Here is a 71,163-nt window from a genome sequence, read left to right as displayed (position 1 = left end):
CAAAGTTAATTGTGATTTAAATGTTTCAGAATGGTCGGTAATGTTATGATCTGAATCTCTCGGGCAGACATTAGTACTTTGTTTTCTCAGCCAAGGACACAAGATAACCATTATCCCAGGGGGCCCTCATGTGTGTACCTAGGAGTAACTGACATAACAATTTTTTTGATTTAGTAAAGAGAATAAAACACAAGAGAAATGTTTTAAAAAGATATTGGACGTGTATTAAAACATTTTCACCATGTCAATGCAAAATACACACGTATCATGATCATTTCAATGGGTAAATCTGAAAGTGTTTTACCTCAGGCAGTCTGACAACAACTGTGGATTCTCCTGGACTTTTTCACTGTTTGAACTTTTATTTCCTGTTTTGACGTTTCTGATGTTGTGTTTGTGGTTTAACTTCCTGTTGTCCTCTAGCTTCCCACTCGGGTGATTGTCTGTTGCAGTTATCTCTGCCTCTCCTGGTGTATTTAGCCTCTGTGCTCTCAGTTCTTTGTTCTCTTGCTTCTGATCAGCTCCTTGCTGAGTTCAGCCTTGTTCCTTTTGTCCTTTAGATCTTCTGTTTTCCTCAATTCTTGTTGATCTGCAGTTTATTCAGATTAAATATTCTACTTTAAACTGATCTGTCTTGGGGTTAGAGTTACACTATATCAAACATGCCTGCACAATGATATATTCATATACACCTTTATGATATTTGACTGACCTCAGTAGGGTTAGATTGTAAATCTCAATCTGGTTTTATTTTATAACACTTAGGGTAAGGGTTAAATATTTCTTTTTAAAATTCTGTGTGGATTTCTAAAATATATTCCCCAGCACTCGATCTTGCATAAATGCTTCTTTCAGGTGGTCTTAATCAGTTCAATTAACACTAAATATACGTCTGTGAATTGTATTTGTTATATTTATTGCTGCTGTTATCTATTGTCATGATATCATTGCTTAAGTTTCTTAATTTTACACCCGGGGAGGAGGCTTTGGAAGTCGGGAGAGCTTTTAGTAGGACCTAAACTGTAGCCTGTGCCTGTGGTTTTGCCTGTGCTCATTTAATTGTTCTAATAACTGATTTATTGATTCTTCTCATGGTGAAACCTCAGAAGAAGAAAAAAAAGAAGACGACAGTTAATTTATTCAGGTCTCTTTGAGCCTATAGCTGTTAAATAAACCTATGTGCAGATGCATTTCATGGAAAGGTAAACGTCTGTCATTTGTTTGCTCTGAGAATAATAAATGTATTCATAACAGTAAGTGTGTTTAAATAGGGAATTATACTGAATGCAAAATAAGTCTCACCACTGAGATCATGTTAAGATTATACATAGTAGGTATCCAAAGAGGTGAGACAGAGGAGAAATGTATTGAGCTAATAGATAATAGTTGTTTAGTAGATGAAGTATACATTTTCTCTCTCCAGATACTGCTCCCATGTATACTCCTTCTGGTATTTCCTTCTGGTATCTCTGGTAAGACGAGTTTATAAAAGCCATCTCATTTCTCTTCCCAGACCAATGACTGAAGTTAAGTCTGGAATCAAGAGTGGAAAGTTTTACGTCTTGTCTATGAAAGGATTTAGCTGGGGAAAGGTTTCAGAGACGAAATCCTTTGTCAGTCAATGAGTTATAAAATGGTCTGGAAACTGTTGAAAGTCTGTTGTTGCTTCAGGTCTGTTGGATATTGTTTATATCCAACAGATTTATTTTTTAAAAGACCTTTAGGTAAAATATACAAGAGCAGGTCGAGAGGAAATTGAACGATCCAGCAGAGCATCAGACCATCGTTCAGTTTAGTCTGTTTTCGTCTTTCTTCGCAACCTGCACCTACTCATTCTATATCTGGACACTGTTTTGTCTGAAGAGCTGAGGCCCTGATGTTTGGTGGAACTTTGCAACTTTTGTTTTAGCAAAATATCTGAGTGTAAAAATAGGCGAATGTGACGAAAACACATCCACAGCTGAATGAATGATCGAGTAATCACAGCTCCTTCGTGCAGCGCTGTCTGGTCACATGTTGTTTTCATTCATCTGCTCTGGTCACATGTTGTTTTCATTCATCTGCATGTTTTTAAGACTTCTGCAGCCTTGATGGTTTGCATCTGTCTGCACCTCAAACTGTCGAGTGCACTGCTCCGTGCTCCATTTAAACCTCCATCATTGTTTGCTACAGAAATCGCGTCTCGCTCGCCAACTACCAGTGATGAGGAACTAAAGTTTCAACCTGAGGACATTAGCAGCTGAGCGTTAATGCGATTAGATACCAAATAGACCAGTTTGGAGCTCAGCTGAGCAGCACCTGTTTGTCCCTTCTCAGCAGCTTGGGGCTTCAGTTCCGCGGGAGCAGGGAACAGCGGGGCCACTACAAAGAGAGATGTGGTCGGCGCTGACCTTCTTCTCCTGCTTCTTGTTTGTTCCTTTTTTACTTTATTTTTCAAAAGGCCCTGTGGTCTCTAAACCTCATTGATTGTTTTTTGTTGTAGTACAAACAGGATGAAACAATAATGAGACGTACTAGTATTATTATCTGCTGGAATACGTGGTAGTGGTTGGTCCCTTAACACAGAACACAATGAAAATATTGTAATTGCAATTCACGTCATGGAAATGTGCTTCAATCGCTCGCTAATTTTCTTGATGGCAACAACCTTCATAGAAGTACTTCCTGTTTAACAAGTGGTCTTCAAAGTAGAAGCACATCATTCCTTTTGTTGTTGCAATGCTTTGTATCGAGATGAATTAAAGGGCTTTTGTTTTGAAAAGTTGTGAAGTTGGGTCTGATGATTGTGTCAGGTGATTAACAGACATAGCCTACATGTAAAATATATAAAAAGGGTCCATCATTCCAACTCATATATAAGCCACACACATGAACAGTAAGAAAGTAATTTTAGTTTCATCTTATGCAAGAAAATTCACTATAAAAATCCTGACTGCAGATAAACCGGGAAGGATGAACACAAACTTTCCCCTGCATTATAGACTGGATATAACAAGCTTTGAAAACAATGTCCAGCACACGCACAATAAAAAGTGACTATATTGTGTTATAGGAAGACACACTAATGACAAGGAACCATTGTGAAGTAGCTCCAGAGCATTAAATCAGGCCATGATCCTAACAAACATGTTTCCACAGGCTCTGCTGTAGTAAATGCATGATGGAGCAAAACTGGTTTCTTCAACATTACACCTCTAATCTTGGCTTCACTCTGCTTGTCATCGGTTTTCTCCCAAGAGTCTTTACACATATACCTTTGGTGAAGCCCAAAGGATTGTTTGTGTGCATTAAATTGTGGTTATTTGGACCTTCAGCGTTCCACTCCTTATCTCCGACCCCTTTCATCTGCCGCACGAGGATTAGATGAGGGAATATCGGTTCTGCATTTGTCGGAGGAAAACATCCACACTGCCCCCGGAGCTCAGCCGCAACTTAGTGAAGTAAAACCACCCGCTGTGCCGAGGTTCGTTTTTATATGTTGCACTTTACTGCTTTGCGGTTCTTGCTTGAGTTTTGGGTTTTAAAATTGTGTTGTTGTTTGGGATTTTTATTTATAAATATTCATAACAAACAGTTTTCATAATTACATGCAAATATATGTCAAAAAAGGAAGCAAACATTACAACTAGTTAAAAGAAATTGAAATTTGATAGGACAATTCACAGTGGAGTCATGACAATATCGTGTCCTCTGGTGATGATTTTTGTAATGTAAGAAAAAAAATTATAATAATAACAATCTTTACAACTTCCATAGGGCCTCCCACTGTTCGATGCTCAGGCCCTAATAAAAACAATAATGAAGATAACTCAATTTATATAGCACATGTCAAAACAGCTGTAACAATGTGCTTCACAAAAAGAAAAAATCTGAATACAAAGCATCGAAGACAAGAGCAATTAAGTACATTGCCATTGAAAATCAAATACAGCAAATAATATAATGGAAAATCTAAAATCAGACGGCAGATGAAACAATACAACATTATTTAAGAATAATGGAAAAAACGAAAAGGGTTAGAGAAACACAAGTAACCAGCAACATAAGCTCATCAAATGATTAGCATTATAGATGATGGGTGGATAAATGTATTAAATATGGAGCAGAGCAGTCATGTAAAAATCCACTGATAAAAGCTAATTTACAACAGCTCATATGTTTTGTCAGAAACCAAATTACATCTTCTATTAATGTAATTAGGAGATTTAATTTTTGTATTTGGCAAATCACATATTCTTTGATCTTTATTGTATTAGAAAAGACATTCTGACAAGATTTTTGGTCAAATGATCTGATCTTGAAGTTGGCTACAATGTTCACATGTGACTTCAGCATTATCAAATGTTATCATGGTTATATTTAGACACTCGCAGCAAAGATCATGGTCACACAATAAACAAAGTTGACAGTGAACTTAGACACTGAGTTCATTTTTTTAGTAACTGAACCAGTGGAGTAGAGTGAGGGTTGGCTGATGGAGATCCATTTGTGCTGCTCAGCCTTGAATAAGTAACTTTCTGTAATGTGTCTCAGCTGAAGCTTAATGCAGCGATCTGCTCCATGAGCATCAGACGACAGCTCTCTATCAAAAGCAATTGACAACTTGATTCACTTCTTTCAACACAATGGAAGAAGAAACTGACACTGGTAATAGTCCATTTGCGTATGTGTGTGTGTGTGTGTGTGTGTGTGTGTGCGTGTGTGTGTGTGTGTGTTTGTGTGTGTAAATTCTTCCTTTGGACCTTTTCCAACATAAACACTGACCCTGTTAGGACCTCATGGGGACCAAGGCCTGGTCCTAATGAGAGAAAATGTTGTTAAGATTTGGGACAGATGTCAATTGTAGTTGTGGTTAAGATAAATTGGTCACGGGTTAGACGAGGGATTGGGTTTGGCCAAAGTGAATGGAAGTTAATGCAGTGCCGCTGCGCAAACTGTGTGTGTCTGTACTCGTACAGGTATGTTTGTGAGGTCATTTTGGCCGGACCTCACTTTCGGACCCACTTTTAATTGGTTGTTTGTCCGTTCAGACTTGCTTTCAGGGTTTAGGCTTAGAAGTGGCCTCACTAAAATAGATGGGCAAACATGTGTGTGTTTGTTCCTGTACTTATATCTTTGTGAGGACCATTGTAAGCATGGACCCTTACAAAGTGAGGACATTTTCGGAAAGTGAGGACATTTTGGCCGGTCCTCACTTTTACAATGGGCTGTTGAAGGTTAAGACTTGGTTTAAGGGTTAGGGTTAGGCATTTAGTTTTGATGGTGTTACGATCCTGAGGTCTTATAAAATATCCTATGCATCGGTGTATGTGTTTTAATACTGTGCCTGTGTTGTGGATCTCTCTCTCTCTCTCTCTCTCTCTCTCTCTCTCTCTCTCTCTCTCTCTCTCTCTCTCTCTCTCTCTCTCTCTCTCTCTCTCTCTCTCTCTCTCTCTCTGTCCATCTCTCTGCTGTGGTGCTTGTGTGTGATGTGTTGCAGGTGTATTTAGCTCAATGACTGACTGGGTGGATGATTGACTGAGTGTGAAGGTTTGTTTACAGGGAGCTGATTGGTTCCAGCTTCCAAGATTTCAGGTGAAGAGGACGGCTTCCCCCAAATTCCGTGGTCGCACCTCTTGCCACGGCCAGAATCATAACTTGTGAAATGTGTTAAGATCTGTTGCTTGATGTACCAGCCCCGTTTGACAGACCAAATTTTTGTTAAGCCCTTGTTTTCTCCTGTTTTTGGATTAGAAGTTAGGTTAATAACTTGTCTTTTTGTTTCTTTAATTTTTTGTTTTTGTTTGTTGTTTTGCTGTTGGCCCACCCCGAAGCAAAAAACGAGTTTTAGTCCAACTTTAAACGAGCTGTAATAATTTGTTGCTAGTGGTTCTTAGGAGCTGAGAAGAGGGGAATATCATTCTTCATGCTGCGACTGGGTTTTCACCTGTGCCGGGTCGTAACAATATAAGAACAGACAAGGTTAGGGTAAGGGACTAGGGAATGTATTTTGTCACTTATCACTATATATCCCTAAAATAGAATTACAAACATGTGTGAGAGACGGAGAGAGAGAGAGAACACTCAGAGGCTATCATCCACATCTGCATCACACGTGTCTTTGAAGTTACTCTGCTGTGTAAGCTGTCCAAAATCTTATTTTATCTCAATTGTGCAACAAAAAATTACAAACATCTGCCGGTGGCATGTTGAGCCGTTCAGCTCTTGTTTCATTATAGTCTTGTTCTAATGTCAATGTCCTTTTAATGAGGCTGATGTCCCCATTTGATAAGTCTCACATCAGCTGAGAACTTAAGAAAGATGCAGACATTTTTTACAAAATAAATCATAGTTATCAGTCCTCAGACTCCCTACAGTTATATAATATAATGTAAAAAATATATTTATTGTCCAAAAAAGGCTCAGTTTCACATGTATTGAAGTATCTTGTACTGACCACTTCTAACCACAGTCTAAGCGATATAAACAAGTGTTCTGTTCCACCCACCTCGCAAACACAAGCATTTACACATGTACAAGATTAATAAGTATTTACAAAACAAACATGAGATAAATGCCCCCGCCCCCTTCCCCACTGTTCACCACTAAGCATCTCCAGTGTGATGCATGGTGACATTCCTCTGCTGCTCGTTCTCCTGCCTGAAACACAGAGTGGTGTCGTCCCCCAGCCCGTCCCCTTCGTCTTTTCCGGGGAGTGGTGAAGTGGAGCTGGAGGCATGCACCAGGGGAAGGGGAGAGATGAGTATCTGAGCCGCTGTAGGAGAGGACACAGCTGGGGGAAGGGAGTGGAGATGACCAGGGGTTCCTGCTGATAGCCTCCTGTGGGACGCTGTGTAAGACTTTAACTCCATCAGATGGGACTCGCGTGTGTGACATGTTCCCCCGTCCTCTTACCGTGATAGTTGTGCGTGGTATTATTGATCTTACGAGTGCAGAGGAGATGGAGCACAGAGAACCGTCCAACTGAGAGTCGAATTGGTCCTCGAAAGAGCGTCTGTGGTGGTAAGTTCATATCTACTTAAACCAATAGACCATTTCAAGATCCGTATTTATTTATGCAACTCCACCCACATCTGTAAAACATACAGAGGAACACAATACAGTATCTAAGATCCTGTGTGCACATAGAAACAGTTCAAATACAATCCAGACAGCATCAGATTACAGCATCAAATTCCACATTCCTTTTTTATTCGCTTCATTTGCCAGAAACCAAAACATCTGAGTTTTGTTACTTTGGAAATGATCCTGGAAAGTTTTAGAAGAAGCTTCCACTGCAGAAAATACAATAAAGTCACAAATTGATCAACAAGCATGTTCCAAACACGCCCATCCTCCATCATGTGTGCCACTTGCAGTGCATTTCTCTATTCGGTTATGACGTGTGTATTTTCAAATTGATGATGTTTTCTGTATGTTCTCTTAATGTTTTCTGAAGCTAAAGGGTTGTGCTCTCAGGGCCACCGTTCTTAACTCTCATATTTCACACTGTCTCCTCAGGAAGTGAAAGTCACCATCACACCAAATAAACCCATCAAAAAAATCCCCTGCAAGTTAAACCTAGTGACTTTAAAAGGGAAAAGGCAACAGATCAGCAGTGTTTACGTTTCGAGACCTGATTTAATCATTGTCGAGATAACTGATAAATACTTTTACACCAGTCAGGCTGATAACAGAGCTTTCTTGGAAATACTGGATAAAAACTAGACCCTATAAGTCAATGTTTACACATTGACTTATAGGGTCTAGTTTTTATAGATGTTTACAATATTTACACATTGACTTATAGGGTCTAGTTTTTATCCAGTATTTCATAAGTCAATGTTTACACATTGACTTATAGGCTTAAAAAGCACAAATATGAAAAAACCCTATAACAGGGCCTCATTAACAGTAATCAAGAACTATGACCATATAAAATTCTTCAAACTGTTTTAATTAAAAACCACATGTAGAGTATAAATGTTCCAAACCACAAACCAGATGCAAGGACGTTGCCTTGAAGATGCCGATCTGTTTCGCATTTGAAAACAAACCCTTTTAATGTCTCTCGGCCAACAAAAATAAAATAAATAAATATAAAACCCCTGACAGTAACCAACCCTCCACTCAGGAACGTCTCCGAGCCATTCAGTACACTCTCCTCATAATTATATGTTTTTTCCCATTAGTTAGAACTACTGACCGTTTTAATGACGCAGTTTGGAAGATGGCTGCAGACGCTAACAGGCACTTTGTCTAATAGCACTCTCAAAAGGTTCTAAGTGGCACCAGAGCTGATTATGGAATGATGTTGTTATGATGCAGTTACTGTGGAAAATGCAACACTTTCCTTTCACTTCATACATTTGAAAGTTTTCTACTTTCCGGAAAGTCAAAAATTAAGTATTACAGACATCCTGAAGAAAAACAAGATAATTTAATGAGTAAAAAATATATAATCCCATAGCACATAAGGAGCAATGAGAACCTCCACTCCTTTTGGATCCGACATCTTAATAATCAGTTGCAGAAAGAAACTACAAAAAACATTTGAATATCATACAGATGTAAGCAATGATAACTTCAAACAGATGATTTCTTCTGTGGTTGTTTCTACAACTCAAAGTCCTGTGGTGCTGATGTTATTATTCATTTGTAAACCCTATGAAGTGGAGCTCCACATTCCTCATTTGAACACAAGCAACAGGCTTATATCCTCCTTTTAACATAAAAAAAAAATGACATTATTCTTCAAACATTATGACTTCATTCTCTTAATTTTACTCGGCTATATAATAACCAGCTGTCGGGGCTTTTGTGGTGTTATCATATGAATTCTGCATTTGTAAAGTGCCAAATCCAATTTCCGATGTAATGTACACGTGGGCAACAAAGTAATAGGTAGATTTTATGATCTGTTTTTAATTCACTTAAAATCAAAGCCGGAGTTTTGACGTCTCCCATGATTATACTCGAATGTAGGGATATTGCAGCGCGGGTCCTGTTTGAAGAGGGACTGCACTGATAGAGATGAATGACTGTGGAATTTGAGTGTTTATGGTTTAAGGATCATTACTTTTAAGATTTAATTGAAAGTTGGGGCCGACCAAAACAAAAGAGACAGTTGTTTGGTTGTTTTCCTGTGGTGCTGCTGAACTGTTTTTGTCTGATGGCAGAGTACCAGTTACCCTGTGGCAGCGTTCAAGGCAGCAGTGCACAGCTGCGTCTTTGCATATTAACTTTGCATTGAGCCGAAAACATCGATACATTTATGTTCTCATTGTAAGTCTTGTTCATAGTAATTCACTTATTCTCGGAAAGGTTGCAATAGGAGATTCGAGAAGGACGATGTAATCAAGCCTGTGCTGTTTGCGCAATAAAGTGTTTCCTGCTGCTTTTTAGATCTGGTAACTAAATGTGTTATCCTCACTAGTCATTGTAGTCCAGGGTGTTTCCCACACATCTGGCCAGACAATATGGAAAATACCTGGACAAGTTACAAGTTATTTTATATACAGGAATCCAGCATGGGCTTTTTATGACAGGATTTCTTGTTATTGTGTCAACATAAGTTGCGGCTTTCACTTTCAGTCTAATTCATATTATTTCCTGTTATGTGTTATACATGCAGAATTCTGAGAATTGCTCCGTTTGCTGCATTACAATTGTCTCTAAAATCACACGCAGGAAGTTAAGCCCACATTATAAAAATATCAATAATATAAGGGAGGACTTTTTAGATATTCAACATAGCATTACCATTATATTTGCACAGACTACCGTTTTAGATTTTAAGTTTCAGATTCAGTGGAATCCTTCTAGTCTCTCACATTGTGCATGTTACATTTTTCCTGTTTACCTTATTTCAGGATAAAATAGTTAGGATCAGTATTTATATATATATATGCTATTCCATGAAACTAATATTTTCAACTTAAATCATCATGATTATTTATTTCCCAACTTGTTTCTCCTTCACCTCACTATTTACCTGGTGTAACCCGATAGTTCCACTTTGCCTGAAGGCACTCTCCTACAATGTGACTGTGAAAGGACATGTGGGGACAGGCCACTGGGGACAGACCCAACGTGCCCTTACATTGTTTCCGGTTAGTGGCTCCATCAGCACTGTTCTCATAAAATAACTGCGTTTCCTGCCAGGATATGCCAGCTCTCCAACTCTGTTTAATTTTGGTTTCAGTATGTCACTCTCTCCAGTGCTCTACTGCGTTTGTATGAGTTTTACTCTATCTGAGCGGTTACATTGAATTTATAGAAGCTCACATGTCCATCCTCAAAATGTAGTTACTCTAGGCCAAGATGCTTTGGAATAAAAGAATGGTTTTTAAAGGCTACTTTGGTTTGTTAGAACTTGGGTCTTAGTTCTGTACTTATTGTCTATCTTATCAATAAGTGCACTCACAAAGTACATTAGTCAACTTTGCATCGGAGAATTGCCAGAAAGATGTAGGATTAAAGAAACGACTTGAGCAGTCAGACGATCTGACATTTTTAAAAGCACCAGATCAAAAGGACAAGATGAAGGAAAAAGGCAAATTAATGGCACAAACCATCCATCACAGTTTACAGGCCAATTTCCTGCTTCAATTTGACCTCTGTAGTTTTGCATGCACACTTTTATTCTCTATGACAAGGAATTATCAGTTCATTAAATCAAATTATTAAATCAAATTTAAAATCTTGCGTGCTCTGACTTTAAGCTTTAGTTCCAAATAGAGTGGTTTGCACACTCTGGCCGGACTGTTGGCTAATCTAAACCTTGTTTGATCATCTGACCAACTCTTTTTTAACAGGGTTAGACTTTATTGCACAGACGTTTTCAGTCTCACCAAATACCTAAGTGAATATGGCTGGTCCAATAAAAATGCTTTCCATTCATCTTTCCAAGTGCATGCTGGGTTAGGCTTCAGCCCAGCCTCACATGACTTTAAATATATCTGTCGATTTGCTCGTATTAGAATTAAGAATTGAATAAATGCAAATTAGCATCATATTCAGAGGAGCAAAGAAAATACACAGCTTCATTTGAACACAAGTATTTGTAAGTACTTTTAACCAGCCAAACACTTAGCTGTCCAGTTTTTGTGCTGCTCATTTGTATCGCATGCCTTACCTTGTCTTTTTGATGACGCTTTGTACTTACTTTACTTTTCTCTTTACTTTGAGGTTGAAGAGAGGAATGAAATCCCACTGACTGGAGCTGTGGATACATCTTTGAATTATCTGAAGCCAACCCCCTGCACCCGCTGGCCACCATGAACGCCTCAGTCCTGCCGCTCACAAACAACACCCCACTCTGCTACACCAAGAACAGCCCTCCATTCAACTACACCATGCCCATCGCCTCAGCCTACTACTCATCCATCTTCATGATGCTGGGTATCACCTCTAATCTCATCGCCTTCATAGTTCTCGTAAGGTCCTTCCAGCGGACGCAGAGCCGCTCGCGCTCCTTCTTCCTGATCTTCCTCGGTGGATTGGTGTTCACTGACTTAATGGGTCTCCTGGTCACAGGCACCATTGTGGTCTCATTCCATGTTACTCACTTTAATTGGCGTAATTTAGACCCAAACTGCCATTTCTGCAACTTCATGGGTATGTCCATGGTGTTCTACGGACTGTGCCCACTGCTGCTTGGTGCCACCATGGCAGTGGAGCGTTTCATTGGCATCAATCGGCCATTTACACGCGCCTCCAGCGCGACCAAGAGCCGGACAATCTCCATTTTGTTGCTGGTTTGGTTTATCGCTGGCTGCATTGCGTTGCTGCCCCTAACGGGCGTTGGGGCCTACCACTTGCAGATGCCGGGCTCCTGGTGTTTTTTAAATATCAGCTCTAAGGGAAATGACCTGGTCTTCTCCCTGATCTTCTCATTGACTGGGTTGATATGCATCGCTGTGTCATTTTTGCTGAACACGATAAGCGTGGTGACTCTGATCAAGGTGTGCTGCGGACAGGACAGGTGCCAGCGGCGCCGAGATCACGAAGTGGAGATGATGGTTCAGCTCATCCTGATCATGGTGATCGGTTCTAGCTGCTGGTGCCCCCTCCTGGTGAGTTTGCCGAAATGTAATACAACCTACACTTTGAAAAATATTGATATATATATATATATGTCAAGAAGTTGTACAAAAATGTCCAAAAACAAACCTGCCAACCTTTAGATTTTTTACAGACATTTAAAAGAAAATACAGATACAAGAACATACATTCAGCAATAGGATTTATGTTTGTATTCAACATATTTTTGATAATAATAATTTAATAATTAATATTTTAAATAAAATCGGACTCCTCTATGTATGTGCATGTAATATGTTTACATCTGTTTCATGCAAAGTGATATAGATACACTGAAAACTCAATTCATGTTCAAACAATATACAGTGAGAGTAAGAGAAGCATCAAATCACGTAAAAGTGTAAATGTTTGAGTCTTTTATTTCATAAAAACTATAAAAAAAATGTAAAGATGAAAATACCTTCAGTCATGGTTTATCTCGGAGGCATCCAACCCTGACCTTGGTGTTATATACTCTGCCCCTCAAATGTTTGAACTGTAATGAGGCATCACAAGGTCTCAAGCTGCTTTTCTCCACTTCCCCTCTTTATGCTTCGTTTCTTCTGAGCAATTCAGCTTCTTGACTATGGGATCTGACCTAAGTCCGAATCACACTTCTTGTGATGACACCTGACTCTACTTAAGGTGCATGGGTGAAACAGCACCTTTAAAGGAAGTTGGAGCTTTCATTCCTTAAGGGTCTGTTGTCAACTGACACAGAGGCAAACATGACTAAAATGGGTAAAAAATGGCAGCAAACACCAGGTTAGCCCACAGACGTGACATCAAGAAGGACAATACGTCTCCGCTTCCTCCCACTAAGAAGAAGAAGCCAAAATATCCAAGATTCAAAGGCTACCATCTTGAAGCACGTGTGCTCAACCAATCAAGAGTCAGTCTCGGCTTTCTGTTTTTGTGCTTTTACTCAATTTTGAACTCTGCTTCTTTGTGCAGGGTTATTTATTATTCTACCTCCATGAGTCATCAAATGCAGCAGCTCAAATTCTACACACATTTTTGCAATTCACAATCAATGGTGTCTTATGGAATGTATTTTTCCTGTCTAACCTCAGTTATGTGACACCCTGCACAGATATTTATTCTGATGAGCGCGCTGACTGCTGCCCCTGTAAGAGATGAAATTGTTTTGTTCCACATACGAATGGCCACCTGCAATCAGATATTTGACCCATGGATTTACATCATGTTTCAAGTGTCCCGACTGAGGCGAGTAAAAAGTAAATAAAAAAACGCCGAATTAGGTTTTTAACAATAGCACAGCTCCCCGTCAGCAACTGCTCACTCCCATCATCACTCCCATCAGCCTAACCCAGGGCTGTGGTTGGCTCAGCATGTTCCAAACACATGCCCATGAAACTTACTCATCACGATTCACCAATTCAGCTTCTAATTCATTACCCATGAGCTCATTCAGGGGAAGTCCTGTCTGGGTACATCTCGGTATTGCTGCTGCTATGTACATTTAATTCCATCCCTTCTTTCCTTTCACTGAAATAGTTTCTGATGTGAATTTACTGTCTACTTGACTACGTTTACATGGACGGCAATATTGCGACTACTGATCTCATCCAGATTAAGACATTATTTAGGTAACGGTGTTTACATGAAATGCTGATAGAATATTCTGCACATGTTGCAGAGGATTGCCCAATTATTATGTCCAGTATACCATTACATATGGTATTCTGCCAGTTCTAAAACCCCAATTTGAACAAGTTTTATGTAGGATTCTACCGTATATCATTTTGGGATTATTCTTTTGAAATATATAAAAGCTACAACTCCTTTATATTTTTCCATTACACCCAGGACATGCTTGATCAAGCTGTTGTAAGAATTCCAACAGGACGTTATAATGCGAATAAGAGACATGCATGTCTACAAAATGCTACAGAGATCAGAACACTGCACATGTCTAACTTCAATTATTGCTTATTCCGACTAAGACCTTATTTGGGTTTAGGTAATCAGAAAGTGCTGTTTACATGGTGGACTGTTACTTAGGCAATTAGCTTAATCCCATTAATATCGGATATTGTTGTCCATGTAGCATAAACGTAGTCAGTGTCCCGGCTTTCATTTCAACACCGATCCTGATAGCTTAACAATCTGCAGACTGTAGTTTAATGTAGTTACTCAAGCATTTCCTCAGAGCAGAGCTCGGATTTTGTTATTTTTCCGTCTTGGAAATTATACGAGACACAAACTGTGTAGAACTGGGCAGCCCCTGGAGCACGTCTGCCTCTGAGAAAAGCTTGTTTAACTAAAACTGAGACCTAGCATCTCAACACTTGCATGCAACAAGGTTTTAACAATGTGTAGTGGTTTTGTTTTCCTTGCACTGCTTGGATGTAAAGCATAGAAGTGTTCAAGCGCCATCTGAATTTGGAAGTTGGAGTTAGTCTTTCCTAAAGGAGCTTGTTAGCATGTTTTAGCCCCACGTGAGACTCTTGGGCTAATGCTAATAAGACATAGACTTACCACGTGTCTGTATGCATTTAAAACATTAACTAATTTCATATTTTTCGTGTTGTTCCTCATTTCACATCTTTTCAACTCTTTTTGTTGTTATTTGCTTCCATTCTTTCCTGCAAATGTTTGCACCCCCCCCCCCCCCCCCCTATCAATCTTTCAGATCTTTATTGCAAAAACTGTGCTGTCCGGAGGTCCACTCCAGGTCAGATACCTACTGCTGTGGCTGCGCTTCGCCACCGGAAACCAGATCCTGGATCCCTGGGTTTACATCCTGTTTCGCAGGGCGGTTCTCAAGAGAATCTACCCCCGTCTTGACTGGTCCCGGGGCTCCATCATGACCTTGTACCCGTCTCTCAGAGACACCGTGCGCAGGTTTACACGTTCTTCAATCGCTAGCACCGTGGCATCGAATGAAACGGAAGAGGTGGGAAAATTAAACGGGACTCCGCCATCTACCTTAAAGCCGCCGCCTCCTTCTCCGTGATTGTTTGGATTTTGAATTGTTGTTTCAGCAGAATGTGAGAAATCATGTTAAAGATAATGCCCATTATCTGAAAGGATTGTGTTATCTCATACCAATTGAAATTTCTTTCAGTATTAATAGCGACACTTTAATTCACAGCAAAGTATAATGATCAAGCCTGTAAGGAACAATTGAAGCTAAATACAAGCATCACACTTTTCAGATACACTGTTGTCAAGTGTTTTTATGCTATTTGAGTTTAAAACATTTTATTGATGCAGTCTGTGGTCTTTGTTTTTATGTGATCATTGTGCGATGTTATTCCTTTCGAACACATTTACATGAAGATGCCAATGAAGAATTATTCACAGTTTTCAGGCTCATGCTCAATGTTGTCGTGTTCTTCCTTTCCTGAAAGTATATAAATGAACATTTTTGGGGGAAACCCTCAAATCTTCAGCCTTATGGTGGAGCAGGTGAATCCGGAGACCATCAGAATGAAAACAGACTTCTGATAATCTCATAGTGGTGCTTGAAACTGAAACATTTGTCATCCAGTGTTAGCCTGGTGCCTCGTGCACAATTTTCATTTTACTTTCAACTGTAACAACTATATCTGTGTTTTATATACTGTAGAAATACTGTAAAACCATGTGTAATAGGATTTAACGTGCTTCCACATTATTAAGATGCCAACTTTTGAACATTAAAAACCTGGGCATGATCAGTTCCTAATATTTCCGAACTTTACGTGTACACAAAACTCCCATACTGTTTGTCTGTCTTACACCACATAGACGTATACAAGTCTGCCAGAAGAAGAAAAATGAGACCATTAAAATACAGTCTTATAATGTCAATAAATGAAAATGCATGAGTATTTCAAATAAAATATTTACTGTGAAATGTGATCGTAGTTATACTCTGGTTTTAATACTGTGACTGATCATTGTATATCACTGTGTGATGGTGATAGAAGTGTGTCCACTGCTTACTGCTTAGAGTTTGGTTTTCCTACAGTTTTATGTTTGTGAGTTTTAAGTGAATGGAAATGAATTTGTGCTGCTCAAACAAATGAAAAGTGCTATTTGAACAAATGTGATATAAACTACATTGAGTAAGTGAGCGAACTGTACTCGTCTGCCGAACGTGAGTAATACGGAATGTTAAAATGTATTCAAATCCAAAATTGAGGAAGAAAGTATATTTCCCTCATCTTGTTCTTGTAATCCTTGGTTTTAGCACATTTCCAAAGACAATAATTTCTTAAACCCAGAGTTGGTCTAGAATTAGGAAAATTCTAATCAATAATCGTCTAGGGAACAATATTGGAGCGAGACTCAACTTTGCTTGCAATCAAAGACAAAGACAGATGCCTGATATGAACATTGTCTTTTTAAAACCAGAAACATTCTTTGCTTTAGTCTGCTTGGCCTCGGTCCTATTGTTATTCTTCCCTACAAATCTCCTCTGCAGCTCAGACTCACAATGTTCACCTTGTGGCAGAATTCAAGTGTTAAATATCTCAAACCTAAGTCTGATGATTTGGGGAATATCATGACAAACAATGTATTTGTTATCCTACTTGATCGTTCTGTAAGAAAGCTGTGCACACTGATCCCGCATGTGATCTGTTTTGAACATTGTATTGTCACTGACACCTGAACCAATCACTGATGGTGGCTGAGACGTGTCATGGTTTCTTTATCGGTATCATCCAATAAGAAATGAAGTATAACTGGTGAATGAGCTCAACACAAATGGAATGTGGCTGTTTTTACATAGAAGTAAACTTAAATTTAAAAACTCTTTTGGACTTGTGGACTTTTCTGTAAAACATACACAGACTGGACAACTATGATTTCAAACTTGTTTTACTTACATTTTTAAACATCTTAAATGTGCCATACATTTTTCAGGTCTTCATAGGAGGTGCAATCATAAGCAAAGTGTGAAAACAAAGCATCACTATCAGAGAAATACTGATGTAGCAATTCGTCATTTAACCTGCTTATACAGTATGTGCAGCAAAGAATAGGACAAAATACTTTATTCCCATTGATTGTTGCACCAGAAAACATAAAACTCTCAAACTCCAACAGAGAGTTTGATTCCCTTTGTTGAAGAGACAGGTAGAGATACTGAAATATAAAGACTGCAACAACCTGGTCTACTATATTTACATCTTGTCTTTGAAACAAATCAGAAATCCTTCCTCAGAAATCATGGCAAATGTGGGAAGAAGGGAAAATGTGAGTGACCAAGAAGACCTTCATTTCTTCAGGCAATAAGAAACACATGGAAATCCAAGGAAATGCTTTACACGCGCTTCAGCTTAATTTTATTGTTTGTTTTCGTTTTATCATGGGAAATTACATACTCAGTTCCTGTTTGACATGATCTTGTGGAAAACTAAATTGCAGAGCATGCACTCTCTCACTTCACTTTCACTCTCAGATAATGATGCATTGTGAGATGACAGGTTTGCACGTTTCAGCTAAAATCAGTAACTCACTTAGACAATATTTAAATTGCAAAGTGTTTTTCAAGTTATAATTTCACCGGGAGGACTTTTATATTGCATGTATATCTCCGTATTGTGTACGCTGCTGTTCATGTACAAGCAGAACAACATATTCTGACTTTAAAATTATCCAAAACATCTAAACCGTAAAAATGTCTAAATTTTGCCGTTCTTGACGTCTCCAATAGCCCCCCACACGTCAAACAAGAAAACATCAGGGAAAGCAAAATCCCCCAGAACCGAGTCCAAGGCCTCTGCAAAGTCATCAGGGTTCTTCTTGTCTCTTCCTGCTTCCACGATGGTGGTTGCTACAGAAAGAAGGGGACAACAATATATACAATAATATAATGATATAAGATTTCACAGGCAAATGAAGGTAAATGTTGGCTATGACTAGTTTATTATCTTCCTCATCAGATAAACCCACAGCATCAGTCACCAAAAAAACACTTAGAAGTCCTTTTGCTTGCGAATCATATGATATGATATTAGATAACTATTAAATCATGTGATTCCCAGGCCATAAACAGACAAAATGCCAGTTTATATCTATCCAAAACTAAACCCTTTCACAAGACATTAAGTAAACTGAAAAATCACAGTGCAATCCTCTTTATTAGAATCCACTCTAAATATTAGCATTTTATCTGACTCAACAAACGCAGACGGTGACAGACACATCGACTGTTCCTGAGGACTCTAAATGGACTCACTCTGCATCTTAATGTGAAAATAGACATTTTCAAAATAAAACATATTGAAAAATATTTTAAACATGCTCAACAATGTTTAAATAAAGTCAGGTAATCATATTATTAAAGCACATAATTTAATCTCTTCTTTGTCTATCAGTATTACCTCAGTTTATAAATAATAAACCCAAATATGACCTTAAAAATACTTTGTAAACCAACAGGATTATAAGTACATACAAATATCTGAGTAAAAAGGACGACTTGTGTTCCCCACTTGGTGTATGAAGCTGAATTGGCACAGTTAGGACATTTTTTCAATACTTGTCTCTTAATAACTTTGCTTGGGAAAGGATGTGCAACCAGATATGTTTTTATGGGATCACTTCCAGGCAAACAACAGGGTACACACTGAGAAATCATTAACCAATTTTATGTTAGGTCTAAACATCCAAGGCCATTGACGTTGAAAATCTGGCCAAGGGCAAAGCATGTGTCCCACTCATAGTCTTTACATTCCTTTTCTTGAGAAGTTGATCTTGTATTAGTAGGGATGTAAGCAAATGGGCTTCTAATGAAATCTTTAAATTGATTGATTTATTGACCTTGACCTCGACAAAAAAAAAAATCTTATCTCAAGTATTTTCTCTGGAGTGTCATCCTGTTTTTTTATGATTCTCCAGGTGGACTTTACTCCTATGAGCATGAAACGAAATGAATGAAATGACCATGAAACCAGAGCAAACTCCTTCAGAGAGATGTGGAGGAAAGTTCTGGAAAAAAGCTTTTCAGCTGACCAGAAGTTGAGATGCTGTATATTTGTAATGTGGGGGCTGGACGTTATGGCAAATAAAAAGTATTTTCAAAATTCTACTTTCCGTTGGCTCATTGCCTCACATCCAAACAAAGATTCAACGCATAATGCTACGTGGACGTCTTACCCAGCTCCAGGTCTCTGATGCCCATGTAGCTCTCCAGCAGGTCGTCCACTTTCTTGGTGGCCTGTTCCTCAAACTCATTTTGCTGGCAGCACACAAAGGAAAAGTACAGATGTGTTACTGGAAATCCACCAGTGTTCACGCTCTAAATATGGTGATGGAAACTGTGAGGACATGTTCTCAGTCCAAAACATTCAAGGCCGAGGGGTAACTCTGCGTTATGTTTATCCTGTGTCTTAGTGTTGTATAAACGTATACAACTTTATAGATAGCGAAGTGTCAACGGTTGACTTTAAAATGACAATTTTATGAAGGTCACTTCTGGGTTAGGGAGCTGTTATTGATACTGTGCGACTGTTGGTTTGTGTGTGACTGGGGTCAAGTGGCTGTGTTCAGTTTATTTCACATCACTTCTGGAGTCAGTGTTGTGTGAACGTGGGTTCATGTCGGTATCTGGAGTGCATCAGGAAGCTGAAGCAGTCATGTTCGAGCAGAGCGTGTGAAACTCACCACTTCCTGGACTGTAGCAGCACCCTTAGAGCGCAGACGCAGCGTCTCCCGTCCATTCACCATCTTGCCCTCGTTTGACTTTGGCGCCCGGGTCCTCATTCCAATCATGTCTAACACACACAAACAGGATGACAGCATTTCCTCATATCAAAAACACATCTTTAGCTTCTACAAATCAATTTCTTCACAGATTTCTCACAGACATCATTCCTCTCATAAGACAAAACATTCGGAATCTGAAAAACTTACATGAGTCCCGCAGGAAAAATAAATGTTTGGTGACTCACTAATTTGCTAATAAGCAAATAGTCCAGTGCTAACAGGCTAAATTACGAACGTGAACATGCTAAACTTGCAAACACTATCTCACGCTAGCTATCTCTTCTTTCAATGACAAGTTGAGTAATTGACAGTGTTTTTCTCATGGAGTTATTTTGATCAAATACACTCTTGGGGTTTATAAAATGTCTGTGTTCAGGGTCATACAGCTGTGGTCTTCACCACTGCTTCCAAAGAGGATATCAACCCTCTCCAGTGAAAGGTCAGAGGTCATTTATTGTTAATAGGGTTTGTGGTTAACATTCAGGAAATTACTCCATCTCCTGCAGGATACATTATATGATGTAAAAAAAACACTAAGAATGGCTCTGCAAGTTTGATGTGCATTACTTGCACATCAAACGAACACAGGAAAAGCACGAGTTGTAATATTAAAAGTTCCATTTCAAATCATCATGGTGGATTTAAAACAATGAAAAACAAAATGAACAATGTTTTGTCAAAAACACAACTGGGGCCCCAGCATTGACTCACAAACACATTGTTCACCAGTGTTCAAATGTCTTTTGTGTTAAAGGTTCAGTGTGTAGGATTTAGTGGCATCTAGTGGCGAGGTTACATATTACAATCAAGTGAATACTCCTCACCTCAACCTTCTCCAAGGATGGACTTGAACATATATTTTAAAACGTGAAAGGGTCTTTCTAGAGCCAGTGTTTGATATGTTTTCAGGTTCTGTTGATGGAGGCAACAACAGTAAATCTCCATTTAATCTCGAAATGCAGAGTGTGGATTGCTCTCACTCAGCTCCTCACACATTAGTGTCGTTGGCTGATATTTCTGATGTTCAAAGCACTAATGAAGTCCCAGCTCAGTAACATTCAGGATTCTAATTAACTGAATAAATCATTTTACACATGCAAATCTTTTCCATTTTAATCAAATTTGGCAGCCAACCATATTGTATGTGTAAGAGATTCAATTTACTTAAGTACACCCGAAATAATTGTGATTGACAGGTTTAAATAGACGGGGGGGGGGGGGGGGGGGGGTCTGCTCATAACTTACACCAGAGACTGAAGCGTTACTCTTGTTCGTCTGTGGATAAAACCTCAATTTTTCTGCACAATTTTGTTTGTTCCAGTTATGTTGGGCTGGTGCCTCTGCTCAATAACACACACACAAGATGTTACAAGTCCTTGAATTGAAAATAGTCACCAAAATTGTCTACAATCTAGCAAACTTCCGTTGATCATGACATTTCTATCTTCAAAACAAAACCTTAAAGTCAAAGTGGACGTGTTTGAACGTCTGCAGCCACGGCTGAAAGCTGCAGAACAAGAAGTAGAACTTGATTTGAGATTGTTTTATTAAGTTCTATATTGTGTCTTGAAAATATTAAGTGTTGAAACATGAGATGCTGATTGTGAACAGGAAGTGAGTCTCTCTGTGGATTTGGCTTCCTGTCTGATAAGCGAGGCTGTAAACAGGCCCCGGCCCATTTCTGCTGAATCTACTCAGAGGGCGGGCACTGCCGTCCTTCCTCCACATGTCCTCAACCAGATGAATTAAATGAGCCACTTCCTGTATTTTTGAAGGGAAAAACATTGCTTTGAAGAGAACGGAGAGAATGTCGACTTTATGCGGAGAAACATCCAGAGAAAAGGTTGTGGGTTCAAACTGACGACATTTTCCTAATGACTGTCAATGCACTGCGCTCTGTTGAGATATACACACATAAATAAATAACGCAAAAGCTTGAGGAATCAGCCAAGTTTCCTGTAAGACTTGGTTTTGTGTGAGCCAATGATTCTGTAAACACATTTTTATTCTGGGAAGGTAAGCTGCAGAAAAGGAAGTGAAAGTGTCTTTTAGACTGAAGAATAATTTAGATAAAATACAATTATGAATAATTTGAATTGGGTGATTGTAAAGCATGATGTACTTCAAATGTCTGCTGTGTGTGTTTGTGTGTGTGTGTGTGCGTGTGTATTTGGTCCTGTATTACTCATGTTATGGGGACCTAAATCTCCATCACATTATGGGGACTATAAAAGCTTTTCTTTATTTCTTCTCTGACCGACTTTTGCCTGGAGTTAAATTGTTCCCTAAAAATTAACCTTCAAATATCACAATGCATCACTGTGCAGTATCCACTTGTTTGAAGCGCCTCAGTTTCTCCAGTGGTTGTAATGTGATGTAAAAAATCCCTCTAAGCTTTTTTAATTTTTTCTGTGCATGGTTCGGAGTAAAAACGTATTTCAGTAACTGAATTAAAAGTGTTGATTTCCAATAAACTGCATATTAAATCTTTGACAAAAACCAAGACCAAGAATTGAATTTACTCACAAGCAAAAAGACAGAAGCTGTTTTTGTGTTTTCAAACGCTAAACATGTGCTTTTATAGTTTTGTTTAATTGGATTATCAAAATCAAATCCTACCCGAGCCATGCTTTTCCATGCGTAGCCACTTCTGAGCAACCCCAGTCATGCACAATGATGTTGACTGAAGCTTAACAACCACTGGCATAATACCGGCCAATAGCCATTACTGTAAGTTGACAACTTTCCCAGGCTCATTGGCAATTAGCCTGAACTGTGACTTTCCTGTCTTCCTGTTTGGCTGATGAAAGGTGGAAAACTTCCACGGAGAGCTGAGGTCCATCAACACTCCGGTAACTGAGGACAACAGAGTGAGGTGTCCTGATTAGGAGGAAATGAGCTGTTGGTTTTACAGAAAATACTCTGGGGGCGTGTTTAAGCTGCCCATGATACGATCTGATATGCCAGTGTGAATCACAGCCAGCACACACCTTTGCTTCCTCTGAGTGCTGAGGATGGAGATGAGGGGAGAAACAGAAATGCTTTTTGTGTCCTGGCTCCTTCATAACAAAGAGTCATGTTGGCTTTAATTCACCTAACCACTCGTGGATTTACCTCTCGGGATGTGACAGGTACAAGGTCCAGGATTCAGAAAGAATTGATACCAATGATATTATTGTGGGTTCATGTGGAGTAGGAATAATCGGAAAGATGAGTTGACATCTGGGGAAATTCGTTTGACCGCAATCTCAACTAGGAACATTTTAAGGGACTCTGGGGGCCCCGAGGCAAAATGGACATGCATACTTGTCATTGCAGTGGATGTAATCAACAGTTCTCAGGGGGCCACTCTCAGCTCAGGGCAATAGCAGGCTATGTTTGTCTGTTGACCGAATGATTATAACTCCTGGACCACATGAATAATGTTCCACTCACCGAATGCCTTCTTGGGCCCGACCAGGCGCAGAGTGAAGGGGATACCCCTCGGCTGCTCTTTCAACATCTTGGCCACCTCGTAGTGTCGACAGCCCACAATGCTCTGGTCATTAATGGCCTCGATGTGGTCCCCGACGCACACACTCTTCAGCTGGTCTATAGTACTGCCCTCTTTTATCCTCTGGCAAAAGAAAAAAAAATGGAAAATCCTCACATGGGTGTCGATGCCCAGTCTGCGGCGCTTGTTTGATTGTTACAAACTCAACTATTAATGTTTTACGTGACAGTAAGTGAAGAATCATACCTCCAAGGCCCTCTGTTCACAAAGAGTGTTCACATTTTAAAAGTAAAAAACACGAGATCAGAGATTTTAGACTGATCAAATGAGGATTAAGGCATTTACCCGAAGGTCATGCCTAATCCTTCCCTGACGTGTTTTCTACAGAATGGTACCCAGAATTCCTTGTAGCAATTTCAATCTATTGCTCATCAGCCTATTAGGTTCTTTCACACATTCACCTTAATGAAAGCGTATCCAGCTCCGTTGTCTGTAATGGTGAGGCCCAGTGCGTCCTCTGTCTTTGTCACCTCCACCTCCTTAGTTTCTCCTCTGACGTGAGCAAAGATGAAGTCCTCCAGTCCGATCTGTCCCCCCAGTAGTTTCTGCATGTCCACTTTATGAGAGTTGAGGGTGCAGAACAGGATCTGACGTGAGGAAACGGGATAAGAAAAATGTATTGTTTCCATTTTTTAATCCAATATCATTTACAAACACGCAAAAGCAATTACCACAAATACCTAATATAATATATGATATATAAGAGAAACTTAATTCTGTTGAGTTTCTCCCTGCAGCAATATGCTGCTGTTGCTTTGCAAAAAAAAACATTCTAGTGTTTAAACACTAGAGGGCAGTATAGCCATGTGCTTTTTGTTATTATGGGCATTTTGTTATGAGTCATTATTGTGATACCAGAGTGTTTTTTATATTTCAGGATTAATATGAAAACCTTGGAATTTTAATCAGCAAACAGACTAATTATATTCTGTTTCTTATATATTATATTATGAGTTCTATAATTTTGGTTTTCAAGGGTTAGTTATTGAATCAATAGATTGAGTCAGTTAGCAAATAAACACTGAAGATAAAACGCTTTTCTTCAAAGTGACTTTAAGTCATTGAATCGGACAAACACAATATCTGCCAGGTATGTGTGAATACTGTGGGCCTGTGGTCACATGTGATACTGTGGACTTAAGCCTTTGAATTGCTTCAAATTTTAAGTTTGCATAACTTAGTGTGGGAAATGTTAAAGAGAACTTATTGTAAATTAAATTAGTAAAAATGTCCCACGTCTTTAAATGTGATATTCTGAAAGCCTAAAGTTGTAGTCCATCTTTAACTATATAATCTATAACGGAAATTCGAGATTAACCTGAGTCACCTGTTATCTCATTTGGAGCAGATCCTGTAAGACATTGCTCACAGTAACGCTCTCGGCTACTTTAGAAAGTTTGACTACAGTCCAAGGTCTTCTCTGGAATCTACCTGCACTGTAACTTTATGCTGCTGTTGCTGTTCTGTCCCCAGGAGGTCAAGGAGACTGCTCTGCTTCTCACTATCACCAACTAATTGTCTGGCATTTCTCACAGAAAGGTAACTGATATCTGTCTGTGTGCAGTTCAAGGCCATGTAGATATACTGCAGGTTATTAGATTAATAAATTCCAAATTGACATGTGTTTAACCAAATGCTGTTTGGTTTTTTACCTTAAGACCTTAAAGCTCTTTACACTTGCCCTGATGACTAGGAGCTGTTTATTTAGCTGTATATAGTTAAATTTGATCATAATATAAACAGTGTCTGTAGACATCTAAATGACAGCCTAGCCTGAGAAGGCTCTTACTAGCCTAAAGGTTTTTAAAAGTTTTGGTCCACTGATGTATCTGCCACAATATGAGGCTCCGACCGTTGCATCGCTTATTATTAATAGGAAACTTCCCAACTGGACTTATTCTTCCAGGCTGGCTGGAGACAACTTTCTCAACTAGAATGGAACTCAGTAGAGCCCATACCTGCGCCAAGTCCCAACAGTCCCCTAAAATTCAAACAAGATACAATAAACTTCAAACAATACCTAAATGTGCCTGATTATTTTCATAGATATCTGTGAATTATTCTCTTGAAAGATAAAAAAAAAGAAGCCATATCTCGCAACGTCATTGAATGAGGAAGATTCCTGGATCCGCCCCCTCATATCCAAAGCTGCACCAGAATTTTATGGGTTCTTCGCTGACCAATTGCACAACATTCCACCAAGTTTTTGTGGTAATCTGTTCTGAATCATTTCTGTAATCTTGCTCCAAACTAATCCTAACCCACACAGATGCACACCAAGGACCTTCAGTTAACCACTTCTTTATGTTAAATCATCCGTTCATTCCCCTGTGGCCCTGTAAATCATCAGAGGTAGGAGTGATAGCTTAATTACACAATGTAGATGAGATGTGTGTTTAATGTAGGGCAATGTCCTGTGTTAAGGAATATGTGGTAACTCTGTCCTCCTAAAATCGATGTTAAGTGCCTGGGAGTGGAAATCTACATAACACAAGGAAAGCGGTGGAGCCGTAAGATCTGTCACTTGTCTGTTTGTTGCCCGATAAGATCATCAAGATTTGTTGCTGCATGACATGTACATTGGTCTATATGTATCACATCAACTCAGATTGTTTGTGTCCAGCAGGAAGTAATACACAGATAGCACGGACCTTCATGGTGGCCTTCACAACTCTACTGATAAGTGCTGAGTAAGGCCAATGCCGAATGTTACGTTTGCTGTTGCTGAGTTTGTTACCATAACATGCTAGAAAAAGCTGCAGAGCACCGGCCTATCACCAGCCATCCATTATCTCTATCCCGCCTGTTCTTGACACCTGACATTGGGCGAGAGGTGCTGGTGTATTCTCGACAGCTGGCCAACATATCACAGGGCCGACGTATAGAGACAAACAACCATTCACATTATGGTCAGGTTAGAATCTCTAATTAACCAAACCCCCGATCTGCTTGTCTGCATGAGGAAGCCATGGAAAACACACGAAAAACACAGAGAGAACATGCAAACATACAGAGAGACTCTGGCCGAACCGGGATTCAAACCAAGACGCTGCACCACCACTATCATCATGTGTCGGCCTGTTGAACATGTTTAAGAAGGTTATAAGGTGTTTACAGGGAGTGTAACATTGAACTGAGACACAGACAATTATTACAGCCCCACCTTGAGCTATATTCTTTGAAAAGGGAACTACTCTCTACTACAGACATTGTGGGTCGGTACATTTGAAATACAGCTCAATGACTGAAAATAGTTCCTCAGAGCTGGAGCTTTTTCAAGTCTTTGTAAATAGCTGTGCTGATTCCATCAGGGTTTTATCTAAGACTGGCCTTGGATGCTACAACCATGAGAAAAAGCCTGTGTGGGCATTTACCCGGCAGAGAGAATGTTTGTTATATGAGTCTATAGTAATATGTAGGATCCCGTGTTTTTTGGATGTACCCATAAAGTCACTGTCCCCGCCTCTGCTGTGATAACACTGAGTCAAAGAAGCACTGCTGACGTTTATGCTGATAATCATCGTCGTTATCAGATCATTTCCTAGGAATTAGGCAGACCTTGTTCACACAGTTATTTGAATATATTTCCATCAATGTAAATGGATGTTTGAAGCACCACTTGCTCTTTCACCTTATCTTGTTATTGAATTGTTTTCAAAGCATTTGTTGTGTTTACTGATTATCTGCTCATTCGTTTCCATTATTGATCCTGGTCGATGTGGGACAGGTGCAAAGTCTAGCAGACAGTAGTGAGGGCAAATAATATTCAATAGTGCATCATGAAACTGCCTAGAGTGGAAACCCAACACCTACTTGCTACTGGCCTGCCAGACTAGAGAAGGAAGAAGAATACAACAAAGTTGTCGATTTCCATAACTGGAAATACCTAGTCGGACAATGTCCACATAGATAGCTTGGTTGGCTTCGTACCTCTGAAGGTGAGATGTTGAACACGTCTGCGATCTTGGCATACAGCTCCTTGACATTAGTGAATCCGTGGATGCGGCCTGTGGGACTTCCGTGAGCCAGCTGAGTGTGGAAGATGAGCCTCGGTCTCGGGTACTCTGGCGGCCCTGGTGGTGGTGGTGAAGGTGGAGGAAGCGGAGGCGCTGTGGGCTCCATGCACCCCTCATTCCGGCTCTGGTTCGGGGCCTTCTGGTCCCCCATGGCTTCGGAGCCTGCTGCCTTAGAGTCCTGCGGGCTCATAGTCTCCCCGTTCTGCATCGGCCCCAGCTCAGGTGCTCAGTCCTCTGGGAGGCCTGGTGCTGCACTGCTCTGGCAGGGAGAAAAACACAGTCCTTACCCCCGCTTAGCTGAACAACCAGCCACCCAGAGCTTTGTGGTGAAGAGCACAGATGAATTAGTGATGGCGGTAGACTGGTAACAGTATCTGGAAGAGGCCGGCCAGAACCTACCAGGTAGAAACCCAATCCGCTCTGAGTTGAGGATTATATGTGTTACACCTGAGACTCTAGCTTGCTCGTTCAAAGAGAGCACAAACAAAGCACACGAGGTGAAGGTCTCTTCATAAACATGAAACAGTTAAGAATCAAACTGCCTCAATCAGTCTGACGAGCACACATTCTACCTCTGAAGAGTGAATTGCCCAAAATATCTGCTAAATAGCCAACGTGAGCCGTTCAGTGATGACCACAGACAGCGACCCAGTGCTGCAGGTAAGATGATATCACTGGGTAGGGGAGTAAATGCCCTCCCCCCCTTCACTGGGCACGTTGAATGCAATAGGCTGTTGCTGGGGTGAATCCTTGGTGACGCACTGACCTTTTTGACCCCACAGACAGCACACACATAAACTGATGATGATTAGGCAGAACAGATGTTTTTAAATATCAGTTTCCTAACTTAAATGTCTGAACATTCGACATAAAAGGCCTTAAATAATATTTAATTATACAACATATCTTACTTACAAATAAACTGCAATAAATGAAATACTTATACTGTATACAGTGTATTGTCCCTATACCTCATTTCTTATATACTAATACTATGTATTCGATTTTAAAAAGAGATTTTTTTAACCAAGAATGGGAGTTTCTCACTATAATAAAAAAGATTAAATTTGACAATTTTTCACCCTAATTTATTGTGAAAACTACAATGAAACAAAATACCCAATTCCCTAAACTTCACAGTGCTAAGGTCTTGTTTAATATATGATGAGACAATAATCGTTTTTTAAATGTTGTAGTGACAGATTTTCTCCGAATGTCGCAGAGAGACAGTAAAAATTATTAAAGTCTCTGCTGCCTCGGGGACAACCTTAATTCATGTCGTGTTGACTGATGAGTGAGTTTCTCAGATGTGCAACCGACGATCAAGTGTGTTCAGAATTCCTCAATCCGCCTGTGCATTTGGATGCGTTCCAAAATATTATGTTTTTGCCCGGGGTCATGCTCGACCACTCCACAAAAGTGTATCCCTCCCGGCTACTACACACAGGGTAAATATTAGATTAGATTAGATTAGAAAACTTTATTTATCCCAAAATGGGCAATTTCGTTCACAGTTTCCAGTCTCACATAATAGATTACTTAATAAATACAATAAATAGCAATAGGAGGTAGACAAAAACATATATCAAAGGCAGTCCAACACACACATTTAACTCACAATTCATTTCAGCCCGTCAGTAACAACCACCCTGCCCCCGGAAACACCCAGCAACACTGGTGTGCTCTCCACCTACTCCTTACTTTTGTCATCATTTAGTAACCTGATGGTTGCAGGGATAAAAGAGTGGGAGTACCTCATTGTTCTTGTCCTGATTGAACAGTAGCGCCGCCCCGGATATTGGATTTGCTTTGTTCTTTTCTACTGAGGAAATTACTCCCCTGTGTTTATTTTGTTATCTCTGTTTTGTAGTTCACCATGATCTTAACATAAAGATAGTATTTGTTCCCCGGCTCATCGAGGAACACTATTTGAGTTAGCTGACAGTTGTCTATGAAATGCGAGCCAATCATATAACAATGAATTAATAAAAAAATTAAATCAACCAAACTCTTAAAATTCCACGCAAATATTGACTAGACTAGAGGAGGTTTTTAGGTGATGTAGTCAATGTACATACATACATAACAACTTTATTTAAATAGCACTTATCTAAACAAGGTGACTAAGTACTGGCAAAAAGATGAATGAATAAGAGGTGTTCAATTCAGTTCAATTGAAAGGGCCATAGCATAATGAGGTCAAGAGCTTCAAATGTACAGAGAAATCCAACAGTTCCCACAATGAGCAAGCACTTTGCCGACTGTGAAGGGAAACACTCCCTCATCAACTGGAAGAAACCTGTAGCAGAACCAGACTCAGTGTGGGCAGGCCATCTGCCTCGAGCGGTCACACTGGAGCTCTGTCATACTGGATGTTATAATGAAAATAGTAATAATAATCTTCAATTGTACCATCAGGTGTTTCAGCCTTTTTATCACAATATTGTTCATAGCCGAACCCTAAGGGTACGCTGAGGCTATGGGTACAATCATACATACATACAACAAAAACCAGCCATGAATTATAGTCCACATATTCCCATCTTGCTCTGCCATTGTAAAAACTTGCCCATAGCAATTTCATTTGTCTCACTTTGTGCCAGCTGATGTCTTACTCGTTGAAATAGGGGAATTTTTTGTTTCAACACACAAACAGCCATCTATCTCTCTTTCTAATTCTGAAATGCTAGGCAGCAATGTGTAACCAACACTCTGTAATTCCTCTCAGACCAAGAGTCTTTCCCAGCTCAATGCATGCCACGTGCTCACGTTATATAAGGTTATATAAAAAAAATATTTCTTATTTATAATGTCAATCACATTGCGAGTATGAAAACAAACGTGAATGCTGCCGCGGCATATTGCTTACTGCACTTCATCACTCCCAAGTAGGTGCCTGTGCTGCCCCTGTTTTATCCTGCCTCATCAGCCTTTCTCTGCACCTGTGTCGTAACTTGCGTGGCTGCAGCGGTCGTGTGCGTCATAGCCTGTTATTTTTTTTTTTAGAGCCAAGGTCAATTTGTTTTACTCCAGCAGCTAACATGTCTAATATGAAGATCTCTCTGGCTAAACTTTCATTTGGCAACAGGTAACCGGCAATCCTTGAGGCAAAGGATATACTCCTTTCATTCAGATAAGTTTGAATTTGGGTTAAGATCAGAGATAACAGTCTGGTTCTGGTTGTTACTGAAAGCACGAATATTTCATTTGGCTTAAAAGAAGAGGACCTGAACATTGTGTTGATAATTTCCAAAGTTGCAGTTCTTAAGAGCTCCCATCCACCATAACCTGAACATTAAGCTCATGATAGTGTCTTATAAAGCATGAAAACCCTATCTAGCTCATATTCATCAGAAATGTTTAAACAGCATATTCCGCCTTTTTGTAAGTGCTTTTACACCAATACTTTCAGAAAGTATGGTCATTTAATATATTATATATTATATATATAATATATAATATTCTCAGTTCTCGAAACTTACAGAAAAGGCTTTGCTCGCAAATTTTGTCAATGGAGATTATTCAAATGCAAACATTTAGGAAACATATATGACTCATAACCGAAGCTTCTGGCCAAATCTTCCCAACTCTCCTTCAGGTAGAGAAGTACAAGAGAAAGGAATTTAAAATGTTACAAGTAAGCACACAGATTAGTTTTTTTTAAGATATAATTTTCTTAAGGGCTTGATAAATATTGAATATATGGGTCAAGGGTGTTTTATGATTCACATTACAAATATTTCTTTCTTTTCTATTTGCTTATTCTGTTTACCTTTGGAAATATAGTACTCCTCCAGCAGTGATTTGTTTTGTATTATCCCGCTCTGCAATACAATTTACACACATAGACAAACTCTCCCTGAGGAAAGCTTTAAGGTAAATATGACCTACAGATACAAAGTTTCTCTGACTCAGAAATGTGTTGCATCATAATGTGGGGATATTTATATAAGTCAAACACAGCTCATTTGATAAATCAATAAATGGATAATCATTTCCTACCAGATCGATATCAACAACGACCACATGGACACCAATATTCCGATATTAACCCGATCATCACAATATAAGACGCTGCCATGTTAACTGCATTCACTGATAATCTTAACCCTAAGGAGGTCATACTGCAAATAAGCAATTATCGAATTAGGAAATGTTGAGTATTCCCATTTAATTCAGATTATATTGACGTGTATACATCTTAATTAATTATCTGAATATTGCTGGCACATATATATGTAATCAACAACACACTGGGCCACTCTATGACACAAGGCCTCAAGTTGAATAATGTTATGTCACATTTCCAAACACATTGGAATTGGTTCAATTGACCTCACACTACAACTAACTCACTGCATCTGGGACTTTTTCTGAGTCCTGGGTCCGTGGGTAGTTCCCCCCCATTCAGCTTCCTCACTGATGAATCAACACAGAAAAGCCTATTGCCCACACTACTTGTACACCCCCTCCCCGATTACATCACATGCTTCCTTGCGAAATGTGATTTCCTCTTCTCTATCGGCTTTGTTTCCTGGCGGAGGTGGAAGGGAGGACTGGGGGCTGGCTGGCGTGGGCCAGATTGTGTGAGGGTGGTGCGACTGTTGTGTCACGTGGCTGCACACCGCCTCTTCTGTTCTTGGTGGCATGGCAGTGCCTGAGCCCTCTGGTGAGAGGGCAAAAAACGGCTTTCAATGCTGAGAATTGTGCGTATTTCTCTAAACCGCTGCTGATGACTGGTCTTCTTTTGTTAAGGTCTTTATCTACTGAGTCACGAAGCACTCTACTGATGAGAAAGCTGTACTGAAATCAGATGGAACCGTGATTTAATGGCAACTCATCGATTTGTCACGATATGACACATAACAGTTAAATCAGGGGAAAAAAACTGAATAGCACTCAGTAGAGCACATAACACTGCCAAGGCCCACCAGTCCCCTTAAATTCAAGGGCAGGCAGCATTAAATTATACACACTCATATATATCATTTCTCTGAATATACCTGATAGTTTTCATCTAGATCTATGAATTATTCTCTAGCAAATTGGTGAAAATGACATCAAAATGTCCGAACTTGCAATATTACAGATTCCTGGATCCCGATCTAAAGCCAAAATTCAAGGGGTTCTTCCCTGATCGATGAACACTAAAAAAAATAGTCAGCTAGTATAGAGGCTTGTTAATCTTTGAAGGAATTTCAGCAATAAAAACCACAAAAGTCCTCATCATTTACTTTTAATTTTTGAAGAGGAACAAAGTCACAGAAAATGCTTCTGGACAAGTCAAATATTTTCACGGCTCAAAACGCAACTTTTAATATGAATGTGTCACATGCTCCTTTCCAAATAGACAAAATACACACATAATGTAGTCACAAGCAACACACCTATGTGACCTAACTGACCTTGGCCCTGTGGCCTTGGTCTGCTGATTGCACAGTAGGTGTGTGACTTGGCTGTTTGTTGCTGCAGTTGTTTCCTTTTTTTTCTCCAGTAGAGGAGATGAGAGACTTGGCCCTTCATCAATGATACTAAAATGAAGGGTTTAATGCTGTGGACTTTATAATAAAAGCCACCAAGTGAGCAACTGGCTTGTTTTCTGAGTGACTGGTCTGAGTGATTCATGATTCTCAAGCCGTTTCACTTCTTTAGTTGTAAAGGGGCGGCCAGCTTATGTCACATCTCAAACTCAAACATGTATAAGGCCTTTCCTACCCGACTGTAGATATATTTTTTTTAATGGATAGTCCAATAAAAAAAAAGCTTCCATCCACATGTTCTTCATTTAAAAAACATTTATCTTTGTCCAGGCAATTACACTTACAATTTGGGAAAATATCACAAAACGTCCCAACTTGCAATATTACAGAAAATGAAAACCAAATCCCTGATCCCGATCTAAAGCTGCACCAAAATCCAATGGGTTCTTCCCTGATCGTATAGAAGTTTGTTAATCTTCAAATGAATTTCAGCAATAAAAAACAAAGTGACAGAAAATGCTTCTGGACAAGTCAAATGTTTTCACAGCTCGAAACCAAACTTTGAGCATGAGCGTGGTGCATGCTCCTTTCCAAATAGATAAAAAATAAACACAAAATGCAAACTTGGCTTCGATTTAAAAATCGGATAAGGAGACTCAAACACACAAGAATGTTACAAAGAAACTATTATATGTTAAAAGTTAACTTTATTGACTGTGATATGCACAGGACATAGATGTGATGACATGTAATTTGTCTCTTAGTCCCAGGTGTAAACCTATAAGGAACTCACTCAACATAAGTGCACAACATGGAACACGGTCAATAGACACAGGGCAATCAGGATATGAGTTGCTTAAACCGGAATAGTGCAAGAATAAATAGGGCAGTGCAAAATACTTCATGGAAAGTAGTAAAAATGGATAAAATATTTGTATTGTCAGTATCTCCATTAACACATACTACTTGTGACAGTGACTGCTTTGTAGTCGTTGTGGCGGCTCGACTTTCATCTCACTGCAGTGAATTTATTCTTGACATATTTTGACCTTTTATTATTCTTATGCTCTCGTGTTTGACTGTTTTGTGGGATACTGGATCAATAAAATATCGATCCATCGATCCATCTATCCATCTATTGGTTAAACCCCCATGCATTTGAATACAGGTTTCTGTGTGTGGATGAAGTGCAAAGCAGTGAATCGCATTCAATATGGTGTGATGAGGCCCACTAGACGCTGCTGTTCAGTCACAAGGTTGATTCCTGACGTTGTTCACACGTGAAATGTTGAATTAACACGTAGATTATTGATTCTAATCCCCTAAACAACACGCCACATCCGTTTCGCTCTCGAGAAAGGTGACGCCCCCCTCAACTACCATATTTGGTAATGGGCGGTCGCAGCGGGGCCGACTACTCCGCTCCGATTGGTCGAGCGGTCTGACATGACCGTTTTCCCCCGGTGGTCACGGGCGCTGATTGGCTCTGCCACTTGGTCCGATTTGGCCTCATTTGCCTAATGAGCCGCGGATGAGTCGAGGAGGAGGAGGAGGGAGAGGCGGAGGAAGAGGAAGAGGAGGAGAGCGCAGAAGCCAAAACAAGGGACGAGCGTCGTTTAGACACGAGCCGAGCACCGCTGGCGGAAGGAAGGATGCTCGAGAACAAGAGGGAGCGATTGAAAACCTTCATCCGCAAGATCGACGAGAAGGCCATCTTCCGACTCAAGCACTTCATGAGAGAGAGGTGAGCGGGGCGATCGGGGCGAGGGGGCCCGGTAGGGAGTCACTGCCGGCTTCCCCCCGGCAGGGTGGAGGCTAACGGTTAGCGTCCCTCTGCCGACATCAGCCTAGCGGATGGGATGCGTTTATTTCTTATCGCCCTGTTACACCCTGTTCCTGTGAAGCATCTGGTTTTACGAGCCGATAATCCTTTTTAACGACATGGACATAGTATGAAGACATTTTCTGTTAGGCAGAGTGTGGACAGCTCTAAAAGAGGCCAGCTTGAATCAAGACGCTGGCATTTAAATGGACGTTAGCATCAGCTAGCGTGGCACAGACACTGGAACCGAAACAGAATAAAACAAACGTTGTTGGCCCCTTTGGGTTTAAATACAAACACACACACACACACACACACATACACAAACGCGACTATTGCGAACAGGATAATCTTTGCTAAAATTGTGCACATTAGGCGACACGGTTTGTAGTGTTCATTCAGCATTAGGGGTTAGCATAAAAATGGGTGGATCTGAGCAGCTCAAGACCGATCCAGTGGTTTCCAGTGCTACTGTGTAAAGACTTGTTAGCATGAGCATGCCCCCCCCCCCCGATGTGGTTCTATTATTATTACAATGTGTTCGGATTGTCATGCCAGTGTATTCTGTTCTTTAATAGTAGGATCCTCTGACACAGGACAGCAGGGATTCATTTGTAAATCCCATGTGTGCTTCACCACTGAGCTCACTTCCAAGAACACAATGAATGACTCCCATTCGACCTGCATGATGTAGGGTTGTGTCGGTTGTTTTTGTGTAGAAGCAGGCTGATCTGTTGCGTGGCAGTGTAAATAAACACCGTTACATGAGGGAGAGTTGTTTCTGAAAGAAAGATGGCTCACATCAGGGTGGTTTTGAATCTTGCCTTTGCCCCCTCCTGCCTTTACCTTTTGACTCCATGTTAGTGCTCATGGGTGATCTCCTCCAGTTGAGCTCCAGGGCAGACCCGCCTCTGGAAGACACACATTTACACACAACCACATATCCTCACACTCATTTCCAAGGATGCACACATAGGGAGTCCCTGTAACCCTGAGAGAAACATACAATCCCGCACACTTTGGATCATACATGGGCCAAGCACGTGTGTGCTTCCTCGGAAATTCTATTTTTAGCTCTACTGAGTAGACCACAGGTGCTACATGGTGTTATATAAATGCTTCCTGTGTCGCTCTGTTGGTATTCCTCGTTCTCGTCCCTCAGCCTCTCACTTTCCCCCCCATAGATAGCCACGTCTGGACTACAGGAGCCCTGCCAATCAGACGTAGCCTCCTGGTTATCAGCATAGCTATGGTGTGTATGGTATGCGAGTTGATAATCTGTTTCCACAACAGCCACACACTGGAGGGTTGTGTGTGGCTGTGTCAGGGTCTCCGTGAGCCAAGTGTCTGGCCATATATGCAACATCTCGCTGAAGTCATTCCATACCCTCTAACCTCAAGTTTTGAAATACTGAAATCTCCATAATGAAGATGTGAAAGACAAATAAATGAAATGTAAGACTTTACTCTGTACACCCATCTGCTAGCTCATTATTAATTGTTCTGCATACTGTTTTGCAAGGCAAACAGTTACAGTAGAATCGCTTTGTTTAAGTAGGGAAAGACTTGGTTTAGTTACAGTTTGCTGAGATGGAGGAGCCTGGAATAGTTCGGGTGGGGCAGCTTTGCAAGCATCCTGTTGGCTCCAGGAAGATGCTCCTAGGACTGCCCTTGCTTCCCACTGTGGGCAGGGTAGGCCGTGTAGGTTTAAATTATGAGATGTGCTGCAGACGCAGAGGGAAAGCCCAAGCTGGAGGAGAAAAACCACATCTGCAGTACTGTTTATTGCTAAATGAAAGGTTGCACACTAACCAGCTGGTCACGGATGAACTCATCTGCTGCCTCTGCCGGGCTCATGCTAATGACCACTTCTCTGCCTTGTTATCACAGAGCCAGGAAAATAAAACTCCTTCTACCTCTGCCTTTTCACCTTTTGTAATTCACAGTAGTCCGGTGAATTCCTCTCAGACACTTGAGGTTTAAAGTGTGCTCATCTAAAAGTGTGAGTTAAAGAACGTCAGCTGTCTGCTCAGCTTCGAACAGCCGGATCATATTTGGTGTGAGGCCTTGCTGACAGAAGGTTGCTTCACTGGCTATTGATTTGGCAAGTCAGCCCTTTTATTAGTAATCTTGATTTAAGATCAATCTAGTCCTTGGGACAGAATACTGCCCTGACATCACTGTGCCAAGGATAAATTATCATAGGAAGCTGCAAAAAAATCCCTCTTCACAACAGCATTACACACCCTTTATTTTTGTTATCCATGTGATCCATTTTCTTCACGTAAGAAATGCAGTAGATTTTATGAGCGAAGGGGCAAACCCTTGTTTTTCCAGACCTGTAATATCTCAATCACATAGACCGGACGTTATCTGTGAAATCACCTCGCACACTTGAGAGCACTTTTTATGTAGAGAAGCCAGCTTTCACTTTTTTAACAATTTTAAAGTCAGGTGGGATCTTCCAGCCACCATCACGCCACGGCATTACCCCTGCTAGCATGCCCGGTTTCTGAGTTGGCTAATAGAAAGACCCTCTCTGTGTGCATGCCCAGTTAGCACAGAGGAAGTGGAGGGTGATGCTGCATGCACAGGGACACATGACTTCCCACTCAGACACACACTTCTTCAGTTACACATACAACAAGGCACACTCTGTTCCACTTGGCTCACACACACAGTCACACACAGTTGTACTGCAGACCAAGTCATGGCAGGGTGCCACGGACTAGATGTTCTTCAGCCATGACCACTTGCTCTTCTCCTGGCTCGTTCTGACTGCTCTATTGGAAGCTCTTCAGAATTTAGATTCCCAGTCGCCAATCCGGGGTTTCCATCGGTTGGATTCCTAAGAGGCCCTGTAAGAGATCAGTGTAGATCTGAACATTTGGAAAAAAGAGGGGAGGTGGTTGTATGAAGATTTGATATAAATGATGAAGAACGTAGACTATTGGGAAAATCAACCGTTTAAGCTGCAATCATTAATATTCATTTGATAACTCTCGCCAGGCAACAAAAAATAAAAAGTAATGCAAACAAAATAAAGCCATATGTCCATAAAGTCTGTACTGTCATTGCAGGCAGACAGACGCTGTCATAGTTTCGCCTGTAGCTGTTCACTTTCTTACCGAGGGACATTTGTACAAACTGCTCAGCATGTCAATATATGAGTTTGTAAGTCTTTGTAGGCACTCGGATGAGATATTCTGTCCTGTCCAGTCAACATCAGTATTTTAACAAATAGTATAGTTATATTATAATATAGTGTGTGACATAACTTATTAAGAAGTAAATCATCAGACAGGCTAATTCAGAAAAAACCTGTGGATACGCTCTTTATGGGTGTAATGAATGCACAAATGAGAGTTACAGTTATTTACATTTGTTTTACTACAGTGACGTCATCCTTGACCTATCCAGAAAAAAACATTTAATTGCTGTCTTTTAAACAAACAGGTAGGGCTGGGCGATTTTTCGATCTCGATTCGGGATCGCGATAACATTTTGATTGATTTCGATTATCTCCTTGTGACATGTATTTGATCTCACGTGGCAAAAGTAAGCGCAACAACAGTGTCGGAGTCTGCCGGCTGCCGTCTGCAGGTAGGACACGACACGCCCACTTCCCATCGTGAGAGTAGCTGCAGTTGCGAGAGAGAGAAAAGAGAGAACGAAGTTGGAAAAAGGAGAAAAATGGAGTGAAACTGAAGTCGGGGACAGCGAAAATAATGCCGAATGTGAAAGCGACATCACTACATCACCCGAAACCGAAGACATTGTCGAAAAAAAGGGTAACGCGACGTCAGGTGTGTGGACGTGGTTTGGATACGGCATAAATGACGAGCAGCAGACGAAGCCGGTCTGCAAAATATGCCGGGGGTCGGTACCAGCCAGGACGGGAAACACCACAAACCTTTTCAATCACCTGAGACGGCACCATCCCAGTGATTACACAGAGAGTTTGACTCTGCGGGCTCAAGTTTGCACGACACCAAACAAAGAGACCGGCAAGACCACTACGTCTCCCGTTAGCATCGCTAACGGGAGCAATTCTGTTCTGTTAGCAAAACAACAGTCCACCCAGTCGTGTTTTGCAGCCATTGCCCCATTTTAAAAACAATCGAAGCGGGGCAAAAATATAACTAGCACTAATACTTATTGCTTAGCTAAAGATATGATGCCCCTGAGCACAGTGGAGAGGGACGGCTTCAGGAAACTGATCAAAGTGTTAGACCCCAGGTACGAGCTCACAGTTTAGCACTTGAATGTGTCACAGGGTCTGACCCACATGTTTACTTGTTTTTTTTAAGTTGTTTACAAAATCAAAAAATGCTAAATATAGTGAAAAGGGACCAGTCACTTAGTTTGCACTAAGCATATAAGACTGTATGAGCTAAGAGCGCTGCTCTGAATTTTCTTTTGCTAGTTATGGGCCCTGATGCTCTCTTGATCAATGGAAGCATGAAGACCTTCACAAAAATATTTTGTGCTCATTATTGGAAGGCATATTCATTTTTTTTAATGTTAATAAACTTTATTGTAAAGTTTCAGTGAATCTCTTGTTTCTTCAAGCTTCAGGATGCCCCTCACACTGGCAGCATCTGCAAAAACTACATATCGTGATAAGAATCGAGATCAATCAATATGGAAAAACATATCGTGATAACATTTTTTTCCATATCGCCCAGCCCTACAAACAGGCGTCATAAAGCAAACCAAAACTTCTGAAGAGGGAAACTGGTTATTGCTGTAGCACATTGTCCTAAAGCGTCATTGTCAGACATTACGTCTCCTTTTAGAGTACACAGCTTTTGACTGGACGATGGGGAATCAACAGTTTACATAAGCAGAATTATCCATAGCTCTCCAGAAGATGGAGCTCTCACGTCATCAGGTTCTGTTTTCAGCGGAACTCAGAGATTCCATGGAATGTAAAACTTGTTGCATAGTCTTGTCACTGCGGTTTCGTTCGCTGTGGGAAAAGCTTTGACACAAGACTGCTTCATTATACACACATACTAATGCTGCAGGCCAGCAGACGAATGGCTGAGATGAACGGCTTTCCTCGGATCATCTTTCTCATTTTGTGTACTCCCCTCTTTACCCTGGGGAATACTTTGTCAGCTGGAATGTCCTTAGCTGCAAAAATCAGCCCCCACCTCAAACAAAGCTAATTTCCAGTTAACTGAAATACCTTTAAATGAACCCAGTGTAGATATAATGTTTAATTGGCTGGTGACTACTTTGAACTGCCAGCAACACATTTTGAGTTTGTCATACTCCACAAGTTCATAGTAATGATGGGAAGAGAATTGTAAGCATTAATATACTCTGTCTTTAAAGGATGAAAGATATGGAGAGACGTGCTCATGCACCTCCTCATAAGTGTTGTGCAAGTCTTATCTGTAGATAAAATGGAAATTGACAAACAGGTTTAGAATTGCTGACGGAACAACGCCTACTGTATCTACACACGTAATGAAAGTAAAATTGATCATGTAAGATGAATATGTATGCTACTTTTCTTCATCTTGCCATCATTCTGATGAAGATATATTCAGTTTAAATAATGTGCAGTAACATCTAACTTGCTAAGTGAAAAACCTCTAGAACAAACTCTTGCCTCTTGAATGCCTTCAGTGACTATATTCCAGTTTTTTTGTTGCTTGATGAACATAATCATGTAAACTATATGTTAGCACTTTATTTTTGTATAGTAGATTTAGGAAAATTTCTTTATACGGTGCAGAGTGGCAGTGTTAAAGGATAAAACGGTAGCATAATGCTCCGTTGAACCTTCAGCATTATTGATAGCCTGCAGTCCAACACTGACACCTTCTATTGGATCCAGGACTAATGTGTTGCCTTAATGGTCAGAAGTTCCACTTTTAGTTTATAGACCTCTGAGAGGCCACATGGCTGTAGCAAGGATCAAATCTGTGCTGTTTCTTTATATGAACATATTTATAACACAGCTGAGTTGCGTTGCTCATCCCGGGGCTGTATGCCAAGAGGTATACATTAAAAACCTGACAGGGGGTGGTAAGACAGGAGAGGTGAGGACGTGATATATGGTGGCTAAATTAGGACTGATGTCACAAGTGCAGTTGGACTTGAACCATGTGATTGAGTTTCCTGGTTGGTGTTGTCCTAGGTGTAGAAATAGCGTACATATATATTCCTCCCTCCTAATCAAACATTTTTCCTTATGTGTAATGGCTCTGTTTTTCATCTGCTACAAAGATTGAGCTAACTAACGTCACACAGATCACACTGCTTTTAAAACCATCTCGCTGTTGTTGCTGTTGAGAGCCATCTATTGAAGACTGTTGTTACCCCTTTTTACACTGAGAATGACCTGGCAGTGTTTCTGTCATCCCCCACATTTCCACCACCTACTTTCCATTGTTTCCTGTCTCCTGGACAACACACTGGCCGACTGCCCCAAAAAAGGACAAAGCTGGGGAGGGCATTTGGGGATTTTGTTCAGTGCTCTTTTTCTCTGCACTCTCTCATTGCCTTGCTCTCTATTTCTGGCGCTTTAAAGCATTGCAGTAAAACAGACCTTTCCACCCTGTGAATGACCGAGGTCTAAGTGCAGAACTTGAACTGGCTCAATCAGTGGTGGCTGGAATCTCTCAGACGTTGTGGAAGACGTGAAGTGGAATTTGTGTTTGTCATGGAGAGAGGGAAAGACTTGTTGAACCAACAAGGTTTCGTGGCCGACTGTAATCACTCAGAGGATTTGGGAAGGTAGGTCGAGCAAATGTAAACAGTCTCTGATCTGAACTGTCTCAGATACGCTTACTTGACTAACGCTAACTATAGGCTACTGTGTTTGCTCTTTATTTAAAAGTACCAATGGCTACATGTCTTCTTTTCCCTACCAACCTTTGGGAAGAATGATTCATTCGTAAAACATTTTTGCCTTACTTCTGGCCTCCACTCTAATATCTGTGCTTTAAAATAGTTATGTTTCATTATTGAACAGAACAGATTTCTTGGTTTCTCAATACATCTTCTATAAATCCAGGATTAACACACTAGCATAGTAACGGTCAGACATTTTTGTTTCTAGTCTCCCTAAGCCTACACTATACAAATGCAGATACAGAAATTGAATGAAGTGTAATATGTTACAGTAATCTGTTTCACATAACATGCCATCATGTGAGCTTGATTTTTTTGTGCTGTAGATTCTGTCCCCTGAGACAAATTGTTCTCTGGAGCGAGACCAGATAAATATAAACTTGTGCGCATCCATCTTAATCGGTTGCAGGATAGAATTTGATATGCTTATGCTTGTAGTAAACCTGCGGTGTGGTGGTAAAACTAGTCCCAACACTAGATTTTTGTGCGGTCATACGTCATAATAGTGCAATCAAGAAGTAGGTTGCCGGTCAAGGACACTGTCTCACATTAAACACCCGTTTCAGGTTGGCAACCTCCCACTTTATAACTGTAAAGCAGATGTAACACTTTTATTGAGTTCATAGGTTATATCGTAAAAAATCATGTCATGCACTTGTCTAAATGGCTTTGGCCTTGAGCACTTTTAATGGCCATTAGCTAGACTCTCTGAGCTAAGACAGGCTGCATAATTTTAGCACGATACGCAGTTTCCAAACAAACACGTGTTTCACTGTTAGATAAATGAATATTGTGGGGTGGGTTTTCTGCCAAAGGGTTATAATGACAGTAACAATATATCGCATAGCTTCTGCAATATATACATTATACACCAGAGCTTTTATTCAGCGACTACCAGACTAATCCCACCTACATAAACTGAGACTTGCCGTTATTGAGGGTACTTTTCCTCGGCCTGTCACCAGAGCAGCGACGGGACTTTACAGTGACGATATCGCAAAAACAAATTAAAATGTATTATCTGTGGGAACATTTCCGCCCTTGGACCCTGAGGATTTGATTGACTTTTGCAGAAGAGAGCACTTCCTATTGGAACAGCCGAGAAGCGCTAGCGGCCGTCAGTGTTACAGGAACAGCCTCAACGTGATCTTGTTAATGGTTACCGTTAGTCCTGTGTAAAGACAGGAAGTTGTTGGGAAACTCAAACAGTTCACAGCCTTCAAATGATGCTTATATTGCCCTGCTCCTTTCAGCACCTCCCTCCCCCCCCCCCACGCTCTGGAAATGGGTCAGGTGAGCATGGAAAAAAACATGGTGAACGGTTGAGCTGTGATTATGAAATTGCTCTCACTGTGTTTTGCCTTAGTTTAAATAACCACAGCAGCTTACCGGCTACAAAGTCTACCTGTGCATTACCTTTATGCATTTAGGTTTCAGAAATACATTTTAAAGGTCTATAGTAAGAGTCTCCTGATATATAATAAAACTAAAATATTGTGTTTTATTTAACATTAATATGGACTGGAGTTTTGATGACACTTAAAACCATAGATCCCACTGCAAAAAGCTACTTTTTTTGTCCTGACAAGAGGTTAAGTGTCTCTCATTCAAAAGTTCCTCCACTCTAATTACAGGCACCATTTCATGTTTGTGCTTCCCTCTCTGACCTTTACCCCAATTACTTATGTGTCAAGTTAGGGGGAATGTTCAGGTGTGAGATATGGGTTAGTGACTGGGCTTAAAAAAACAGCACAAATTCTTTCATATTTTATCCAAGAGCCTTAGTTTTATTTATTATTTGGTATCAGTATGACTGATGTCTGACTTCCTGTAAGGGAGAGACTTTGAGGGTTGTATTGTGGTGTTCTTCTCTTTCCTTGGTTGGAATCATTGCCTGAAGGTAGACGTGGATAATGAACCACGCCTCAAAGGGCGAGTTTGAGCCCCTCACAAGTATTTTACTTTCTTCCTCGTACACACACACACACACACACACACATACAAATCCACACACAAAACTGTTCTTTAAAAAGTCTCTGATCTTGCATGACCTAACTAGAACAAATCTCATGAGGATGATATTTTTGATACGTGGATAAGTGGAAGGTTTGATGAGTTGAGCCTTGTTTTCCAAAACGTGTCTGTGCTTGAGTTGCACTCTGCTCCCGCTGTGTGTTTGTGTGTATGTAGGAGACCGTGTGCACGTTGGTCCCTTTCATGCCTGTTTGGCTCAGGGGGAGTGGTTAAGTTTGACGTCACTCACTACGGAGTGTCACACCATTCTCAACACAAAGTGACTTCCTCTTTACCAGCACATTCATACAGCAACAGTTTTCTTTCAGGCAGAATGCTGAGAAGGACTCTGACTTTAACCAGCACTGAAATTCGTCTTGGACTACACATTTAGAATGTTATATCTTCTTAAGTGTTTACTTTTGAACTCCTCAGCCTTCATGGCTTGAAACCAGTTTGTATTTTAAAGGATAAAAGGAGCTTTGGGTGTTTTTTTTACCCGCTACGGAGGAAATGCCTACGGTCAGTAGGTATATGAGTTTCCGTTCATCTAAGCGATTTAAAACGACCAGGTAAGATGCTCTTTGTTATTGTTTGTCTTTAGTATTTTTACTTTGTTGTTGTTATTGACTTGAGATTGCGGCTTCTGTCAAACAGTGTCACGCAGTGTGTACTGTGTTGTCGTTAACATCATTTACAGGTGTAGGTGCGTGTCAGTAGAATTGAGCTGAATCTGTGTTCTCTTGATGAATCTGTGGTTGTGTGTTATATTTTCCCGGTCAAGGACAGGCCGCAGCCGTTAGAAGATCACATCGGCTGTAGTAAATCTCGTTTATGAGACAGTTTGGTTTTTACACTATGGTCAGTTTTGAGAGTATCAGCCTGTGTTAACCAGCTTGTAAAAGTATCATGGAGGAGTTATCACAGCCATAGGAGTGATGCAACATAAATCAATAAATTCATGTTTCCCAACAATGATTTTTGCCAACCCTAAGCCTTTTCAAATTTGTAGAAATAAAGGTGATATTAAGTCTGTTGAACATTTTAAAGGGAAGCGCAGACTGTTGCAGGCAACTGTGCAGAGACTGAACTTGATTTTAAATTAAGTGACATTTCTGAGATGATGTTGATTTCCTCCCCGTCTCCTGCTCAGCTTTGCTCTCGAGCTGTGGTCAAGTTGTTTGCTCGCTGTGAAGCGTCTGTGGGTTATGTGTCTTGATGTTAGGTTTCTAAACTGGTTAAGAGTTTCACTGTACTTTCAGGTGCTCTGTTAAGGACTTTATGTATTTTTTATATTCACATAGTGATGGAGCTTTGTGTAATTGTGCCTTATTATATCAGTTCCTTGCAGTAACATCTTTGCATAAGCAAATAAATGGATTGTACGATAAGAAAACACATTTAGCATGTTGCTTTATCTGTTGTTTTTTCTCTTTTCTCTCTTTCTCCATGTTCAGTAGCTACCCAGTAGACGGCAGCGGTGGCGCGCTGCCAGACAAAGTGAAGAAAAGCAGAAGTAGCTCGAGCAATGGCAGCATCAAGAAGATGGAGACGAAGAAAGCCTTGAGCCTGGAGGCAGCCCAGATGGAGATCAACAAACAGCACAAAACCTTCCTCAGACAAGTAGCCGTCAGGTAGGACCAATGGGAATGTTTGACGTACGTTGGGTAAAAACTTAAAACAGTTTTTACTGTTAAAATAATCCACCATCGTGATGACCCACTTTTCTGTAAAATACAGATCCATCAATATATTTAAAGGTCAAGACATAGTGTGACAGTTTCCTCTACTTCCACTTGGTTCACTTTTAAAATGCATAAAATCTCACAAATGACGTAGCGGAGACTCTCGGAGGCTATTCTGAACATGCATCACAAGACCCGACTCGGCTCTCAGCTGCTGTTCAGTCGTCACACACACACATGACTTCACAGCCGGTTGCAGCCTGCTGGTTTTCTCACATGATTGTATGATTCAGTGCGTGGTACAGATCTGTGATATTAGCTGGGGTGAAGAGTTGTCTTCATCCCCTGCTGCTTGTTACGTGACGCTGTGAAGACCCAGCTATTTTTTGTAAAGAATATTAAAAAAATAGGCATTGTCCACACTTCCACTTCACTGTAGTAGTACAACTGCCAAGGATGTCTGAGAGAAACTGACTACATTCAATAATTTTATTATCAGATATTAATCAGTCGGAGACAGATGTACACACAAATTGACTGGCTAATGGAGGATATGCTTGTGACATCACACTACCACAAATATCTGTGGAAAGATGCTGAGCTGAAGAGATCAGTTAGCTTCTTGTCTCAGTCAAACAACAAACAAACAGTTGTGTAACTTCTATGTATGGTTTTGGTGCAAATCATAGAAATTAATCATGAATCAAACAAAGCTTAGGTTTGTTTTTAACTACACTTTGACTTTTTAACTACACTTTGAACAAATGTTCTGTGATGCTCTACTGTAGTCGCTCTGGTGTCATAATATTTACACATAAGTAGAGCTGACCTGAATGCCTTAAAAATTTATACCGGGATTGACAATCTGTATTTTATTTTTTTCAATCTAACATGAATTAGCATTTATTGTTGTTGTTTGTCTACATAAAACTGACTCATTCATTGTGTGAAACCTTTCCATTTCCTTTTGACCCTTTTGGCCAATCAGAGGAAGTGATATTTTGCCACATGAAAGTGCTAAAAATGAACATCATGTACTGCACTGAGTTGTGTAGTCGTGTCGTGTGGGTAACGTCTCACATTAACACACCTCTGTTGAAACCCAACACTGCCTGTAAACTGACAGCTGTGTCTCGTGCTCCTGCAGATCGCAGACGTTCGATGTCGACAACAGAGGCTTCGAGAAGACGGAAGGGACGGGCACACAAAGTGTAAGTCCACCTTAACTTTCATTTAGATGTTTAAAGAACTAGATTACAGACAGGGGTGGTACCTACATTACACCATAGTGTTTATGTTGTTTGGTGAATGGGTGTGGGTGGGCGGCCTCAAAGTAGAGCAGGGACTTTATGGAAAGTTACTCCTGAGCCAAGAAGGACCTGCTCGTTATTTCAAATGTCCTGACTTTTGCTTTAATTTTCTGAAATTAAATATTCTTACCTTTCATCTTTTCCAGAGTTTCATTAAGCACAACAAGACATTCCACAAGTTGTTTCCTCACATTCCTGAGAATGAAGACTTGATACATGGTAGGTAAAGAAAAGTGAAAGAGAAGAAAAGAACGGATCCAATGAACGATCCACATGGAACTAATTGTTGGTGCTCCCCTCTTTTCCCAGCATACATCTGTGCCCTGCAAAAGGAAGTGCCCTACCATGGTCGACTGTACATCACAGACACCCATGCCTGTTTCTACTCTTCAGTCTTACTCAAGGACACAAAGGTAAACATCCTCAGGCTTTGTCCTTCATTCCTTTTAACCTGAAGTTTGATTTGATTGGTTTCTAAACACGATCTTTTCTCTCCACTTGCAGGTAGTGATTCCAGTTTCCTGCATTCACATAGTGAAGAAGCAGAACACAGCTTTACTGGTGCCCAACGCCTTGTCCATCCGCACCAGCGAAAGAGACAAGGTAGGTTTTTCTATCCTCCAGTGTCCAACAGCCAGTAATTGACATTTGATTGTAGTAATTCAGACTAACTGGATTTAATGCCTCAAGTTTACCAGCAGAGCAGACAGCTAATATTCAAATTCTTTATTTTATTTCTCTCATTGCTCAGTACTTGTTCGTGTCGCTGCGGAACAGAGAATCATGTTACCAGCTGCTGCGATCAGTCTGTCCTCAGATAGAGGTGAGTGTCTCTGTTCAAATGCTGCTCACATGATCCTAATATATTCAACAAGTTCAGAATATGTGGTAAATCCTCAGATTAAAACCTACATTTACAGTCAGATTATAAAATGATAAGCATAGGGTACATCATTTCAGATTCCAAGCTTAGACTGACCATTCTCATGATAATCTCTAGTTCAGAAATCGCAATGGAAGTGTTTAAGAGTATGTAGATGATATGTTATCAGAACTAAAGATAACATGTTATTTAACATTCTTGTGAATTGTAATGGTTGACACACAGGATCTAAGTAATTTTCTTTGTTACAGGACGGTAGCACAAATAGTAGCCCCATCTTCTCCTCAGCTGAGACCAGCTTTGATAAGAGCAAACTTGTGGTAAGAGGCCTCTTCTACTTTTTACAAAATTAGAAAATAACTTCATAGAGTTGCTGTGGGAGCGCAAAGGGAAATAGTTACCCAACAAATATATATTTGAGCCCATATAATGTAATTTTATATAGATCTAAATTAAGGGAATAGCCACTTGTGACCAGAAATATGATTGTTTTAAAAAAACTGTCTTTGACGTTGTGTGTTTTTGTGTCTCTGTACAGAACTCCAGTCTGTCAAGTCTGGATGATGGCTTCGACCAGTTTGATGGTTCAGTGTCTCAGTCTTTACCTGACCAGCCTCTGTGTAAACCATACACAGGTAAGGGGTCCACACCAAATGTCATTCCTTCACAGCTCATGTGCGTGTTCAGCACCAAGTAATAAATGAAGCCTTGACACTTTGCTTTGTTGTGTCTTTGTTCTTCTACAGAGGCCGTGCCTAATGGAAATGGCTCTGCATTCAGGAGCATGCACATGCAGCAGAGTGATAGCTCGTCTTCAGAGGAGCTGTCAGTGTCAGGTAACCACTCTCACACACATACACATACACAGACACACACACACGCGTGCTCGCAGTACACAGGGTTGCGAGTTGACATTTGTTTCCAGCTATATCTTTTAAAACTTACAGACTCAGTGAAGTGGATGGTAGAGCAGATAAACAAACCATTTAAAGTATTTAAACACTTATAATGTAGCATGTGTTTGATCTCTCAATAAAAACATTAACTTCTTGCAGCCTTGATATTCCTGCTATATTTACATTTACATTTATTTTTCCAGGTTCAGGTGGATCATGGGTTTGGACTATGACAGAAAAGGCCAAGTCCCTGCTGGTTCAGAGAGAGGCCAGCACCCTCAACACTCTACTCTTCATTTACTTGATTTTGTGAGTAGCACCTCTTTGACCCCTTATTATTTGCTTTTCCTCTCTCGCTCATCTGTTCTTCCCCTTTTTCTTCCTTTAATCCGGTGCCTTGTCTTCCTATGTGCTAATCTAAATCGGCCTCTCACTCTCAAAGTCACACTCCTTGAAGGAAAGGTATTTCACAAACCTGTCCTGGTGGTTACGAACAAGGTGATCTAGTTCGGTCTCGTTGCATAAAACAAATCCAAGGTTGCCGATTGTATTTTCAACCAGTTAAATTTAGACAAAGGCTTTTTGGTCTACTTTCGATAAGGCCTCTAGACTGAGGGCAGTAAACTGTAAACTTTATTGGCAGCGCAGTTCATTGATGTGGTTTAACATGCAGTGTTAGCTGCCAGTAAAAGAACCATATAACCAGGTGTTCATCAGCTATTGTTGGTTTTCCACACCTGCTATAAACTGAGCGTATTCACTTCTGTCTCCCTGGAAATGAGAATTGAGCTAAAGGTGAATTGTCATGTGCTGCAGGGTTGTGCTGCTGCTGCTGTCCTCAGGCTACATCGGTTTGCGTATCGTGGCTCTGGAGGAACAGCTGACTTCTCTCGGGGCGCTGCCGGAGTTCACTTTACAGAGCAGGTAAGACTTCATCTCCTCTGATTTCCATCTCTTCATTCTTTACTGCTCTGCACACAGTCTTACATAAAACGCCTCACTTAAGAAGCCTGCCAAAGACATTACAAAGCAATGCTGCCTCACAGCTACACCATGCCATGGAACAAGTACAAGGAAGTCTGCTGTATTTGTGCCCCTGTGTTCAAAAGAGTTCAAAAGAAAATTAACCCATTCGTCAGTTACCATGACACATGCATTTAAGTGGCTTGAGGAACAGGATGTTGCAATGACACTTCTAGTTTGCTTACCATCAACACAAGAGGAAACGACATGCACATACATGCTGCAGTTTCAAGGAGTTTAAGAGGTTTTGCTTTAATAGGGGAGCTACAAAGTTGCATAAATTACTGTTCTATGTGTTAAATGTATCTGCAGAATGCAGTTATCAAATTCATCCACTGATCCATGCAGCTTATCCTTAGAGCCCTGCACGAGGGAGGGAGGGGGGGGGGGGAGCAGATCTCAGCTGTCGGCTTCAAATGAATATTCCTTTCACTCTGCTGTTTGCTCTGTTGCATGTTTGGCTGTGTTGTCCTTCAAGGAAATGGGGCATATTGAATTCCTGTAAAAGGTGTAGCCTCGCTGCCACGTAATTAATCTACCAGAGTTTAGTTAGGCGTGTATTTAGTTCTGACCTGTTTCTCTCTGCTCCTCCTACAGGTCCCGTCAAGACACATAACACTCAGCGACTGAAGGAGAGATTGGTTGACTTATGACTGGAGGACACTTTGGCCTTTCCCCAGCAGAACCCAGCGGGAGAACTCCAATGTACTCGCACTATGCTTCCAACACGGCCTGCCCTGCTGGCTCGAGGCAGAGTGGCCGACCTGTGCAATTCCCAAGGCGACTTGTCAACTTGAAGGGCTAAACTGGCTCCTGCTGCAGTAAACACAAAAGGACGTGCAGCGACTTGAGTCCCACCGAACCAAACGCATACACACACTGCCTGGCTGCAGCGTGTCTGTCAATCAAACCAAAGCTGGTTTTTAATTTAGCATGGTGCCACACTAGCCAAGTTTGAGGGGAACTCTCCTGACAGAAACTGTTTCACATCTGGGAACTTGTGTAGCTCATTGTCCTTCATAGGTATCTTCACCTTGAGCATGCAGTCTGAACAGGGCTATACCAGTCAGCATTAGCCTGTTGTAGCCCTTAGTTTTGCACCTCCGCTGAGGAGCCATAGTGCTATGCGTAGCCAAAGATGCACACAGTGCACATCTATTGCATGAGTGCACAGAGATGACTTGACTTTCTGTTTCTTATTATCGTATTTAACTTTCCATCTGTCATCAGTATAACAAAGCTGTCTCTCTGTTTGGAATTGGGTACTTCTCTTCGACTGGCTCTTAATCAGCTGTGGGTTGAAATGTTAGAAACAGACATTTCTAATTGGGGTCAACCTGCAGAGGCTGGGTTCTCTCCTGATGGTCTTCCCCTCTCTCTCTTTCACCAATCAGCAATGATTGCAGTATTACTTTCCTCATCGTTGGCATGATTTAAATGTATTTAGTGATCAATGCTGAGAGGTAATTCTTTTCTCCAGTCTCTACTGGACGAATGCATCATCAATGCACAAATATTTCGGCCAACAGGCCACGAGGAGGTCGTCTCAGATGCAACGATGTGTTTTTTGTGTACGACTTTTCTACGACTGTGGTCTTTTAAAAGGTAGACGTGAAGATGTCTGTTCATGTCCTGTCTGCCATGACTCGGTAACCATGTTGTGTTCAAGTACAAACCTCTTTCGGACAGGCCTCTTGAGGACCAAGTGGCCATTCTAGAATTTTCAGATTATTTATAGTAGCACCAATAATTTATTTCTGATGTTCATGCATGTGTCTTTAATATCGACACTTGACTGAAAGTGTTGGTACGTTCTCGCTCTCGGCACCGAGAGGAGGATTTACAACCGCACCTGCTGCAAGGTCCAAGTTTTCATCAGCAAAAAAACGAGTGGTCCCGAAAAAGAAATTTCAATATGCAACAAATGATTATGCATGGCAAAATGTAATTTAACTGTCGTTTTTAAATGGAGCTTGATGTATTTGGGGATTAAATTGTGCAAGAAGAAGGAAAAAGAAACGAACCAACGTGAGTGAAAGTAACGGCTCAAGCGAGCGAGCGCACTTTATAAAAAAAATAAATGTATGTGTTGTGCCTGTCACTGTCCATGATGGCTTGTGGGGGATAAGAAGAAATGGCAACGCTGGCGTTCTGTGGTGTCTGACGGTGCTAAGACCTTTTTTAAATAGTTTTCACTCAGGGGTGGTGGGCACTACCTGCCGTGTGGTTTTAGGTTGTCATCTCCTCCTTTTGCCATTTCAATGTGCGGTGCTCATGATGTGGCTCACACTCCGAAGGCGCTGTGGTGGTTTCTCAAACGTCTCTTTTTAAGAAAAGACACTTTATTTGATTTGAGATTTGACTTGACTAATTGTGTGTTGGGCTTCTTAAAATGCTTTTTCTTGTTCCCCCTTTTCAACTGACCTAAAAGTGCATATCTTCACCACATCTCAAAGATTTTACATCACTCCTTTTGACCAGGGGTGGCAGGCGGGTGTACTTTTCTTACACCTTGTTTCACAAGAGTCTCATTCATAATGATTCGCTAAGGTTTTGTCAACATGCCACATACAGTGCTGTCAGTTCTTATATTTGCCCACCAGGGGGCAGCGCACATCCACTGTTCTCATGGGCTCAATGCAAGAATTTCATTGAGAGCAGTTCTTGTGTAGTTTTGCACTATTCAAAGTGTTGTAAATAATTTTGTATCAGTTGTTAATGTCCTTAATTCTACTATGGTCCTATATATATTTATTTGCATTGTGAAATTCAAAGTAATCTCTGTGAGACGACTTTGTTATTGTTGAAAATAAATCAAATGTTGCAGAGTAAATAATAAACTGTGTTTGACCTTTTTTATTCTTTTCCTACGAAAGTTGATCAACAGAAGTTTTTCGAGTGACAAAAAAGCATGAGTCATAACAGTCAGTCAGGGTTTGTTCCGTTTTGAGGAAATAGTGATGATGCATTTACTGATTTAAGGGCCGATGAGCACAGAGTAGTTATGACTGGGTGGAAAATTTTACATTGACTCAAGTAGACCAAACTCTACATATTTAAATTTCTAATTAAATTGACAGTGTTATCACCTCTATAAAAGCAAAGTTAACATACTGAAGATTTCTTAAAATATTTTGCCTCTTATTCCAAAAGCCTTTTGTTTTCTGAGCTGATGAGAGGAGGTGAACTCTCATCTACCACCAGTGTGTTTTATCTCTTATGTGACTGAACAGCACCATCTAGTGGAGAATGTACACAGTGAAACATGCTACTCTCATAGACCATGATGTATAAGGTTAATTCTGACGAAAGTGCCACTGCCAACCTTTCATCATCCAAGTAACGTTACAATGATGCTCCATGAATTTCCTCATTCAGTGTAATTATATTATTCTTCACTATTATTGTTCCCTAATCCAAACCATCATGGGCCTATTAAAATATATTTTCAGGTTTTGGTGTCATGACAAGTGTTCTCTAAAGGCTGTAGTTGAGATACAAAATGAAACCACTCCTGAGTCTAAGATTTCACTTTATTCCATTCTATGTATGAATTCAACAACAGCTGCAGCTTCCATGGAAAGATCCTCGGGGGGAATCTGTGTGATGGGTCTTGTTCAGGTCTCCGGGTTATTTGAAGGAGCAGGTTCTGCAGAGGTTCTCTGGTAGGCACAGAGCTGAAACACGCCTGGAGGAAAGATTCAAGAATATATATCATAAAATTATACACATTCATCCCCAAATATGAGTCATAAAGTTTCATTCTTAAATGACACATGCATTGTTTGAATAAAGTCCTCTATTACTACATATGAGTGCTGTCAAGAAAAGGAAAGCACAGTAGATATGTTCTTACTTATTACTTCAGCTTCAGTCTTTGAAATTCACTCACAATAAAAATGAGCTTCCTATTAAACTAAACACAGTAGATACCTGCTGCGAAGGCCAGGATGATGGCCACCCAGCCGATGATGTAGGACCAGGAGAAGCGCCAGTCCAAGAAGCGCTTCCCGAAGAAAGTGACCGTCACTCCGGTGTAGATCGCCAGAGCCAGCAGAGCCAGGAAACCTGAGCACAGAGTAAACACAAACATGAAACTGTACTTATACCGGAGTCTCTTCGGAATTTATACATATTTCATCATATAATTTGTTCACTTCTCAACTTGTATAGATATAACATACTGCACTTTAAAGGTTTGCAATTTTATTTTCCACCGACAGATGGCGCCAGATCTGACTGACAGCCTTATCATTGAATTTCTACTGACTCCAATTCAACCTCTGGTGTAGAAAGGTCAAACACAAATTGGTGATTAAATAAAACTAGTTAATAGAATACATAAAATAAGTAGATTGTTTAGAGAAAAATAAATACCTGACAGGACGAGGGCGATCCCCCCCGTGCGGACCCTCCTGTTCTTGGTGCCGTTGGTGAAGGCGGTGAGGCCGAGCACGACCCCGGCGAAGCAGCTCAGCACCGCCAGCAGCATGAAGGCCCGGGTGGCGTCCCAGAAAGCTGCAAACACACAGAGGTCAGAATCACACACACACACACAAACACACACACACACAGTAGACCTGCTTTTACACCTCATGTTGGTTTTGTGCTCATGCTGCTATTTTTATGTGTATTTGTCATTTTGTCTATGTGAACCTACTTGATACTCACTATAAGCACTAACACGATTAATCATTTTAATACTTATATTGAGATAATTATTTTCTGCTTGTTCCTCAGTCTGCTTTTCTCCTTTATTTTTCTATATATGTTATCTTTCTTTTATTTTTATTAGTTTTTTTCCCTTTCTTTTATTACTTTTCCTTTATGCTCTTCTCTTTTTTATCTTTCTTTTATTTAGTGCATTTTCCTTATTACCTTTCTTATCTTTACTTTTTTAACTTTTAGTTCATTCTCTTGTCATTTCTGTCTTTTCTTTTACCTTAATTTTTCATTGCATGTTGTGCTCTGCAGGATTTACTGACAAAGTGTAAATTTGTTTTCTGCAGCAGTTTGATGACAGATTAGTTTTTATAGTAATTCAAATCCAAACTGCATTTGATATGGATTGTGTTGCTATGTTTACAATTGATAAGAATTAGAAGAATCAAAGCCACATGTTATTTTGTAAATGACTAAATCAGTAATTATCACTTAAACCTTCACATGGTGTCGCCTCAGGTCCTTCCCTTGTTCTTGAGAACTCACCTACAGTGATGGTGTGGGCATGACATTTGTGGTTGATGCAGAACCTCCAGAGCCCCTGATTGGCTGAGCTCCCCGAGTAGCGGTACTGCATCCAGAAGTCGGTGGCCGTGGAGACGATGAGAAGCACCAGGGCGGCCACTCCGCAGAGCGTTCCCCCCCCCGCTAAAGTGTACAGCATGGTGGAAGAGCCGGGGGAAACAGTGTCCTCCTAAACATTCAGCAGCTGCTCGGGGGGGCGAGAGGAGACGATGTCAGAATGAGCTTCAGATTGAGTTCATTCAGCTGATTGACGGTTGTTGGTTAAAGTTCTGCCTGGTGTGAACTCCCTGAGGGCCACACATGCATGAGGCCAGACTACTGAACATCTAGAGTTTAGAGTGTGTATCGTGTCTGCTCAAGATAACAACCTCACAGTTCACTTACACCGGCAGACAAGAGGCGATAAGAGAAGAGAGATGAGATAAATGAGAACGGTTAAGAGACGATTCCACTTGATTATCAGAATACTCTTCCCAAACTCGTCTTGCGTCCCAATACGTGCTTTGTTTCATATAAATGACAACGAAACGACAAAGCGAATACTTATACACACTTATTGCATCACACATTATGATTCTATCACTGCATTTAGCATTAAACTGCTGATCGGACACTTATTTTGCGTCACTTCCTGTCAGAAGTTGCAGTATTAAACTTGTTGGTCAAACGTCTCTGGTGGAAGATGCTCACAATTGATCCACTGACAATAAGTTACTTTCATATATGTTATATCACTGAACACTTTGAAATAAGAAGACCACAATCCAAACTAAACAGTGATGCTCGACATGAATTTTAAAGGTCTTTTTGTTTGAGAACTCTGCACAAAGGACACAAAAAGTAACTGTGTCATTCGCTTCGGCAGCAAAGCACCTGAACCAAACCGCTGCAGGACGGGGACAATGAGCTTTGCCTCTCTGGCAGTTCAGAGCCATTGTTCTCCACTAATTCTGCTGCGTGCACCGCAAAACTAATCTGGGCACTGAACAACTGAGCTGTCAGCAGAGTCAGGCTGTCAGCCAGCCAGCACACCTCTGATTCCACCCACTGACTTCAACTCCCTCACTGTGGACTTAAAAAAAACACACAGAATTCTAAAAGCACATCCAAACTCCACCGGTACATCTGAGCCCTGAATGTGCAGGATTCTGTTGTCGAAAATTATGAACAACTGCATCTCAGGCCTGCGGTTGCACAGATCACCTCCAGTGTAAAAGCATCACAGACAGACCCCCCCCACTTCATCTCTCCTCATTGTAAAATATAAAAGTAGTATCTTCCTGGCAGTGCAGTAAATACAGGTCCTGTGTATTTTCCAAGTTTTAGTTAAAAACAGTCCTGGTACCTCTGAGTTGGCCGGTGTCTCTCCAGGGTCGCTGGCTGTAACTGTGTTGTGTATCCTTTTTAAGCCCTGAACCCCCTGGCTCTCATTGTCCACTTCACAAAAGAGGGAATGATCGAGCGCAGCATGTGGGCGATGCTAAATCCCCCCCTCCCATGCACACACCTCTGCAGCCCACCCGCCCCCACACCCACCGAAAACACCCAACGCACATCATCCATCCCAACGGCCATCGACTCTAAACTCCCAGTCCATCTCTTTGTCTCCTGCATGACCACTTCTCTTTTCCCTCAGTTGTTTTTTACCATATTCTTACTTAAAAGTATTTGACACCTACAGTAAGTGAATGATGATTTTATCTGTCAGTGGTTATGACCCCTCCCAGTGAAGCCACAGTTTAGCCCCAGTTTAGCCACGTCAGGAGGACACAGCACAGGGGCTGGAACAGGTGAAAGCAGAAAATAAGCATCTGTGCACTCTGCATTATATGTCTGTAATTTACATGTGTGCACCCAGAGGTGTTTGTGTGTGTGTGTGTGTGTGTGTGTGTGTGTGTTTGTGCGTGTAATAGTACATGCAGATAAATCTACATGACACATTTCAGTTTCCCTCTTTTTGATATTTGCTGACTCGACACAATAAAGAACTTGGAGAGTTGGCTCTGAAGTGTAACTTAAAAATACTTTATTTAATTTCAAAAGCAAGAACATCACTTTTATTGGATTCAACAGTTTGACGTCCACTGACAACTTCAACAAACTTTCTCTTGAAACCACGCAGTTGGACAAAAAGGCTGAATTTGCCATTGGGCCACAGATCATGTAAAATATGATTCATAACTTGACTGTGTTGTCTTCTCTCTCTCATGCATCAGGTGTTTGTGTAGGTGAGTGAAAAGTGAGAATAAAAATAAAATCTTACTTGTAAAAGTAAATAATGTGCCTGGATTATTTCACTCTTTCACAGTTTAGCAGCATCTCTTAGTTTAAAGTGCAGATCAGTCTCCCAACCTCTTCTCTCATGTTCACCTCTGTCTGTCTGTTTGTTTGTCTGTCTGTTTGTTTGTTTGTTCGTGAGCAAGATTACGCAAAAACGTTTGGGCGGATTTCCACGAAACTTGTCGGAAGCATGTGGTTCGGGTGAGAGAGGAATCCTTTCAATTTTGAAGAAGATCCAGAAATCTTTTTTCTTTGTTTTTCCTGATTTCACAAAGAATGAGTCGTGGATCTTGATGAAAAAAAACAATCAGGCATATTTTGGGAACTGATATCTACGAGTGTGTGAAATTTGGTGCAGCCTGATTGAATTCCCAACACTGACTTCTCATTTTTGTGTTGCAAATGATTTATTAAGTTTGAAATACTTTGGGGCTGATACACATTTAAAATTAATTTGTTCACTGCTGTTATTCCAAACCTGAGCAAACTGAGCATCCAGCATTTGTGCAAAGTGCGAATTCACTCTCAAAAACAGATGTGGTGAACAAAACTTGAATCTATTCACGTGTGCGCACATTTTCTATACATGAAAAAAGGCGTATGAGCAAGAAGGATAAAGCTGCAAATAGTAAATAAATCTATCAATCTACAAATGTTACAAAAAGGCACATTATGATATGCATAACCGAACGTGGCTCCTTCCACGACATGAGTCCAGGTCACAGCTTCATGAACTGTGTCACTTCTGAAGTGAGCGTCCGGCTGATTCACATGAGGTTTAACATTGAGAGGAAACAACTAAACTAACCTGAACGTGTGCTCGCAGGGAACCAACTCATGCCTTTCAACTTCAGGCCTATCAGTCACCTCTCTGATCTAACTACAACTGTGCCCTTTCATCTGTACGCTCTACAAAGCCCCAACACACAAAGAAACATGCACACACGCACACAGACACACACACACACAGACCGACAGACGCACACAGAATATTTTAAGCATTTAAACTCTGATGGACCCACAAAAACATCATTAGCTCCTTTACATAGCTTCTCCTTTACTTCAACTTTAACTACACTGAAACTCCAACAGTACTTTTGTGCCCTGCATTAGCAGAATACCACACACACACATTTTCTAATAGGGACTGTATTTTCCAATTTAAAAATGTTTCAGTCACACAATGCACACACACACACGCACACGCCTTTAAACTCTGCAACATATACAGATTGATGCTCACAATGTGCGAGCGTGACCGAATTTTCCACCTTAAAAATATTTCAGTCACAGAACATACACAAACACATACACACACCTTTAAACTGTGCAACATACACGGATTGATGCTCACAACTTGTTTGCATGTGTGTGTGCACAAACACACACAATCACACAGTGAAGCAGTAAGTGATCCCACATGGGGGTGAACGCTCCTCCTCCTCCTCCTCCTGCTGCTGTTCACCAGTGTGTGTCTGTGGCCCTCAGGAGCCCGGAGCCCAGAGGACCACGGTTCGATCTGCAGAGGAGGAGATGAAGGTTCGATCGTGGGGGTGCCACCGACACTGGATCACCTTGTCACCGTGCCCCCCCCCCACTGTCTGAGGGAGGGGCTTTGTCAGGTCACCTGAGGTCAGAGAGAAACAGGTTGGCACCTTTTTAATCAAATGTTTGAAACATGAAATCATTTACTGTTTTCAAACTGAATTTTAACTTGAGAAATTTAAATCATTTCCCCCCTTGTGTCATGTGTTCCTACCCTGCAGGTCACTGATGATGATCTTGTTGTCGTAGGAGCCGGTCAGGAGATGGTGAGCTCCGGGGGAGAAGCGCACCGAGCGGATGTCGCTGCCGTGCGGTCGATACGTCTGCACGATGCGTCCTCCTCGGATGTCGTACAGCATGCAGGTGCTGTCCTCCTGACCAGTGGCCAGCAGGCGGCCGCTGGGATCCACCGCCACTGAGGCCACGGCGCTGCCTGAGGGACACAGAGCGCTGATCAATAACGTTTCTCTCATTGAAGATACGTTTCAAACTTTGGATTCAGTCACAAGAAATGGAGAATTATATCAGTGGATGTGAGCCTTTCACAGATATCATGATATTAGGGTTTGTTGGACGATATGAAAACTTTTATTTCACAGAATAAACAGAGCACAAAAGAAGCATATTTATGTTTAAAAACATCAATGTTTATTATTCATGTTTGGCTGTATTTGTATTTTGTGCTTAAACTATAGAAATTCAAACCTCAACTACATTTCTGTGTCATGAGTCACATAGATCAATACAAAATGCGTATCGGCTGATAAATCCCTATAGAGCATGTTTATTTCCTTACATCAGTATAAGCATCAATCCTCAAAGCTCCATATCTATCTCTAAATAAAGTAAAACACTAATGTATAACAATAATAGACAGTAATACATTATGTTGTAATTTCTTCTTGTGAACTAATCTGCTCAATGCAAATGTAATTTTCTTATGATGTCACAAGGAGTATTTTCAAAGCCGAATGTATATTTTAAAACCTTTACTTTAGTTAAATGAAAGGAAAAAAAAAGAAAAAAAAAACATTTCAAATCTTTGGTGAAAGTCTCTGCTCCCTGAATGTTTATATTCTGCTATATTTCTTAAATTTATGGACAATAAACTAAATGTAAACTGATCTGAAGCCAGCTGGAGGATGAATCTCGACCCACCTGAGCCGTGCAGCGTGGTTCCCAGCACCCGGACACAGCTCGGCACCCTCAGGTCCCAGAAACGCACCGTCTTGTCCTGGGAGCCGGAGGCGATCATCCACCCCCCCCACGTGTACAGAGTCAGAATGTGACCTGTTGGAGAACATGGAGAAATACTTAAATACTTCATGTAGGATTGTGTTTTTATCAGAATCAGAATCAGAATTCTTTTTATTGCCATGTATATTTGCACATACAGGAAATTGCCTTGGTGTGGTTGTTGCACTGTACAAACAACAATATACAAACAACAATTTAAAAACAACAATATAAAAACAACAACAATATCGAACAACAATATATACAGTAAGAGAGTTTCGTGCGGTTCTAAGGTGCATAGATTGGTGATAATGCCAATAGTATAGAGATATAAATTATGTGCGAGGGGGGGGGGGGGGGGGGCAGCAGAGTCACTGATTTATTGTTTCTAAGAATTAACGCAAAAAATGAGCGTTTATGTATCGGTTCACAGCCGTGTCCTCTACACACCCGTGTGTCCACTCAGAGCATGGAGGCCTTGTCCCCTCTGACAGTCGGTGGTGTAGATGTTACAGTCTCCAGCTCCGGCGCTCATCAGAATGGAGCCTCCGCTCTCGGGGCCCTCCATGAAGGCCAGGTCCCTGACGGTGCCGTCGTGCATGCTGAACTCCAGGTCCGGGCCTGAACGAGGGAGAAACACACACACAAACACACAGACACACACAGACACACACAGACACACACACAGACGAGAGTTTGAACTAGTCAGATGAACCTCGTGTTCTCAGGGCTACATTTCAGTCATCGTTACCTGTGGCGTTGCAGGTGTCAGCGTTGAAAGGAAGGACTTTGACAAATTTGTCGTTGGAGCCGGTGGCCAGCAGCTGACCACAGTGGCTCCAGGCCACACAGTAGATGGAGCCTTTGTGGTGCTTGTTCCTCCGGAAGCGCACAACCGGCTGCTTGACGGCACCAGGACTAACAATCGAGACAAGAAAAGACAAGGGACGGATCACCTACAGTCAGGGTAGGTGATCCAATAACTTACCCACCCTGACTTTAACTTTCATGACCGATCTTTGAACATGCCTGTGTGAGGCTCCTACCTGGTGGACAGGCTTTCTGGGTAGGCACAGACTCGCAGGGTTTTTGAGTTGGAGCCGACAGCGTAGAGCGCCCCCGAGGGGTGGAAGGCCACGGCGCGTACTGCCTGTGTGTCCTCCAGCTGGTTCACTTTCACAAACTGGGCTTTGGACTTCCCCACCTGTCCAAGAAAATCAGAAAAAAAGTGAAAATGTGAAAGTGAAATATCATTACCTGTCACCACAGATGTTATTTACCTGACCTTTACCTTCCTGTCATGTCTTTAAGCACATTTAAACATAAAAATATTTAAAGATAGATTCACTGCACTGAGCTAATGTGGATCAGAGAGAAACATTATTACTATTTAAGCAGAAGAGTTGAATGTACCTCTGGTGTGTTACGTGTTGCAGAGCTGCCGGGATCTTCTTGTGACGGGGGACAAGGCGCTCGGATCCTCTCAGCGCTGCCGGTCAGGACACGTTCATCCACATGATGGGGAAAACAGATTATTAGTTAACCAGCATCTTCGCTTCTAAGCCACAAATGCTTCTAACACAGGTGATATGCAAAAACGACAAAAAAGGAAAATGAGACAAATATCTCCGGGTGAAAAAGCAGAGACACACACATAGAAGTCACCGAAAGAGATGTCAAGAGAGTTTGTGGTGATAAAAGTGACACCGGTGATGAACAGGTCACTTCCTGCCTCTGCCTCTGCCTGCTGCACCAGGCTGCTCCACCTCTCACCTGGATAATGATGTGATGCTGCTCAGAGAATCTCCTGAGTTGTGTATGTGTGAAAGGCAAACTGCAGGTAAACTCCGTAGCCAATCCTCTGCACTTTACCCACAGGTCATGTCTGAAAACAGCTCTTGATAGACTTTTTTCTCTATATGGAAATCACTTTTTCACCCGGACTCGGAGCCCAATAGAATTTATCACCACGTGGGGCTGCAGAGGGCGCTGTTGCTCCTACATAGTGTTGCTTTAACATACGTCTAGAGCTGCAGAGTAACACAAGAAGAAACTAAATGATCAATATTAAATGTGATCACTTCTGGTAATGGCTGATAACCACACATTGGACAGGCTCTGACCTTTGACTGGTCGGAACTGGAGACTCGCTGAGAGAGGGCAAGCCGTGGCTCCCGGTCCTCAGCGGGGTGCTGCTGCTCACTCCACCGGTCCTGTCCCTCGGCAGCCCCGTCTCTGGCGTGTGCCGGGCGTTGCCGGTCCCTTGACTGGAGGCGCCGCCGCTTCCCGTCAGTCCGTTCCACTGCTGGCCGAGATGTGTCATCACCTCATCTCCTTTGTGGTCAATGCCCGCGTTCATCTCCTCCAATTTCTGTATCGATCTGGAGACGAGACCACAATGAAGTTTATATTCACTTAAACCGATTACGCTGAATCTTTTAATGTGACGTGCTCACCTGCTCAGGAAGGTCTCGGTGAGGTTGTGCTGGGCTCGGTCCTGCGGCTTCACCCCCCCCTCCAGCAGCATCTGCTGATACAGCTGCCTCTGCTGCTGCTTCTGCTCCAGATGTTGCTGTACGCGGAGGTGCTGCCTGTAAAACTCCTGGATGTGCTCCTCGGAGTCACAGCACTGGAAACACACACACACACACACACTCAGTTAACCAACACGACAAGACAACAGTATGTAGAGCCAAACTCTGACAGGATTTATTTGACCTTAACTTGCCCTGTAGCCTGAATGAATATTTATTATTGCTTCTCAGTGTTCTCTGATTCAAAGCTTGGTACTGCTCAATGCCACCACACACACACACACACACACGATTATATTAGACTAACTCTCTCCCAAGAGCTGCAGCTGACAGCTCTTCAACTCCCAGGGCCTTGTCCTCCATCATCCATCCCATAAAAAGTTTTCAAGGACCTCATCACATCCAAAGGGTCTACAGTATATTCTCTCTCAACACTTTTCACACACACACACACATACACCCCCCCCCCCCCCCACCCACCTACCCCTCCCAATCTCGAGCTTCTTTTCTCCACTAGATGGAACCCGGGATGCATAAAGATGAGCGATGATGGAGGCAGTGGGCCATCTCGCCCGCAAATCAAATCAGACCTCCACTCCCCCCCCCCCCACCACCACCAGGACAGGGTCAGCGGGAGTGAGAGCGTCCCTTGGACACGTGTGGTCAAGATTCGGGGGAAGGATTTATAAGGTGTGGAGGTTTGAAGGCATTTCAGGGGGTAACTTTTCCAAATCGCTTAAATCTAGATTAATGACGACAAATCTGTGTGTGACTGTGACTCAAGTGACCAGACATGATGACACAAGTCATGAAAGTCGTTCAGCCTGAGCAACCGAAGGTGAGACAACACACTCCGACATATCACCGATGGTTTGGGGTCCGTAAAGTTTATAATGCAAGTATCAAATACAACTAGAATGACACTCAGCCGAGCAAACATCTCCACCGAGGCCAAACAGCCCTTAAGAAATCACACTGAAATCTACAAGATCCAGATTTCACACACTGCCCTTAACCTTCCATATTTCTTTCATCAAGATAAATAAATTATTCGATGGGAAGTCAACGATAATGTTGAAAAACTTCCTGTCTCACAATACTCAAGTAAGTGACAGAAAATTCATCAATAAACACCAACATTTAATGGGTTCACCCTTGGGTCATGTCCCACACATGGAAAGCGGTTGAGTTGCTTTTGCATAATTCTAAAAACAAACAAAAACACAATGTCTGATTGTCTGTAATTGTTATCACCTCATTTGTGTCTGTGCTGCAGGGCGGCTCTCCATCTTTCCCAGGAGTCAGAGGTGTGCGTGTGGTGTTGGGACCATCAGGCCTCTGTGGTTGTTTCCTATGACAATTCACAATTATTATTTTATTTATGAAATAAATTTTAATTAAAGTAAAGAGAAAGTAAGACAACACAATGCCGAAAAGTTCATGGATGTAAAACTCCAGGATTGTACTGCATGTAGCAAACGGAAAGAAAGAGCTGTAATATTTTCACTTATAAGTTTAAAATAAGTTTAATTGTCAGAGTAACAGCAGTTTAATAACATTTTTATATTCAAAATTTGTTTCATTTATTGCTTTTATGTAAAAAAGGTCTAAACAAACCATAAATCAAAGTCCTGTTAAGTTCATCAAACTATTGATCTTAAACTGTAGCACTATTTAAAATGTTTTGTATGTACTAGTTCCCTCCTGCAGGTGGAGCCAGTGAGAAGAGTTATTTAATTTAATGCTCTGGTAACTGATTTTACTAATGCTGGTGCTGCCCTGTTTGCAGGTAATAGAACACAAAAAGCTTTATTGATAAATATACCAGGGCAGGAATTTATATTCTGTGGCTGAGAAACTGACAATAAGTAAAGAGCATGAACACAGGATGTGCAGCGATGGAGATCATTCGAAGATAAAAATAAATTCTATCCTCCGTCCATCACTAACAACAAACATCTGTCTTCACATTTAGTTCCAGATGCTGAGCTTGTTCCAGGATATCTGCACCAACACGCCTTATTATTTGCAATAGCACAAACAACAACATGAATATTTCTATTTTTAGAAAGATAATCATTTAGGAGTCATTAAGTGAGAGCTTTTCGATTACACTGCAGCTGCCGCGTTCGTACGCTTTGTGGCATTCACTGCGGGAGATGACAGACGAGGCAATATGTCTGTGTTAAAGAAGGTCTAATAGGATTAACAGAGCTGCACATTGAGCTATACAATGAGATCTACCGCTGGGTTTGATTTGAGAGGTTGCAGATGCACATGCAAAGGCAGGGGAGCTTAGGAAAACAGCTGCTGGAGAGAGAGAGAAGTAAAGCTTGATGGACACAGTAGATGCAGTGATTCAGGTGCATCCGCTCCCCCCCATCACACGCAGCCTCCTGCTTACCTCTCAGGTGAATCCTCCTGCTGGTGCACGTTGTTCTCCACGAGGCTCCGGCTCAGAGCAGACTTCATGTTCGCCTCCATGCTCCTCTTGTCCTGCGCCGCCAAACCGTGGGACAGGCCGTCCAGGGCCGGGTTGAGCGATCTGGACATGTAGGTGTCGGCCGAATGGGGCCTCTGGCGGAAGGGCGAGGCGGGACAGGGAGACAGGCGGTTGATCAGCGGGGTCAGGAGGTCGGCGTGGCCCGCCTTGCTGGGCTTCATCAGCCGGTCCACGTGGATCTTGAGGGTCTTCTGCTGGAAGGCGCAGGAGAAGTCGCCCGGGGAGACGTTCTGGAGCCAGGACAGCAGCGACAGGTCCAGCTCATCGCAGCCGTTCCCGCAGAGCAGGTCCACGCCGAGCAGCACCTCGCCCTCGGTGATCTCCTCACCAGTCGCCTTGCTCTGGTAAACAGGAACAGCCTTGTTAACATCATTGACCCGAAGCTGGAACTGTTGAGATTCTCTGTTGACACTTGCTTGTCCTGTAAACCTTTAAGTGAGACCTGAGAGGAAATTAGAGTTTTTGCAGTGAAAACCAATATCCCCTCATGAGGTTATGTTGCAGAAAGTCTGACTGTAGTTTGTGTTATGTCCTGAACCTTTCACTGCTACATCGACACCCAGTGGAGTTTGCTGGTCCACGTCCCGGGGTCACGTTACCTGACAGAACTCGACACAGCACTCGTACAGGATCCCTTTCATGAGCAGCTGGAAGAGGCGGTTGCCGCTCGCCCTGAAGCCGGCCTCGCTCAGCTTCCTGTCCGCAGGGATGAACTCGGCGACCATGACGCAGGCCTCCTCGAAGCAGTGGACCCGCGCCGTGCTCGGGTTCCAGTCTCTGAACTCGGCGTGGTGCGTGAGGCGGGGCAGGGTGAGGAGGAGACACAGCTTGCTGTAGTCGTCCTTGGACGGGCAGAACTCCTCCAGACTGTTGAGGCACTTGACGGCCTCCTGCATGGTGAACTCCATCTGCTGAAGGTGAGAACACAGGGGCTGTGACGGAATGTGGCTGTGATACAGTTTTATCTAAATCCTGTTTTTCTAGGATCCCACTGGTTTGTTTTTGTAAAACAATGAGGCATAACAGCTGAGAGTGTCCATGTTCATGATCGTCTTGTTTTTAGAATCAGCCCGTGTGCTGGTGGAACCATGCAAGCAAGATCTTGTTTTCGTTGCCGTCTGTGTGTGTTTGAACAAAATAACTTAACAATGCATTGATGGATTTTACCTAAACTTAGTGGGAACACTATTCAGAAGTTTATCTACAGATGATTCACTTTTTGAGCTGCTGGGTCAAAGGTCAAGGTCAAGATGGACAAAAACATACTTTTTTCAAGATGTGGCTGCAAACAAAGGATGTGGAGCGAAATTCTCAAGCTTATTATGATCAGAAAATTTGAACTCATTAGAAAAATCAATTTCTTGCAGTATCTGCTCCCTATAGGACAATATACATGACCTGTATTAAAAAAAATTATCAGAGGTTATAGAGATTGTCCTTAAACCACCTGATCATACAGAGTATTAAGTGAGATGCAGTATGTGCTATATGATCTGTATCTACACTGTTTTCCAAATATTCATATGTAGTTTTATCATCCCAGTTCAATCAGAGGCTTCTTCTACAGACCACTGAGCAGCTCCACTGGAGCAGAGAGAAACCCAGCTTCTATTTTAAAAGGCCAGTATCAGTGTATCTGGTTTCTCAGTGTGTGTTCTGGTACGGGTTGTTTCACATCCCCAGCACGCACATTAGTTTTCAAATGACATGATACATACATTTTGAGGTTCTTCAACAGCTGACATGGCGTTATTTACACACAGAGCTTCCAGAAACTTCTGCTTCAGAATGATGTAGCGGAACCTGGAAACACAAATGTCAGTGTTGGGAAATTAACTTGTTTTTTCTTGAGGTATGGGACAACTGAGTGGGACGACTTTAGGGACAATGGTTTGTGACCAGTGAGTAACTGAGGCTGTCACATATATACGGTATTTTTACCCCAGTACATCACTGAGACTTGACCTAATTCACGACCAGTCTCCCACTGCACTGGCAAATCTCACCCAGTCGCCAACAAAGGAAACGCTCATCACTGCTCTACTTTACCAGATATTCAAAAATATATACAAACAAGTTGTATAATTCTACTCGACTATGAATTTCAAACATCAAACAATCCAGAGACCTACCAGTAACAGCCAGGGACAGAAACTACAGATGCAAAGTTAGAATATATACACGTGTATATCAACACAATATACAATCTATATTATTTCTCTCACCTTTTCTTCTCAAACTTGTCCATCCCTTCGAGAGGCTGAATGAACTGCATCACCTCCTCCCACTGGCCGTCCAGAATCAGTTGCCTGTTGAAAGTGGACAGTTCAAGAGGGATCTGAAATCTATTCCCTCATCACAGTGCTACTACCTAGTGAGTCAAAAGGCCACAGACTTCACAACTATATGGATTTAGTACAAAAAGCAGCAGAAACTAACTTCATGAAGCAAACAGTCCTAACTAATACTCGTGTCTCTAGGCTGATCTGCTCCTGAGCGCCACACGGGTCTGTCAGACCTGAGGAAGAGCATGTCGTCGGAGTAGAGCCCGTTGATGACGCCGCTCTCCTTCTCCAGGGCCAGCATGCTGATGTGCAGCTTCCTGGAGCTCAGGAAGTCCAGCATCAGCTTGATCACCTCGGCCTCCTTGATGTTGATGGTCTCCTCGGCCGTCATGGTTAGAGACCTGCCGCGGTGGCAGCTTCCAGTCGGGCTGCGGCACAGAGGAAGGGAGAGGTTACTGGGTTATTCCTCCAGGGACTTGATAGTGTCTATACTCTTCTGCTCAGTGACTCGTATGTTACATTTCTAAAAACAGCTTGTTTGTGTGTCGCCCAACAGTAAAGTCGAAGAGAGGTAACTTTATAAGATACTTTCACAGTGTCTTTGTTTGTCATGCAGAAACATTCATGTTTACATTTTCATTCTCTTAATACAATTTATATGCATTTGGATGGCGTATGTTCTTTATATTTATGTTATTTGTAATATGTTTATTGTTAAATTGATAATTGACAACATCTAAGGAAACATTGTCAACATGTTTATATAAATAATATTGGTATGGAATTGTTTTATCTCCATTGGTATAAACTTTTGCCCCCAAAACAACATATCAGTCGTTCTCTACCTCCAATAATAAGGTTTGTGTGAGTTTACAGTATCATCCAGCACCTTTCAACTCCCAACTAGAGTACTTCTGTAGCGTGTGAGTGTGATATTAAGTTTAAAGAAAATGTTATATGATGTGTTGTGTTACAATCTGCACTGGGATCCATGTAGCATTGATATAAGGAAGGTGTGTGCAGACTGACACTACTGCACATGGTGGAACCTTATGATCGCAGCATGGTGAACACAAGATAAGACAGATCTGAGGAGGCAGAACCTTCAGGCTCAGACCATGAATGGTTAAACACCAGTCAGGCAGCTGCAGTGAATGTGGGACTCTTCATTATGTATGATGCTCTGTGTGTTTGTGTCAGTGCAGTGAGAGGCAGCAGTGGTGTCTTCAGGTGGAGGCAGAGCTGACACCGCCCTGTTTCTATTCCTCACACACACACACACACACACACACTGTCCTGGATGTGACCGTTGCAGGTCTGCGGCCTGAGCCTCAGCACTTTCCCTGCACTCAGCCGACACCTTGTTTACAGCATGACTGCACGTAACACACACGCGCACCTACTGACACACACACGTGAAGAAGTGGACACACACACACGCAGGACATCAGCAAGCATCAGTGTCAGTCCCTGTCCCTCTCTGCTGCAGGACATCGTGCAGGACATCGTGCAGGACCGTGGACTCGAGGCTAACGTGCGCACCGCTCACCTGTCAGTCTGCGCCAGCGACGAGCCGCATCCACGCCGCTCCGCAGTCCGCGCGTCCAGGTGCGTGCGCGCGGGTCAGAGGGACGGACAGAGGACAGACAGAGGACAGACGGAGGACGGAGGACAGACTGTTAGAATCCGTGTCGGTGTTTCAGGAGGAAAGACGCTCCTCTCCGCTCGGACTCTTGTACACAGCTCGCGGTTGCCATGCGGACGCATCCGCACGAGCACCAATCCATTGCGGCGATGACGCCCGCAGGCCACACCCACTGCACGAGCTCAAAGATCAACCAGGTCGGTGGACCATGTAGATGATCATTATATCACTTATAAAGAAGTGAAACTTAACCACTAACATCATGGACTGGTTCGTCAAAGTCAGTGCTGGAAGACTCACTCAGATGACAAGTTATTAAAAAGAAAAGTTGAGATCAACTTGACCTCATAGGTGAAAATAAAGTTTGTCTCCACTTATAATAATACTTCATATACCTGACTGTTAAGATTCAGTTGGAGGTTTGTTTATTTATTTATTCTCAGGTTAAGGTGTCCTTCTAAAAGTAAATGTGTTGACTCTGTTACAGTTACAGCGGTATTGTGTTGGGTGGGATGCTCCATTTGTGAGCTGTTAGCTGAAGACAATTTGTTTATCAGCATGTTAGCTCGTTATGCTAAACATTCCAGGTTGGCTAAAAGGTAGAAGCTGTTGGTGGAGCTGTGTGTTAATACAGTTTATCTATTGTGAGAAATTGAATATGAAACAACCCTATTAATGTTTTCAATAGTGTGTTTGATCTAATTGTTGTTTCTTTAACCTCGAATGGGCACTTTATATATTTTATATTTGCATCAGGAGCGGGTCCTCTCTACGGAGGCCGCCATGTTTTTTTTACAGTAGCCCAGACTGGACAAACTAGCACCTTTTGAGTTTTTATGACAAATGTTTAATGGGTAAATAAATGTTTATCTTCACTTAAAATAATTCTTCATAATTGTTTTGATGATTTTAACATTCATTTTATATCTATTTAATGAAATTAAAAACAATAACGATTATGACTTTTGACTTTGACTCACTTAACCTTCATTTGTCATTTTTCCTGATTGGTAAATCCTGTGCTAACAAATATGGGAGTGGTGTGATGGGTCACACTGTCAGCTCACATCAAGAAGGTTGTGGGTTCGAACCTGCCGACCAACCAGACCCTTTCTGTGTGCATGTTTCTCCACTTTCCCCCCCACAGTCCAGAGACATGCAGATTACTCTAAATTGCTCGGAAGTATGAATGTGTGTGTGGCTGTGATCAGCGACCTTCACTCGCTGCAATTAAAAGTACAGATAATGGGTGAACCATATAGAATGCTGAGGCCATGCTTAAATTTATTAAATGTAAATGAGAAAAATAAAAAGAACAAAACAAAAATCCCACATGTTCAGCAATATGTTGATTGACGTCGCAGCGTCCGACAGAAACAAAGTCATCATAGTGAATGAGCTAACATGAACACACTGTACAGAATCATTACACTTTAAATTATCCTTTTTCTTTTCTTGGCCTTAAACAGCCAAAAGCAGGTGGACAGAGATCTTCTGTGGACAAATCCTCCCGGTAAACACAGAAACACTTTTTCAACTCTGTCAATTTTCAAAAACATGTATGTTTTGTTCATAAATACCCCCCCACCCCCCCCTCTTTATAGTTCAAAGCAAAGCACCATGATGGCAGATTTAATTAATTGGAAATCAAACCTGTGAACGGTGCTGGTTTTGACATTCAGTGGTAAAAGGAACATGACACCGACACCAGTGAAACTCTGTGGTGAGTCTCGTACCCGTTACACAACAAGAAGGACCGGACCTCCTCCTCCGCTTTGCATTATGACCTCAAAGGAATCCTCCCGTTAATAGAAAGAAAGAAAGAAAGAAATACTTGCCTTATAAGGACATATTTCATTTATAAGTGACAGATGTTGCTTATACACATTCATATCATAACAACAGACGTGTTGAAAAAGTAACAGTTTGCCCATTTTGACTTAGTAACTAACTGATGTATGACCGGCTTTTTGAATAACACAGAGAACAGATTTGTAACTACTCAGAAATGTAAACTCTGAGTATATATGAACTATCATTCACTTCATTTTGGTGCCTGGTGGTCCGGAAGTGCCTCGACATTAATATGCCATTATTAATTATTATTCATAATAATTCTAATTATAAGATAATTATTATAAGTAGTTTGGCAATCGTGAATTTAATACTGATAAAGTACAATTGAATTTTGAATCCTGAAATAAAGAGAAATGATTATTTTGTGTCATTAAGTCATACTGGTAGTGAAACCAGTGTGATTACCTCCGCCAAGGTTTTGTTTTTATAGTTTGTTGCTTTGTGAACGAGATTACGCAAAAACTATTGTGCGGATTACCAGGAAGCTTCTTGGGAGGATGCGATATGCATCAGTGAAGAACCCATTAAATTTGAGTGTAGATCATGGCTTTTTTTTTTTACTTTCTTGACATTACGAAAATGGCAGTTTTTCCTTCTTTTTTAGGGATATTGTGCATATTGACTGTCGTGGAACAATTTGATGCAGCTGGATTGAATTTAAGGGGACAGTTGGGCCTTGGCGGAAGTATGTG

At 41.4% G+C, this 71,163-nt stretch overlaps 5 protein-coding genes across 11 annotated transcripts; 2 read left to right on the top strand and 3 right to left on the bottom strand.

Moving 5' to 3' along the window:
• Positions 1 to 6,603: 6,603 nt before the first annotated feature.
• On the top strand, positions 6,604 to 16,831 carry tbxa2r (thromboxane A2 receptor). 2 transcript variants are annotated; one of them, XM_053430103.1, is made up of 3 exons: positions 6,604 to 7,002; positions 11,170 to 12,056; positions 13,157 to 14,708. In XM_053430103.1, exons 2-3 carry the CDS (start codon positions 11,259 to 11,261, stop codon positions 13,307 to 13,309), a joined length of 951 nt encoding a protein of 316 aa, XP_053286078.1. In that variant the 5' UTR covers positions 6,604 to 7,002; positions 11,170 to 11,258; the 3' UTR covers positions 13,310 to 14,708. The 2 variants fall into 2 exon arrangements, with proteins under 2 accessions (XP_053286078.1, XP_053286077.1); XM_053430102.1 differs by lacking the exon at positions 13,157 to 14,708 and adding an exon at positions 14,720 to 16,831 and having other exon boundaries at positions 6,606 to 7,002.
• Positions 16,832 to 16,890: 59 nt separating this feature from the next.
• Positions 16,891 to 27,565, bottom strand: gipc3 (GIPC PDZ domain containing family, member 3). The gene is made up of 6 exons (XM_053430105.1): positions 27,272 to 27,565; positions 23,743 to 23,928; positions 23,224 to 23,404; positions 19,687 to 19,796; positions 19,180 to 19,261; positions 16,891 to 17,854 (listed from the first exon to the last, which is right to left on the bottom strand). Exons 1-6 carry the CDS (start codon positions 27,563 to 27,565, stop codon positions 17,703 to 17,705), a joined length of 1,005 nt encoding a protein of 334 aa, XP_053286080.1. The 3' UTR covers positions 16,891 to 17,702.
• A 6,807-nt stretch (positions 27,566 to 34,372) lies between these two features.
• si:zfos-943e10.1 (GRAM domain-containing protein 2B) lies at positions 34,373 to 52,179 on the top strand. 6 transcript variants are annotated; one of them, XM_053430378.1, is made up of 13 exons: positions 34,373 to 34,581; positions 45,003 to 45,176; positions 46,375 to 46,438; positions 46,684 to 46,756; positions 46,847 to 46,950; positions 47,042 to 47,140; positions 47,289 to 47,360; positions 47,672 to 47,740; positions 47,959 to 48,055; positions 48,167 to 48,256; positions 48,520 to 48,625; positions 49,133 to 49,240; positions 49,937 to 52,179. In XM_053430378.1, the coding sequence occupies exons 1-13, from the start codon at positions 34,490 to 34,492 to the stop codon at positions 49,953 to 49,955; spliced, it is 1,167 nt and encodes a 388-aa protein (XP_053286353.1). In that variant the 5' UTR covers positions 34,373 to 34,489; the 3' UTR covers positions 49,956 to 52,179. The 6 variants fall into 6 exon arrangements, with proteins under 6 accessions (XP_053286353.1, XP_053286352.1, XP_053286355.1 ...); XM_053430377.1 differs by having other exon boundaries at positions 34,389 to 34,581; positions 45,000 to 45,176; XM_053430380.1 differs by lacking the exon at positions 34,373 to 34,581 and adding an exon at positions 41,150 to 41,412.
• Positions 52,180 to 52,956: 777 nt separating this feature from the next.
• lim2.2 (lens intrinsic membrane protein 2.2) lies at positions 52,957 to 56,161 on the bottom strand. The gene is given in 6 exon segments (XM_053430763.1): positions 52,957 to 53,027; positions 53,273 to 53,407; positions 53,717 to 53,857; positions 54,548 to 54,770; positions 55,932 to 56,000; positions 56,003 to 56,161. Coding segments are annotated over 6 exon segments (798 nt in total).
• A 429-nt stretch (positions 56,162 to 56,590) lies between these two features.
• On the bottom strand, positions 56,591 to 67,360 carry LOC128448194 (WD repeat-containing protein 47). Its single transcript, XM_053430762.1, has 14 exons — positions 67,203 to 67,360; positions 66,910 to 66,993; positions 66,403 to 66,487; positions 65,284 to 65,592; positions 64,586 to 65,025; positions 63,436 to 63,532; positions 62,104 to 62,276; positions 61,761 to 62,028; positions 60,694 to 60,851; positions 60,399 to 60,565; positions 60,098 to 60,268; positions 59,570 to 59,701; positions 58,626 to 58,844; positions 56,591 to 58,493 (listed from the first exon to the last, which is right to left on the bottom strand). The coding sequence occupies exons 1-14, from the start codon at positions 67,358 to 67,360 to the stop codon at positions 58,351 to 58,353; spliced, it is 2,604 nt and encodes an 867-aa protein (XP_053286737.1). The 3' UTR covers positions 56,591 to 58,350.
• Positions 67,361 to 71,163: the final 3,803 nt, after the last annotated feature.

Source organism: Pleuronectes platessa, chromosome 9 (genome assembly GCF_947347685.1).
Source record: "Pleuronectes platessa chromosome 9, fPlePla1.1, whole genome shotgun sequence".
Taxonomy (NCBI): Eukaryota; Metazoa; Chordata; class Actinopteri; order Pleuronectiformes; family Pleuronectidae; genus Pleuronectes; species Pleuronectes platessa.
The sequence above is the reverse complement of the archived record's forward strand: the minus strand, read 5'-3'. Positions and strand labels throughout refer to the sequence as shown.

What these genes read in the sequence shown, in the direction of transcription:
- gipc3 (XM_053430105.1), bottom strand. Translation starts at nt 27,565, where the DNA reads ATGCAGAACGGGGAGACTATGAGCCCGCAGGACTCTAAGGCAGCAGGC. An exon ending in CGGGCCCAAGAAGGCATTCG is followed by an intron (nt 19,797 to 23,223) that starts GTGAGTGGAACA and finishes TGTGTGTGTTAG; the next exon opens with ACATGATTGGAATGAGGACC. An exon ending in CTGCTACAGTCCAGGAAGTG is followed by an intron (nt 19,262 to 19,686) that starts GTGAGTTTCACA and finishes GTGTGCTGCCAG; the next exon opens with CAAAATGAGTTTGAGGAACA.
- tbxa2r (XM_053430102.1), top strand. Translation starts at nt 11,259, where the DNA reads ATGAACGCCTCAGTCCTGCCGCTCACAAACAACACCCCACTCTGCTAC. An exon ending in GCTGCTGGTGCCCCCTCCTG is followed by an intron (nt 12,057 to 14,719) that starts GTGAGTTTGCCG and finishes TCAATCTTTCAG; the next exon opens with ATCTTTATTGCAAAAACTGT.
- LOC128448194 (XM_053430762.1), bottom strand. Translation starts at nt 67,360, where the DNA reads ATGACGGCCGAGGAGACCATCAACATCAAGGAGGCCGAGGTGATCAAG. An exon ending in GCAGCACAGACACAAATGAG is followed by an intron (nt 62,277 to 63,435) that starts GTGATAACAATT and finishes GTGTGTTTCCAG; the next exon opens with TGCTGTGACTCCGAGGAGCA. An exon ending in CCAGAAAGCCTGTCCACCAG is followed by an intron (nt 60,566 to 60,693) that starts GTAGGAGCCTCA and finishes CTCGATTGTTAG; the next exon opens with TCCTGGTGCCGTCAAGCAGC.
- si:zfos-943e10.1 (XM_053430377.1), top strand. Translation starts at nt 34,490, where the DNA reads ATGCTCGAGAACAAGAGGGAGCGATTGAAAACCTTCATCCGCAAGATC. An exon ending in TCTTACTCAAGGACACAAAG is followed by an intron (nt 46,951 to 47,041) that starts GTAAACATCCTC and finishes CTCCACTTGCAG; the next exon opens with GTAGTGATTCCAGTTTCCTG. An exon ending in GCACCAGCGAAAGAGACAAG is followed by an intron (nt 47,141 to 47,288) that starts GTAGGTTTTTCT and finishes CTCATTGCTCAG; the next exon opens with TACTTGTTCGTGTCGCTGCG.